Source organism: Amaranthus tricolor, chromosome 7, assembly GCF_026212465.1.
Source record: "Amaranthus tricolor cultivar Red isolate AtriRed21 chromosome 7, ASM2621246v1, whole genome shotgun sequence".
Taxonomy (NCBI): Eukaryota; Viridiplantae; Streptophyta; class Magnoliopsida; order Caryophyllales; family Amaranthaceae; genus Amaranthus; species Amaranthus tricolor.
Window position 1 is genome coordinate 18,909,529 of NC_080053.1, and position 72,089 is coordinate 18,981,617.

The following is a 72,089-nucleotide window of genomic DNA, read 5'->3' on the forward strand; positions in this document are numbered from 1 at the left end:
ATCTTGATGGTGTCAATCTTTGCCACTGGGGAAAAAGTCTTAGAGTAGTCGATCCCATATGTCTCTGTATATGTCTTCGCAACTAGTCGTGCTTTGTATCTCTCAATTGCACCATCACTCTTGTACTTAATTTTGAACACCCATTGGCGTCCTATGACTTTCTTCCCTTTCGGAATAATAAATCTTTCCCATGTTCTATTTTTCATTAGAGCTCCATTTTCTCTTCCATGGCTTATTTCCACTCTTTGCTTCTGAGAGCTTCTTCTACTGTTCTTGGGATCTTACTTGAGTACAAGGAAACTTTAAAGGCTAAGGCAGATTCCGCCATGGTTCCACGAACTTCCATATCAATCGTATATTTTGACCTTTGGGCTTCATATTCTGAATCATACCTCTTTGGGGGAATGCCTCTAGTACTTCTTGGATGTCATTTGTATCCCACTGATTCAATCAACTCTTCTCTGGTTTTAGGATTGTCACCACTACCATCATCATTCTTACCATCATCATTCACACCATCATCCTCCTGTAATTTCTTAATGATAGGATTGTATTCAATGAAACCAATAGGTACGAAGGAGAATAAACAGTTACCTCTTTAGGATCATTAGACAAGGGTGAAAGTTATGGTTGAGATAGTGGCAGCACTATTGTTTCAAAGGCAGTCTCAGTGGCATTGTCCCCTTGTTCTTTGTGATCTGTGTTACCTATTAACCAATTTAGATCGTCTTTGGTATTCTCCCCCTGACACCTAAGGTAGTGGTAGTAATAGGAGTCTTCTTGAAATTCACAATCCATAGTGGTATACATATGGTTTGTGAGTGGATCATAACATTTATATCCCTTTTGGTGCATCCCATATTCTAAGAATATGCATTTGACTGCTCGGGGTTCAAGTTTAGTGCGATTCTGTTTAGGAAGGTGGACATAAATAATACATCCAAAGATTTTTGGAGGAAGAGAGTGGGTAGACATAGAGTTGGTGTGTAAGGAGAGAGTATCGAGAGGAGTTTTGTATTTGAGAATTTTTGTTGGAAGGCGGTTTGTGACATAGGCAGCTGTGGCAATGGCCTCAGGCCATAGTTTTGTAGGGGCGGATGATTCAATCATAATGGATTTAGCTATGTTAAGAAGTGTTCTATTTTTTCTCTCTGCAATCCCATTTTGTTAAGTGGGTTTTAGGACATGAGGTTTGGTGAACAAGTCCATGGTCGGAAAAAACGATTTGTAATTTTTGGTTTATGTATTCTCCTCCATTGTCAGATCGTAGGATTCAGATTTGTTTTTGAAATTGTGTGAGAATAATTTTGTAGAATTTTATGAAGACATCACAAACTTCAGATTTTTGTTTCACAAAATAAACCCAGCACATTCTAGTACAATCATCAATGAATAATACATAATAAGAAAAAACAGAAATTCCTCCATCAGGAGTAGGTCACCAAACATCAGAATGTATAAGCATAAAAGGTTTAATGGAATGACTTAAACTAGGATAATACAAACGTTTGTGACTTTTCACAAAAATACAAGACTCACAACTAAAAACTAGTTTAGAACCACGCAAAGCAGGAAAAAGATGTTCTAAGTACCCTAGGGAGGGATGACCAAGACGACGATGCCATTTCCAAAGTTGTTGTTCCACGGATCCGTGAACAAGGTGTTGCAGCCTTTTTGAGACACCTCCTCCACATAGTACAAGCCATCTTTCTCAGTACCACGCCTAATGATTCTCCCTGTCTGCTGATCCTGTACAATACAAGAATTGGAGCCCATTAGAACAATACAATTTAATCCTTTATTCAGCTGACTAATAGATTGGAGTTTATGAGACAATTTTGGGATAAAAAAACAATTATTAAATAATATTAGGAAGAATATTAATTGTTCCTGCACCCCGTACTGCCACACAATCTCTGCTTGTTGTCTGGATAAGAGATTTTTTTGTTGAACTGGTGGAAATAAGATCATTAGGATCATATGTCATAGTGTTAGTGGCCCCACAATCAAATATCCATTTTGCATTTTTATTGTGAGAACCGCCCCCCCCCCCCCCCCCCCCCCCATTACTAGTAAGGGCAAAATTGGGGTTTTTAAAGTTGGAAGATTCTAAACATTTAAAAAAGTTTAAAAGAGGAAAGGATTTTAGGGTTTCTTTTTGTTTCTGTTTTCGGCCCATATGAGCCGTGTCTCCCCCTTCCCTGTTCTCTCCTTTACCTTCCTCACTCATGGCTATGGCAGCTTGCTTTTTTTTTCTTCCTCTGTACGGTATTCGACCCCTATGTGAGCATGAGATCCACTTTCTCTTTTTCGATCTTCATATCTCCTGTAATCTGGCTTGCCTCCCTCCTTTTTCCGTCGGGTTTGGTCGTTTTCCCACCACTTTGGAAATCCTATGAGCTTGAAACAACCTTCCTTGGTATGTTTACTTCCTCCACAGTGCGTACAATGAAGGTGAGTCTTGTCTTCCTATTCTCGTCTGATCGGCCCTTTATAGGGTTTTGTTTGGAAGATTGACCCACTGCTGGTTCCTGAGGGGTTGTTTAACTCCGATGATGGTTTTGGTTTTATGATGAGTCCACTCCCGACCCCTAAGGAGTCATACTCTGATGATGGCTTTCTGGTTAAAATTTGCCTCCTTGAGATCTCTCTTCTAATGGAGGCGTAGGCTTCCTTCACTGATGGTAATGGCGATTTGTTTAGAATGTCCCTTCTGTCTTTATCGAATGTTTCATTAATTCCAGATAGGAATTGGTACAACTTCTATTTTTGTGTAATTTCATTGAAGATTGTTGTATCTTCTGGGTGTTTCATAGGATTTGGAACATGCCTATCAATTTCCTTCCAAATCGACACCATTTTCCCTTAAAATACCTCGATTGAATCAGTATTTTGCTTCATGGAGTTTGCTTTGACGGTTAAATCATAAATTTGTAGCCCATCTTGACCGCTACTGTAAAGGGAATCAATTCCTTACCATAAATCTCGAGCCGTCGGGTAATCGAGAAATTGATTGACCAATTCGGTCTCAATGTTCTCAATAACCCAAGAAATGACTATAGCATCTTGTTGTGTCCACTTTGTGTATTCTGGTTCATTTGGTGATGGTGGGGAAGCAATGATGTGACTGAGTTTACCTCGCCCACTTATGGCCAAATACATCAATTTTGACCACTTTGTATAGTTTTGATGGTTGAGTTTTTCATTTAGGTTAATGTCCTGATTTGAGCCCTCCTCTACATTGGTTCGGTTTGTGTTTAATTGTTGTTGAATTTCCAACAGTTGGTTCATTGTTACTGGTTTTTCGGCTATTTCTAGGATGGTTTTGTTTTCGCCGGTTTCCGACATATTTTCAGGTAAGGATGGTAGATGATGAGGCTAGAGAACGGTGTTGGTCCCTTGAACAACCGTTGGCTCTAATACCATGAAGAGTTGAATAACTCTTAAATTAAGGCTTTGTGTTTAACTGTGTTTGTTTCATGAATTTATTGTGCAAAAAAGGTACATATTATAAAGGAAAACACCTACCATAATTACAAGATTTAAATCCCTAAATATCCTCCTAATAATACTGAAATATTGTAATATGAGAAACCATACATATTTAGTTTATTCTAAATTATTCTTTCCTTCAGTGAAATCACTTTTGGAAGGAATTAAGCAATATTTAATACAAGCTCAACCAATTAATATTGGGGAACATCTTGAAGAATTTTTAGAGAGCAAGAACGGTGTTGATGTAAGCTTTGAAGTAGACCGTAGACGAAGAGGTCTCTGTTGCACACAAGGTAACTTAGTAGCACAATCACTTTTTTTTAGAACTCAATTATGGATCCCAATGCTAATGATAAATATTGTAGCTTTAGTATTCAAGGCTTTGTTGCATTTCATGTATTGAGATGAGTTTCCAAATATACATGAGCCCACTAGTTTGAATTAGCTATGAAACTAGGAATGTAGGAGAGTCTATTTTTGATTTATACAGTCATATGATTTGTTGGTTGCTAACATATGCTTTAAGAAAAAGAGTTATCCACTTGATGACTTTTAAAAAATAGAGTAAATGTGACCAAAGATGACTAATTTTTGACAAGGATGATTGATCGAGGTGGTTCCTAAACTATAGAAACCTGGGAGAGTGTATAGACACCCAACACAACCTCCTTATCCAAGATGTCTATCTTTAAGCAAGACCAAAGGTAAAGAACACAAAGAGGAACGTAGCATGAAATGGTGGAGATTTAAAAAGGATATGGATAATGCTACAGTTTTCGTCGAGAAAGCTCTTGAAGATTTTGATTGGGAGATAACTGCGCATGCGGAGAATACCCGGATAAAGTTGAAACATTGCATTATTTGAATAACTAAGGAAATTTTAGGAGAATCAAGGAATACTATCTTGCTAAAGAATGATGCAAAGTGGTGGAATGAGGAGGTTAAGGCATTAGTCAAGGAAAAATGATATCTTGCATTAAGATAATGTAGGAATTAAGAAAACTTGGCTAAGTATAATAAAATTAAATCCAAGACAAAAGTAGTTGTTTGCGAGGCAAAATTACATGTTTTTAAAGAGATGTTTGACAAGTTAGATTCTAATTTCTAAACACGGAGGAAAATATTTCTTTAGGATGTCAAAAAGGAGACAAGAAAAACAAATGATATTGTGTAGTAAAGTGTATAAGAACAATATTGTAACACCCCCAACCTATCAGACTGCCGGTGACTACCCATGAAAAACATAGACTGACCCTATAGACAAACACAAGTCCTTTCGGTGTAGCTTGGCCATACTCATGCACACTCGGAAAATTTCCTTGAACATCACCCATCTTAATATCGCTCTCACCAAGCATGCAAAACTGTAAAGTTTTTAACAAATTTTCTCTCTTAAAAAGAAGATATATCTTATTGATATAAGTAGACTATCAATCCTTTTTAAAGCTCAAACATATATATTTGCGACTGGACTTTGATCAAGTTGCACATTTTATTTTTTTTCCACTGTCTAATGACGACTATAAATATGACATTAACTAAATTGTAAAGAGTAAAGAAAAGTGAAGACACACTTGAAAAGTTCATTATGAATATGAATTGAGGAATTTAGGTAAATCCCACTTATTTGGAAGAATGGTAAATCACTACTATATTGCCTATTTTTATAAAAGTACATTTGGTGTTTTGTTTTATCTTTTTCTTATTTTATCTATTTTATTATATGGCTTTTGTTTTGATGATTTGTAAATCACAGTTATTGAGCACTACAAATCACATCGTAAAACTGTAAAAGCAACACAAAAAAGCACAAATTTTCAATAATACTCTTAAGTTTGTTTTTCTTTTAATTAGTTCGGTTAAAACGGTTCCCCACTTCCTTCTCTGACTCTCACTATTATCTTCCCCTATTCATTTTTCTTCCACTCTCTCTAATGGCGGCTGTTTCCTTCAATATCAATGGTGGAAAGATTGGAAATTTATGTTCAAGACACGAAGTCGGTTGTGGGTTTGTAAGAAAATTGGATTTTAGAACTCATACTTCTATATTTGAAAAACATATGTTAAAAACTTCAAGGTTTAAAGCAATGGAAGTTTCTGCAAATGCAACAGTAAATATAGTTCCTATTTCAGCTCATTCTAGGTAATTTTACTTCTCGAAAATTGTCCATTTCCCATTAAATTAATCTTTTTTACTGATTTCAGAAGAAATAGATGGATTCTTGTTTGTTTATTGGTATTTGTTTATAAATTTTTGTTTATAGTAGTTTTTGTATTGTGATTATTCTGATTGTATGTTGAGGTTAGTTGTTATTCAAGTGTAAATTGGATTGACTGAAGTTGCAATAAGGTGATGCTGATTGTTGTTTTACTGTAGTATAGTACTACTTATTGACCTAAGTTCTTTTACATAGTAGGAGATATTACAACTTTTACTTGTGATGTAAAGAAACTACTCAAAATTTGTAGGATTTCCTGTTGGGACATTTTTTTTTTGTGGATTAATGATTGAACTAAGATCAAATAGTTACTATTTCTGTTTGATTGGATGATGGCCTGATTGAAACTGTTGGGTAGCCAGATGTGTACCCGCGTGTGACTTCTTTTTGTGTTGGTTAGTTCAATTGTGGAGTTAGAAATGATCTTTTCTAGGGTTTTTGAAGACATTGGTTCTTTACTCTTTAGTCTTCGAATATTGTTAATGTTGTTTTTAACACCATTTTGTTACCCTATTGCAATTAAGTGATTCCCACCTCGACGTAACTTAGGAGTTTATATTAATCTTGTCTTTGCTAGTTATATTGATGTCCGGTAACTTCGGTTAAGTTTGTCTATGAATACATTGATTTTATCTTTATTTGGCCAAAAAATGTATGTAATTTAGGAAAGTTATATGTTTTGCCACTTTGTATTTGAATCTCTAATTTTTTATTTCTTGTTTTCTTGATGCGTTGGTAGGATAAAAAGAATTTGGAGGGAAAGAAGGGGAAGAGAAATAGAGGGATGAGACTTTGTCATTTGGATATCAAATGGAGATGGGAAAATGGAGGGGAGGGAATAATAACAATGAGTTCTTTTCAATTTTTTTTGAAACTAATCCCTCCATTAGTAGAAAGATTTATATTAAAAACTCATCGCTCTCCCTCAACCCCTTCCTTTCTAGTCTTTTCCTTCCCCTTCAATGGCATATCCTTTCATACCGTCGAACAAAATTTGAACACGTATCCTTGTGTGTGGTCGGAGAAAGTAATGACTGAATCTTTCACGAAGCTCATCCCTGGTAAATTTATCTCTTTTTTATTCTAGTCTGAGTCTCCTGGTTCAGGAACACTGCCCATTTATCAATCCAATTCTCTTGAATAAAAGTCATTTTAAATTATCATATGTATCTCATTTCATGCTTTTTTTTTCTTACCTGTATTTTGCTATCATTAGCATAATAACAAAATGTATTTTCATTCTTTTCCAGGGTGATGCGCCACACAATTTCAGTCTTTGTTGGGGATGAAAGTGGTATAATCAATAGGATTGCCGGCGTTATTTCTAGGAGAGGATACAACATAGAGTCTCTGGCTGTTGGTTTAAATAAGGATAAGGCTCTTTTCACTATAGTAGTGTGTGGGACTGACAAGGTGTTGCACCAAGTATTGGAACAACTCGGCAAGCTTGTTAGTGTCTTAAAGGTAGTCATCTCCTTTTTTCTTCCTTTAAGGTCACTAGTGTTACTTTCATTTAGTAGGGGCGGTCAATGGTGATATTGATGCTGATCAAACATCATATTTTTTGTGAAAATATTGCTCATTTTGACTTTGTTTTTGTTGTTTAACTCAAAGAATGTAATCTCAAGAGCATCTATCCTCATTTTGAGATAGATAGAGTAGGGAAATGCTCTTGATTCTTTTCATAAACTTTAAAACATTAACATTCCCTTGCCCTAATGCCATTAGATAGCTCCCAACTGACGCAAGTTCAAGGGGGTCGAGTGTATGCAACCATACTCGTGTAACAAAAAAATGGTTGTTTTGGATTGACCCTTAAAATCAAATATCATCTTGCAAGCTCACATTAATAAGAAATGCACATACTTTAACAAACTGTATTATAGTAGTTCATTAAATTTCAAAAGCAAAGAATTATAAAATCTTTTGTTCAATCGAGAATACACACAATAAACTTCAAAATAATGTCTGTAAAAGTTTGCCGCATCACCGTATCGTAACTGAATTTTAAGGGCCTTCAAGTTTACTACCATCAAATTATAGGTTGAGATAACCGCAAAACCATCCACATGGACAAGAGCCATTAACTCCATTATTCTGACCTCAATTGAACCTGCATTTGTGCACAATGGTCACGTGACATTCTTTAGCACTACTCGGAGCTCGATTGGAGGAATTTGTCTAATAATCTACTGATGTGACAAATTCTTGATAATATTGTCACATATAGTAGGGAGAAGTTTGAAGGTCACATAACAACCACATGTGATTGAATGTCTGAATGTATCTATTGCAGTAAAACTTAATGGCAGCTGTCAAGGTAGTCTTTTTAAAGGAACTTGTTATAGGTTTTGAAAAAATTTTGACGTTAATTTTTTGCAATAAGTTTTTTAAAAAAGGTATTTTCTTGAAAAATTTTCTTTTAAATTAGATGTGTGGTAAGATGGAGATTATGTTGGGACTTAGAATTTTTGGTAACTGCTTGTTAATCAACTGGGAAGTGATTAATAAAGTATTATGTCCTAGTTAATACCATGTGAAGTATTCTTATATTTAAGACTGCTTGCATTGTCCATTTGATGGTGCACATCAGGGCATGCAATAGTGCTTTCTCTGATCTGACATATATGTCCTTACTTATGCTACATGCTCATCTCAGTCTCTAAGCATTCCTTACATAACAAACATTATGATGGATCATCCTATGTGCTACCATGCATGTGAATGTACACAGTGCCTATCCATTTATCCTTAGTTATATCCCCGTATAGCATTTGTGGCTAACAGTCTTAGTTATTATCTTCCTTGTAGGTTGAAGATCTATCTAGGGAGCCTCAAGTGGAACGTGAACTTATGCTATTAAAGCTTCATTCTAATCCAGATACCTATGCTGAGGTAGTTCCACCAATTCAAATAATTATATCCTGAACGCTATATGATTCATGAACCTTTTATTTTCCTTTTAGAATCATCAACTACAGGAAGGTAGATAGAGATAAGCAAATGTTCTAAAAATATGCTATAACATCATGTGCTTTTAAAGCTTAAAATTTACGGCCTGTTTGGTAGGTGGTAATAAATGGTGGTAATGGGAGTGAAAACTAGTGTAATTTTGGTTACAAAAACTCATAGCTACCTTGATGGCCTTGCTTGTCCAACTTCAATCATCTCTCATTCCAATGCATTACCATTGGAAGAGGTGGTATTAGGTGGTAATGGAAATATGTAAATAAAAGAACTTTTTTGTGATCAAAGTTTAATCACCATGGGAATGACATGGAACTTTTGATGAAGTTTTACACTATAAAGCATTCTCATTACCACCTTTTAGTACCACTAATCAAACGGGCCGGTTAGAGATAAAAAAAAATACTTAAGATACATTATGGGTATGTAAATAAAAATCATATGAGAAGTTACATTGCTACTTTGTATGTATTTGTAAAGAATCTGGTATTGTATAAGTCCAAATCCCAATTTTTGATTTTCAGATAATGTGGTTAGTGGACATCTTCAGGGCAAAGATTGTCGATATCTCAGAAAGCTTCGTTACTGTTGAGGTTCGTGTCTATGATTGGCATCTTGTCTACCTCTTCTAACTTTGATGATTGATAGGGCTGCAGACATGATTCTATCTTCTGTTCAATGTAGATTCTTTTTCTTAGTGGTATTTTATATTCTGTCGTGCAGGTGACTGGCGATCCTGGAAAGATGGTGGCTGTCCTGAGAAATTTTAGCAAGTATGGAATCAAAGAAGTTGCAAGGACAGGAAAGGTCAGTCTTTTAGACAATTGCAGTAAATCGTAATAACAAACAGGCTGTTAAATCTCTTCAACTAACTTATATCTAATGCGAAGTGCGTTTATTCAACTACCTTTTTTGTGTGAAATAATAGATTGCTCTAAAACGAGAAAGGATGGGCCAGACAGCTCCTTTTTGGAGATTCTCTGCTGCATCTTATCCAGATCTAGAAGAAAAGGCTGTTGAATCTTTTGTCAGGCCTGCAAAAAGAAGCATCAATACTGATCCTGGCTCATCGTCTAGTGTAAGTGAAGTTTTATTTGATCAGCATTTATCTTATCCTTCTCTTACTTTGTCTTGCATTAACGTATATTTTTATTGGTAATTACAAAATTAGTTTTTTAAAATGTTCCTTGGGTGATGTTATAATTGACATGGATAAATATTCTTATTGGTTGTACATAATTACATTATATTTCCCTTAGTGCCAAGGTCAGTTAGAAACAACCTCTTTTGTTATCATTGACATGGATAAGGTTGTGTACATCCACCCGTCCCAAACCTCGCCTAAGTGGCTAAGTCTCTTATTGACCGTTTGGTAGCCGGTACTATATGGTGGCTATGGTAATGGAATGCTAGTGTAATTTTGGTAAGAATATCTCCTCATAAGTTTAATGACTATACTTATTCTCCTTCAACAAGCTCATTTTCTTCACAAAATTCATTCCAATGCATTACCACTCAAACATGTGGTATAAGGTGGTACTGAAATATTGTGAACAAAAAACTTTTATATGATCAAAATTTCATTACCATGGTAATGAGATGATACGTATTATGAAAAATTTACACTACAAATCATTCCGATTACCTCCAATTAGTACCATTAACCAAATAGGCCTTTAATGCATTGGGATAATGGAGTGGAAAAAACCTTGTTAATTGTCATTTATGAACTCTTTTTTTTTTTTTTTTTTTTGGGGGGTTTGGCACTTTTGCACTTGGAACTTAAAATGCTTTTATTCAATGAAGGGTGATGTTTATCCAGTGGAGCCTTATGAAGCCTCCATAAATACAGTACTCGATGCTCACTGGGGCGTTCTTTACGAAGATGATGTAAGTTCTCTTTGTCACTACCTGAATTTTGTTCCTCTTGAAGCATACATTCAAGTGATGTGATCTTCATAACTTTCCCAGATTGGCCTAAAATTCGCTATTATTGGTTCGTAATTTTACAAGTCATGTCAAACTTCCCATAAGACCGGCTCTATCAAATCTTTAGCCTTATTTGGGTGGGTTATGGTTAATGCCTTTCAATATTTGGCTTTTCTGATCATCCTCTGAACTTTCATATCTGTTTGGTTTAAGAATGGAGTAGCGTAATTGTTCGAGTTATGAGCATAAATCTGCTCTTTTAGTATTCTGACGTACTTTCAACATGCCAGTCGAGTGGGCTTATGTCACATACTCTGTCCATGCTGGTAAATAATGCTCCTGGAGTTCTGAACACTGTTACAGGAGTAATTGCTCGTAGAGGTTATAACATTCAGGTCAGTATGGACTCTCACTGCACCATGAAAGTATATCTCGTCTTTTGCATTATGTTAAGTTGATTGCCCCTTTTTCCTTCTTCCCAGAGTCTTGCTGTGGGCCCTGCTGAAAAGGAGGGTCTTTCTCGTATCACAACTGTTGTTCCTGGAAACGACGAGTCAATTGCAAAATTGGTTCAGCAATTAAACAAATTAGTAGACCTTCATGAGGTGAGTATCTATTTGTGTACAATGTAGGCATAATTGTCCAAATTAGTTACTTTCATGTTTACTTATGTCGTTAATAGTTAATACTATTTTGATTTTTGTAATTTCGACTATTAACATGTAAAGCAGTAAATTACCTCCCTACTAACGTGTGCCGAGGCCCAAGGTTTCTACCTAGGATCGATGAGAGAGTAGGATCGAAATCAATAGAATCGGATCGTTGGATTGTATGATCCAACAAATATGCATTGAGTTGCTCTGGATAACTGATCATCAATTATATTTGTTGTTTTTAATGTTTCAAGGCGTAAATCAAAATTTATTTGACTTTATCTATTAAGTTGTGAAAAACAATAATTTTAATAATCATTGAATCTTCAAATCAAGAATATGAATTTTATAGTTGTTATAATAATTTTACATATGTTTATATATATGCGAAATCTAGATTATAAGATAATTTTTTTACGATTGAGAATACCCTTATAGGATCTAATCGTGGAATCGTGTTATGATCCTGCCCCTAAATTCTTGAGATAAGCATGATCGTACGATCCTACCAACTTTAAGATCCCACCTACGATCCGGATTGATTGCCAATTTTTGTATCGTAGCATCGTAGAATCATAGATCAAGATTGGGATTCTAATAACCATACCAAGGCCTAAAGAGAATAACCAAGACGAAAGGAGTAAACACCAATTCTTTAGCTTTGTGCTTATATCAACAAAACACCATGAGAGATTCTTGTTATTCTAAAAGCCCTATTCAGCCTGGACCTATCATTTGTATATTACATTGAATCACTGAAGCTCATTCGAGTAACCATTTTTTGTGTAATCATTAATTTCCGTAGATAGTTTAGATATCTTGCATGCTCTTCAATTCTCTACTACGGAGTTATGCTTGTCTTGCAGTTTGTTTATAAGTACTACAGTTATGATTGAAAGATTAGAATATCTTATTCCGGAAAGGTTGTTGTCGCAGATTCAGGACCTTACTCACCAGCCATTCGCAGAGCGAGAGCTTATGTTAATTAAAGTAGCTACAAGTACTTCTGCCAGGAGAGACGTTCTTGATATTGCTAATATTTTCCGTGCAAAAGCTGTGGATGTTTCTGATCACACAATAACATTACAAGTACGCATAAATGATTTTGCCATTTTATTTAGTCTTCTCTTGTTACTCTCAACAATGTCTATTCACAAATTCTTGTGTGAGGCAGTCTAAAAATGAGATGTTCCGCATACACAGATTGAATAGTCCAGCTAATACAATTATCAGCATATGGGCTCCTTATTTTGAAGTCATCTCACCGAGAGATGGTCTCTTATAAGAGTAAATTATGTCTATATCCTTCTTTTAGTGGGCCATTTCGAATTGAAACGAATGTAAATAAAAGCTAATGGAACGAGAGTATTTCACTAATAGCAAAAACCGTAGGGCGCTTAGACAGTATAGGGCATTGAGGATCTTTGTAATTTATCTTTGTTTTTTTCCAGCTTACTGGTGATTTTGACAAAATGGTTGCGCTACAGAGATTATTGGAGCCTTACAGCATTTGTGAGGTATGTTTATATGCATATTTTTTCTCCTGAAACCAATTAGAATCATTCCATGTGTTTTTCGGGTCAAATTAGGAAATATATATATATATATATATATATATATATATATATATATATATATATATATATATATATATATATATATATATATATAGTTATTTTCTGTATTCACTTGCATTTTGCTCGCTTTAAAAGTATGCTTAGTTTTCTTCTGTTAATATTTTGATTTATCATTCGGAAACATACTATACTAGGCTTAGCTAAACATATCTATATGGCCATTTGTAGCTTTCAATTGACTCTGAGAACCCTTATCTCCTTAACTACTAAAACATTTACGGCTTGTTTAGTTATTGGTAATAAAAGGCGGTATTGAGAATAATTTGTAGTGTAAACTTTTCATGAAATGTATTATATCATTCCCAGGGTAGTGAATAGTTGATTATTAAAAAGATTTTTTCACAATTTTCATTACCACCACCTCTACAAATGGTAATGCATACGAATGAGTTTTATGAAGAAAATGAGATGATTGAAGTAAATCAATCAGGACCATTAAACTTGTAAAGAGTTCTCCCACCAAACGTACGCTAAATTTTTATTTTCATTTCCACTATTTAATACCAATTACTAAACGGGCATCAACACCATTTAGTTGAGTACTTGAGTTCAATTCAATTTAGTTCAGTTTAGTTGTTAGTAGTTAAATAGCAAACTTCAATGACCATGGACTTACTATAACATTTTATATCTGTCTTCAAGGTGGCACGGACTGGAAGAGTAGCACTAACTAGAGAGTCTAGGGTAGATTCCAAATATTTACGAGGATACACTCTTCCGTTGTATGAATGAAAAACTCCGGCTATGTCTTTTCCACATTACCCTGTCCGATTTCTTTCACACTTCTCCATTGCATTACATATAAATGAATTGCCCATGAGTCGGAGTGAAGGGGAAGCAACAATGCTGATCTTTGCTTTGAAGATACCAATTTTTATAAATGTAGAATTTGTATTTTTTTAGTATTTTCTCAACACGTCGTAATAGAATTTGTATAACAAGCTGATCTTTGCTTTGAAGATACCAATTTGTATTGCATTACAAATATTTTCTCACCTTGAGGTTTTAATATACGTAATTTGTTATTTTTCTTAAATACACAGAGAAGATTAGAATCGCACCCCGGCCAAGATAATACTCGTATCAGGAAGGTTGTTAATTTTGGTGTCGTGAGCCAAATACGATTGTTCCTAGAACATTTGTTAAAACATTGTGTTTTTCTGTGTTTGCCTGAATCAAGCTTTTGCATCTCAGTTAGATGTGGCTGAGATTAGATTGCAATCTTTTTTGTGAAGTGTTTCCAAATTAAGCACATGCTGAATCTCTGCTGCAGCATCTCATCGATGGGACGTGATTCGTAATATATACTGCTCGTTGAAACATCATCTGTAATCTTTCTTCTTTTCTCCAATTATGTATTCTTTTCCAAGTGTAGAGACGAGGTAATAGAGAATCCATAAGAAAGACAAAAAGTTGGAGATCGGGAGACTTGAAAAGAGAGCGAGAAAAACCGAAGATGACTGGAGGAAAAATGACCTAGACTTACATTTGAGATGGTAGCAAATCGGAATAAATGGTGAATAAGATTCCATATGGATAACTGATGAAATTGATATATTGGTGCACATAACCGATCCCATTATTTGGGGTTAAAGCTTTAACATTATTGTTTCTGATGTATACTTTTCGAAGCACATATATTGTTATAATATTCCTTTGTCTTGAAGAAAAGGTTGGAAGGCACTCTTTTTTGTAATAGTGGATTAAATTTGGAGATTTAGGAATTCTATAGCGTCTGAGAAAAAATAAATGAGAATACATCATGAATTGTCCCTAATGAAAATGATATTGGCACTTTGGATGAAAGCATTGGACGAAGATATCCCTTACAACCCAATGGAGATTGTGAGAAAGGTAGAATGCTTGAAGATGTGAAAAATATTTAAGAATCAGAAATTGTGAATAAGATGCCCAGAATATAAGGTGTGGAAAAGCATTGCTTAAATAGAAGGTAGTTAGATTTGGCAGTGTAAGGACTTATGAGGAAGAGGGGACCATGGCTTCACATTAGAAATGCATTGGTGGAGAACCACTCGACTTTCTTTGGAAGTATTTTGCACTCTTTTGTTCGAAATGCGTCTATGACAATTGATGTGAAGTATACTTGCTATGGATTTTTTCGAGATAATAGAGTCTATCAAATACGAGCCAAGAGAATGGACTAAGTATTACAAGAATGACTTTCCTTAAAGCACTTTTCATTTGCAAAGTAATCTAGATGCCTGTTTGAGTTGGAGAAAAGGAAGCAAATGGATGTAGGTTGATAGCTCTAGTGTATGAGCATTCGAAGTTTTTTAATGATCCCTACTCTTGATCATAGCAGGAGATTGTACTTGTGGACTATTGGCGTATGACTCTCTTGATATATGATTGCATCACAATTCTCCCTTCCTATGGCTTTTCCCTACTAGGTTTTTTTTATGTTGGTGGTTGATTTTATTGTTCATATGTCTAATTATTAATTGTACTTTGAATTCACCTTTACCAATGTACGAACACTTATTTAATTGTACCTCGTTGGTACCTCAAAATCCATTTAGCAGCTTCCCAATTGATTGAACATAAACCTGCTTGCAGCTCCGACTGCATGTCTAATATCTGGTCTTGTATACATCAAACTTCCAATAGCCGAAGCTTAAGGAACCTTAGCCATATAGTCTTTATCTTCATCTGTCTGAGGGAACTGGTCCTTTCATAATCAAAAATGACTCGCCAAGGGTGTACTACAGGCTTAGCATCACCCATATTAAATCTCTTAAGAATGCATTTGATGTACTCTAATTGAGATAACTGCAGAGTTCCTCTCTACTTATTTCTTGTGATTTGCATTTCGAGAATCTTCTTCACTGGACCCCAAATCTTTCATGTCAAACTCATTTGATAGTTGACGCTTCAACATCACAATATCTTTCATGATTGGTCTCGCGATTAACATATCATCAACATAAAGTAATATGATGATAAAACTGGACTGATATCTCTTGAAGTAGCAACAGTGGTCAGCGTTGCACTTCTGGAAAATCTTCCTTGCGCATGAAATTTTCAAACTTTTTGTACCACTGTCTCGGAGCTTGTTTTAGCCTGTACAAACTTTTCTTAAGTTTGCATACCATCTTTTCTTTCCCACTTTTTATAAAACCTTTTGATTGGTGCATGTGTATTTCTACATTAAGATCTCCATGAAGAAATGTAGTTTTCACATCTAGCTGCTCAAGATAAAGATATTATATTGCAACAATACTTAACACTATTGTAATGGTATTGAGTTGCACAGCAGGAGCAAAAATTTCATAATTATCAACTCTTCTTTTTGTTGAAAACCTTTGACAACTAGTCCAGCCTTATACCTCTGGGAATCATCGTGCTCCTTTTTTACTCGATATATCCATTTGTTACGAAGGGCCTTCTTACTTATGGGTAACTCATTTAGTTCCCATGCTTGGTTTAAAATCAGGGATTGCATTTCATCTTTCATTGCAAGCTCCCGCTTGCTAGCATCTCTCGTATGGGATGCTTCATGATAATCTTTTGTCTCCCCTTCATCAATTAACAACAAATAATTCATATATTTTCTATTAGACACATGTGGTCGAGTAGTCCTTCTTAGAGTAGGATTGGAACTAAAAGGTTGTTGTGCCTCACTAGATTGCGATGTACTATTTCATACAATCGACTCTTCTTTTTGCAGAGTACCTATTACAGTGTACTCTTCCATCGTACTTTCTGGGACATAATCTTCATTAATGAATGTAGATTCTTTCTAATTTGTGTCATAACACTCAATTTTCATGACTCGCATTGAATTTTACATTTCTAATACGAATAATCTTTTTACCTTCATATCCCAAATGCGGTATCCAAACTCATCTCTGCCATAACCGATGAAAGTACAAATTTTGATTAGGATTAAGCTTATTTCTGCATTGATCACTTATGTGCACGTAAGCTACACAACCAAATATCTTTAAGTGTTACAATTTGATCTCTTTGCCACTCCATACCTCCTCTGGTAATTTTTATTTTAATGGGATTGATGATCCTCAATTGATTTAAGCATAGATTCAACTTTCATGTAAGCCATTATCAAAAATCAATACAAGTATCTCAATATTTTTATATTATTAGCATGGAAGATATTTATATACTAATATTATACATATCATAAAATAAATCATTTAAATTATACAACAATGTGGGTACAAATTAAAATGTAATTTCATTTCAAGCAATTGGTGGGTTGAATCAAGCCAAAAACATTCCCATGAGCATTTTTACAATATGATTGGGCTTTTCCATCAATGTATTTGAGATCAATATTTTGGAGTTGAATTCCTTTGCATGGATTTGTGGAACTGCAATCAAATGTCATCGCTACCTCGCTTTGTGAAGTTCCTCTTATATTTTGGTACCTCACATCCTCGATTTCTATACCTGATTCCTGATAAACAAATTTAATTATATCATTTATATCTCTAATACACCGTGTATAATTGAATATTATTAAAAGTTGATATTAATGATTTTTGCATTGAAACGAATCAAATAAGATTTCACTTAACTAAATTATAATTTATAATTAAAAATAAAATACAAATTACGAGTGATTGATGAATAGTATCGAAAAGTCAAATGGGACTATTAAGGTGAATAAATGATTGTATTATTATTATATTACTAGAAATGAAAATTAATATATGATACATACCTGATTTGGACAATTAATATTGTGAGGACAATAATTTTGATCAATAATAATAGGATTCCAAACATTGTGCATAAGAATATCTTGAAAGACAACACCTTGAACAAAGCCATTGCTAGGCCTTCCCCATGATTTGATTCTAACACCAGTTGTTGAGTAACTGATTACTGCTGTTTTCACTGTCACATTTTGGACCCCTTCTTCATCCTTGTCCTTTGCTAGGCTACCAATGCTGGATTGATTTTGATTAAAAAATTAGAATTAAACTCATAATAATATGCTTTCAATATTATAAAGGAAATCACTCAGTCAAAAGCTTAAGCTGATAAAGCTCCTAAATATTTTATATACTCTAACACGTTCCCTTACATGGGAGCCCTTTCGACTAGAAGTGTGGATGCAGCACATGCGTGCTCTCCTCATACCTAAAGTTAAATATTCCACTTTAAATGAGAGATAGTCGTTAAGATTCGAGCCTGTAACCTTTTGTCATATTGGCTCTGATATCATATAATAAAATTAATAATTAAAGCTCCAAAATATATTATATACTCTAATAAACATTTCATAAAATTATTTCACAACATTGAGGCCTTGAGTGTAGTTTGTTAACTCGTGAAGAGGCATTGACTCTAAATGATGTTTTTATAGCTTGGTGAAGCATTGCTCAAACCATAACACTTCACTACTCTTTAGTATTTCATTTCAAGTTAGTTTATTTTAAGACAAAAATTGGCATTCTATGTGTTAAACAAATAAATAGAGTCATTCAATAATTTGACTCTTTTATATATTTAAGTATTAATATTTATGTATTATATTTATAAAACTTAAAATCTTAAAATTAAAATACAAATCCAAAATAAAGCTAACAAAATATTATACTTCTAAGTACATTAAACAATGTAATATTTTTTTATTTCATCACTTTGGCTCAATAGAAAAAAAACATGCAGTTCATGGAACATGATATATTATGTGTCCACTGACCACTAAGTCACTAACAATAAGATAACCCAAGATGTATTGACACATGCATGTTAATAACAAGCTCATTTTTTCATTATTGGCCTTCTTTTTGGAAGTACATAATGAAGTATTATATTTTCACTTAGAGTCAACCTCACTAAATGTACTACCTATAGATTATAATTAAATTTTCTTACCACCTATCTATAAATTAATTAAATAATTTGAATTGAAATAATAATTAATATGAAACAGAAAGAATAAAATCTTATAATATCGTGACTATAGAATAAAATTAAGAATAGTAATTAAGTTGTTACGTACCTGATACCATGACTTGGTCCACAAGCAATCCGTTCCATCCACAAGTTCTTAGTCCCGGGTCCAATGGATACACAATCATCTCCGGTTTTAATGTTAGAGTTCATAATAGTGACGTCCGACGAAAATTGGACATGAATACCATCAGTGTTAGGACTGTTTCCGGTGGCTCTAATCTTGACAGCTTGAAAAAGAACATTCTTACAGTTATTAATCACAATATGGTACAACTGGCTGTTAAGTGAAGTAATGCCTTTGATCACTATATTGTTGGAGTTGGTAAATGTTAATGTCTGCAACAACCAAAATAACAAATGATAATTAGAACTTAATTAATATAATGCTTAACATGATTAATAGTAACATTTGATATATGTAGGAATGTGAATATTTAGGAAATAATGAGATTATTCTCCATGATTATATTTAATTGTAGTAATTATCTTTATTTTCTTATTTAGTGTTTTTTGTATCATGTATATATAAGATCTCTGTATTTCATATTAAATATAAAAAACAGTATTCTTAACCCTAAATACTTTTCTTAATCCTAATTTCCGCATAATTAATCTTAATATTTTCAATATGTAGGTATGACTTTCTGTAATGGCGCACTTTATAATATGAATTCCACAACATACCATTATTTGCCAACCCCACTAATAAGATACTCCTAATTAGATAGTGTAAAATTGTATTTAGAACTACTTGGACTATGATAATTGATAATTGACTTTTTTGGTCAACCATCACATTTTGACTTCTTAATATCTTGGATTATTAAAGATTATTTCAAGATTTAGAGTTGTTTTGAAGTTAAATTTATAAGAAATTAAATTATATATTTATTGATCAACAATACGCATTCATCATTAATATCTAGGTTCGATTTTAAGAGATGGCGATTGAAAGTTCTATAAATCTAAATTCATAAAGTGCAAGAAAAATTCCGTTACATTCTTAAAAAAAACTTCATTGATATGAATGTATGGAATTTTCACATTGATTAAGGAAGATTAAATCTTTGAAATGAGTGTATTGATAAGGTAGATAATAAATACAAAATCTTATTAATTAATAAAGTTAACGAAAAAAACATTGGTATCATAAACATTTAAAAATTATTAAAATAAAATTAGTATGAAAAGCATGGAGACTATAACCATAAAAAAAGTCTAAATAAATTTAAACGTATGAAGATTAACATTATAAAATAGTTAAAATAAAGTTAGTTAAAAATATGTGGAGACCACATACATTAATAAAATGTAAAAATTTAGAATAACTAAAGCTATTTATGAAATAATGTGATATAATAATTCTTGGTGTGAACATCAATTTATATTTCCCAAAATGACAAATGAATACATAGAAAAAAAATAACATAAGGAGTATAAATTTAATCTATTTAATGTGATCGATCCACAACTTATAATATATTCATATGATTAAAATAGCATACATAAATTTCAGTTTGTGTATAGACGAAGTTTTTTATCTGCTAATTTACAAAAGCTCATAAAAAATTTAAAATAAAATTTCTCATAAATAAGATATATATAGAGAGCGAGCTATAACTATTAGGCCAATTATATATTTTAGTAACTTAGATTCATACCTGCTCCTTCTACTTTTATGAATCTGCTATTCTTAGTGACATATTATAAGGAAAAATAAAAGTATTGAATACATACCGTTGCTCCATCAGGACAATTTGCACCATTTTGACCCTTCTTGCAAGCCCATAAGGAAGCTCCCTTGGCATCAAAAGTTCCATGACCAGCGATAGTAACACCACTAACCCTTTCAAACCCAATCCATCGTTCCACCCCACCTAACAAATGATAATCAAAGGGTGCTACTATTGTTCCATCCATCTCAAACCTAATATTATTGCTCTTACAATCAACACCTTCAAAGTTTACCGGATGAAGCAAATACCTCCCCTTTGGTATAAAAATCGTCGCCGATCCCTTGGTGTTGCATGCAGCCTTCCATGCACTTAGGAAGGCCTTGCTCGTGTCGGTTTTGCCCATGTCGCTCGCTCCAAAATTTTGTACGTTCAAGACCTTTGTTGCATCAACCGATGATGATGGTAGGTTTAAAAGCACCATAGAAAACAAATATAGGGCTAATTTTTGTTTATAATTGAGCTTTGACATTGTTAAATTACTCAGCGTTTTAGTTACCCTTGAATAATATCGGGTTTTAAATATAATTTTTGATTCAAAATTAAACTGATCTACTATATAATAACAAGTTCACAAGAAAGATAACGAGAAAAATAAATGAGTTGATGTCTCGGTGCATGTGTATATATATATGTGTACGTAGTTTGAGGAAAAGTGGAGTATAAGTTGGTATGAAGTCAATAAGCCGGTAATTGAGATGGTAAACGTACACTAGCCTAAGAAGTATGAAGATGTTAAAGCAACAAAAAGCTGCGCTAAAGTTGTGTAAATCTTAGTTTTAAGTTTAGATTTTTAGTCATATAATTAGTGGGTTTGTACGGAAGGTATACATGCACTACGCATACTATATGGTAAAAGCGTTGAATAAAAAAATGCGTTGAATAAAAGTTAAGTATCTTGAATTTGATTATTCAACGATTCGTTTACGATCCGTTTAGTTAGTAGTATTAAATGGTGGTAATGAAATGATTTATAGTATAAAATTTCATCAAAAGTTCCATATCATTCCCATGATAGTGAAACTTTGATCATAAAAAAGTTTTTTTTTGTTTATAAATTTTCATTACCACATATTAGGCTAAATTTGTAATATTAGGCTAAATTGTTGGACAAATCCCCAAATGATCTATCTCACGCATGAGACTAATTGATATATTGAGTTATCTCAATGGACATTCATTGTTTTAAAGTGATTATACTTATAATTTTAAAGTGATTACTTATACTTTTACGACCCGTTTAGTTAGTAGTATTAAATGGTGGTAATAAAATGATTTATAGTGTAAAATTTCATCAAAAGTTCTATATCATTCCCATGATAGTGAAACTTTGATCACAACAAAAAAAAATTTTGTTTATAAATTTTCATTACTACATAATACCCCTTTTCCAATGGTAATGCATTGAAATGAACTTTATAAAGAAAATGAGATGATTGAAGTTGGACAAGCATAGCCATCAAGATAGCTAAGAGATTTTTCAATCAAATTTACACTAGTTTTTCAATTTCATTACCACTACCAAACGAGCCGTTAAAGTGATAATTTTTTATAGTTTTTAGAGTAATCACTTATAACTTTGAAGGAATCACTTACAATTTTAAAGTGATCAACTAAAAATTAGACTAATTATATAGATTTATTTTATGGTAAGACGATTTCATACGGTTGTTGATTATAATTTACTTGTCTACTAATGATTAAAAAAGTTGAAAAAATATCTTTAAGTATTGCAAAAGAAACTCAAGAGAAGCTTTTACTTTCTAGAAGACCAACTAGAAATCCAAGAAGTAAAATGATCAGAAGAATTGATATGATTTGGTTTGGATAAATATTTTAGCAAGAAAAAATTTTGATCAATTTTAGTTAGTATGCAAAAACCATTTCTTCTTATATTTGTATGTTGCTTTAAAAATCAACCACTAAAAACTTACTCCAAAAGGTATGAACAATGAACATATTCAGTAAATATTAATGATGATCACGAACTAATGAATAAGAGAAGATATTTTATGTTTCTTTGCTAATTTGAATCAATCTAAAAGATGAAAATTTTAAATAGCAACACACAATTATCATAAAGAGTTGCTATCTTCGATAATAATAAAAGTAGGTTATCTCTCTTAGATTCTCTTGTGTTTGAGCTAGTTAACATAAAATCAATTCATTTCTTGCCTTACTTTTATATATATATATATATATATATATATATATATATATATATATATATATATATATATATATATATATATATATATATATTTTTTGAAACCTAATAAACCCAAACCTAATTAAATTAAATGATTTGGCAAAAGTCGGTTAGAAAAGATATTTGTCATTTATTAAAACTTTTATTAAATTGTATATAATGAGAATCTGATGGTAATATACTATGTGTTTTAATTTGATAAAAGACAATTTTAAAACTAGTAATATCAGTACGAATTACGATCGACTATTCCCTTTGTCACCTTTTTTTATTAGAAAAATACAAGTTGAAGCAATATTGAAAGTCCATATTACTCGTTATCAAGTTGAAGCAATATAGTAATTGTGTTGCAAATATACAATATAAGTTATCTAAACGGGATACTAAGTTGATAAACAATATTCACGTTACCAAAATATTAGGTTTTCTCCCCTATTAGGGTCTTGGGATTAGGGATCCTGTTCCAGCACATAAAGAGATAATCCAATCCCAAGACCCCTAATCCCATAGACGACGCTATGTATGTGTTGGAATAGGACCCCTTATCCCAACACCTTAAAAGGAAAGAAAACCCAATCACCATCATGAATAAAGGACAGGACGAAGCAATCAGAACCCCTTCAAAGTTCTCGGCTCCCTAGGAAAGACAACTTAGCTCCCTGGAGGATTAAACCTGCTCCCTAGCTAAGAGTCAGGACAACAGGACTCACAGAGGCAGCAGGGGCATATCAAAAGGACCTTGAAGAACATAAATACCTGCAGGATGGTTAACCTTGCAGAATGATAACAATGGAAACGATGACGTGGCAGGAGACAACTGCAGTTGTACTCAGAAAAGCTGTTAACACTTATATAAGGCAACGCACCACACCTACCTCGTACCCTACCTAGGTAAGTGTACTAAAAGACAGAGAGTGGGGACCATGGTATAAAGACCAGCAAATCACTGGACGCCACATAGGCTTATAGAATATTCTATTTCTCTCTCCACTGATCCCGAAAAGGATTCCATTCAAGGAAAAAGCCAAAACTGCCATTAGGGTTTTGGGAACCTCTCCTAAAACCCACCACTATAAATATACGATGCCATGCATCACCAAAAAAGAGAAAAAAAACGTAACTTTGACACTAAAACCCAAGTATGATTCTCTCATACAACTCTAATTCCTTATAAACTTTATCAGCAATTATCTCAAAACCCTTACAGGCTTAATCATCGGAGGAGGACCCCTGGAGGACCCCTCTCTGGCCCTCGTTTGCTACCTTGTGCAGGAAAATACGGTAAAACAGTTGGAAAAGCAACTCAGATCTCCTTAGTAGTTCATATATACTGTGAACCTTAAAAGGCATTCTCTTCATCTTTATTGAGAGTGTTGATTGTTCTCTCTACATTCGGAACAAGAAGTATTTCACTTTCAAATTTTTACTCCAAGCATCATATCACCCTATTATTAATTTATTAATTTATTATCATAACTACATTTTTGTACGTAAAATTAACCTTGACTTGGGTATAATATTTTTCACTATTACTCCAACTAATTGCTAAGTAACTATTATAAAAGAGACCGATGCGGGATTTTCTCTTACTTCTTTGTTTTAATGAGATTGTTAATTTTTTTTTAAAGTTGTTTCATAGGATATAAAAATACGGTTTTTCTAACCTATATACTGTTATAGTAGATAGTATATTCTGGGGCCTCAACCATCAGTATTCTCCGATATGTTAATATGTCCAAGGTACTCTTGATCGTGGTTTGCAACTTTATAAATCTTTCATTTCTTCTCTATTATCTTATACGGATGCTGATTGGGGTGGATGTCCTAACACCCGTCATTAAATTCTACTTCGAGTTACTGTGTCTTTTTGGGTGATAATTTCACCATCCTTGTCACATATGAGAATTTCAAACTTTTTCTTCTAGTCACTCTAAAAACTACGACATAAAATTATCCTTAACTAAAAACATGCTTAAGTAGTAACAATCCATAGTTGGATCTGTCTAAAAACTATAACATAAAATTATCCTTAACTAAAAACATGCTTAAGTAGGAACAACCCATTGTTGGATAGGGATTGTACTTGACTCTTAAATGTAAGAAGTGTTTTGAATTGAACAATAATCCTGAGCAGGATATAATGAATATTGTTTTATCATATATGATTAGTTAAGCTGAGATATGGATGTCTCGGTATTTGTCCACTAGATTTGACAACAAAGTTTAAAGATGATCATGAAGTTAGTTGGTTGAACTTTTTAACCATTTAAAACAAGTTGATGCACTAGAAATTGTTATTGATGGATTGGAAAATGTGAGAGGTCCTAATCCTCTTTTTGTAAATGAAGCTATGAGAATAGCTAGTTTGCATAACAACTCAAATATTCCGTCTCTAAACCAACCAAAACCTTTTCTTACCAAAACTAGAATTTACAGTGTAACATAATTCACCAGTTAATTCACTATTTAAATCACGATTCGCTTAAATTAACCCTAAAATTAACCAAAACATACCATAAATTATTTTTTTATAAGCAATTTGCTATGAAATTAGTAAATCATGTGACGTTGTTCTTTGTTACCTTCTTTAAAAATTCCTCCAAGACCTTGTCAAGCCTTAACACGTAACCAACACATACCATAAAGACAAACACTTTACAATACGTCCAGCTAAATTTAACGGCCACAACGACAATACAAGCTAAAAGGTTTGCAAACTTCACGAAATCGAAGAAAAGTTGTTGTTTCTTCATTATTGGGCCCTGGTAGGATTGCTCCTGAAGAACCAGGTTCATGCAACAATGATGAAACTGAAAATTCTACTAATACACTTATCTGTATAATACATTTAAAATTTACTACTCACCAGAAACTAGAAACCATGTCAAATATTATAGTCTTGTTACCTAAATTAGATAGTATGTTGGATTCTTCACTTGTGTTATTAGGGATTTACTTTCTATTTAGAGACCATTACATTGTTTCATTTTGTGTACAAACATATTATCCTTGTCGAAATTCTATCAGTAAGTAACACTTGGTGGCGGGATTTTCGAAAACAACAAGTTCTTGTCGATACCATAACCACCACTATTAGTCAGTGACACAAGTGCTGCCACAAGTCCAGCATTTCCGGCTAAGGTAGGTGCTGCAGAGCCACGATTTCTACGATCATTGTGGAAACGATCAAATTGATCAGGTCCTCCAACCATGGCTCCTTCAATGGTGTTAGGGTTGGGTTTGGTGCTGTCCCTCCATTTATACCCACTTTTGCACGAGTATTTTTTACCGTCTGATGGAATTGAGGCTGCTCGATGATGCACATGAGTCGGATACTTGTCTCCATAGCCCACCACGTAACTTAGTCTTAAGGGGTTTTTGCCTAAAATGTAGTCTATCTGTGTCAATATGAAAAAAGCCATGTATGAAATCTTTCTCGATTTGTAGTGTTGGATCATGAGAGAAAATTTTGATTAGGGAAACGGGAAATAAACCTGAGATGATGCAAATTCCCGAAGAGTTTTTACTGTGAAGAAATTGGGGCCACAAGTCCATCCAGCACTCTCACTAGCATTCAGGTAATCAGCAAATAAGTTTGCCAAAAATGCAGCATTTGCTGCATACTGCAATGGTTGAGACCCTCCATCATTCAGATGTATTAGTCCTCCTGCAATAGTGTATGAGCAACAAACATTCTTGAAAGTAGAATTACTAAAAGCACATAATATTAATTTTATTGCGCAAACAATAAATTAAGTTCAGTAATAGTTACTCAACATCATCACACCCAGTGTATACCGCTCATAGAAGTTATGATCAGGGTCTGGGGATAAATGGAAGGAAGACGCAAACCATACCCTTGTCGAAGAAGATAAGGAGGTTGCAGCCAATGAGACCCTTGGCTCAAAAAAGACCTGGAAATGAAAAAAAAAGAGACAAGTAGCAAAACAAAACTCGAGAAACTAACTGTATGAACTAAACACATCACTAACACATCAGCAAATATCAATTTTAATCATAAATAGGTGAAATTCTGAGCATGTTCAACATGTTCGACCACACAAGGCCCCATAATTTAAGGGCTTCAATATTAAATTACGTGGTATATGTTAAGTGTTAAAAGATACAAAATTGTTAGAAAAATATCACAATTTTGAAAATGCATAGGTCTTTTGAAAAATTTGTCAATTTTTGCTCTGCCCCTGATCATAAAAGTTTTGCGAATGTCATACCTTGAGTCCAATTGAAGAGATGGTAGGGTTTGAGATAAGAACACATGGACAAAGAAATAAGTTTATGATGCTCTGCCAATGTTGCTTCATAAGGGTAGCCCGGAGCATAAAACAGCCTTAGCCTCGTCAACAACATCAAAGCTGAAGGGACCTTATTATCCCAACTTAAGACTCCTGCTTTCTTAGTCCATTTCAATGTCATAGCGTTCTTAGTTATTCCTTTATTAGTTGCTAAAGTGAGATACTTAAGATTTCCGGTACCAAAAAACAACCACGTTGCACCCCACAAGTACTCATCAAAGTACCCTGTCGAGTTGTAGTAAGGCTCAATCCAAGGGTTCCCCCGGCTATAGGGTCTTCTTTTTTGTGGGTCTCGAGCAAAGGCAAATAGAGCTTCTGCACTCTTAATGAGTTTGTTCGAGTATGTTAGGTTGTCATTGAATACAATCGAAGTTGATGCCAAGGCTGCGGCCATTTCCCCTGCTAGTTCTGGCCCTGCATATGCTGTTTGGACTGGTCTAGGGTAATCCATGTCTTCCGGTCTCTCCCAACAGCTAAAATCGTCAGGCGATTTTGAATTTTCGTAGGCACCACCAACCTTCCCAATGGGAATATATTAGACTACAAATTTATGCTACTTAGTGCAGGGTATAAACAAGATAAGATTCCTCGTCTTAAGACTAGTATCGCCACAAGACTTTATCAGCTTAACTAGTTGACATCTAGTGAAAAATAGTCGTTTTAGATGAAGTTCACAAAGCTTTAATCATTATTAGTGTCTCATGATTCGCTATATGGTCGATTTTAGGCTATTTTTAACCATTTTGAGCGAATCGCGAATTCAAAAGGTAAACTAACTAGCGAATTATGTTTCACTGGTCATTATGTTGTGAATTAAAGGTACCTGGCTATAGATTTTGGTGATCTTGGAGGCATCGGAGTCGAAAGTCAAGAGCAAGTAATCAGTCCCCCATTTGATGAGTTCGCGAACATGATTATACTCATTAACGGCATGGTATTTGTGAGGGTATTCGAGCAAGCTCCAGCTTAGCATTGTCATAGAGAAGGCTAAAGGAAAATGAAACTTGGTATTTTCTCCAGAATCATAGTATCCACCCACTAAACCTCCATTCACATCTTTCAGTATTGATCCATCTAGTAAGCCTGAGTTCCCTCTCCATGGAATTCCATTGCTTTTGGGCAGTTTTCCAGCTGCAACATGTTCATGACACTGATTCAGTTCAAAGCTCATCTTTTATTAGTATTTCTCAAGATATTTTCTTGTTATTTACTAACTACGACTAGGATTATATGATCAAACTTTAACAACTTTGGCTATAACAATGTGAAAATCACGAGTTAGTCTAGTTGTTGAAGGTTTTTCCTTCTACTGTGATGGGGTTTCGTTTTCACCACCCATAGGAAGATCAATTCCCCACTAACATATTATCTGTAACTAGCTTAGTTGATCAAGTCATATGAGGTGTAACAAATGAATCAATTCTCATCTATTGGGCATTTACACTGGCAACTACCATTTGACTCTAACGGCTCCTTTGGTTAATTGCTGGTAATAAGAATGATTTGTAGTGTAAATTTTCATGAATGTATCATGTCATTTCCATAGTAATGAAAGTTTGACCATTAAAAAGTTTTTTTGTTCACAATTTTCTATTAATTACCACCTTATATCACATGTTTAAATGGTAATGCCCTTGAATGAATTTTGCGAAGAAAATGAGATGTTGAAGGAGAATAAGCATAACTATTAGATTTGTCAAATAAATATTCATATCAAAATTACGCTAATTATCCATTATCATTCCCACCATTTAATACTGATTACCAAACGGCCGTAAAAACGACCAAATAAGTGATAGTAGAAGATTACATAGAACAAAGTGTATAGTATAAGCATTCACAAAGTAATAATAAGAATGTGGGAGAAGAAATGGACTTACATTTCTGGGCATTGAAGAACAGCATTGCTTTATTGAGAGCAACACTGTAATTGTCAAAGCTGTGCTTAGGCAAGGTTTGGGATGAGCTAGTTGAAGTGAGCCTTACTGGGCCGATCCAAGTAGCCATAACTATGAACCAAATAGCCCATTTGAAGGCCCTAAATCTCATTGAACCCAAGCCCATTTTCATCTTCCTAATACACTTTCTATGAACTGATCTTGTTTCAGTACATGAAGATGATGATTGGAGTGATTCTTTCTACTCTAACTGAAACTATCAAGTTTTCAGAGAAGTTCTGGCTCTGGGTATTGTACCTTTGATTTTATATAAATTATTTATGCTATATATTGGATTATTTTAATTATAATTATAATATTAAATGAATAACAAAGGTTTGATGTGTTGAAAGTAAAGCCTTTGAGATTAAGCATATGGGCATATCTTGATCATATGACTAAAGTTTTCCAAGCTGTTGTTGCATGTTGCTCTGTTTGATTACTACATATCTTTAAGAATCTTTACAACTAGGCTTCTGCATGTTAGGTTCCATATTTCCTTGTCTCACCCTTTTTTTGATTGGCTCACCAATATCTTTGTAGCTAATAAATGGTATGTAATTTTAAATTTTTTTATTTACTTTTCAAGCGATCGGTATTTAATGCTGGAATCGTAATAGAAAGTTAGTCTAATTTTTATAGTAATACCTCTTGATAAATTTAATAGTTATATACTTATTCTTTTTCAACAGAATCATTTTTTCCAAAAATACATTCTAATGCATTATCATTTGAAAATGTAGTATTTAGTGATAATATAATAATATGAACAAAAAATTTTATGATTAAACTTTTATCATCTTAGAAATGACATAATACATATCATAAAAATTTACAATATAAATCATTCTTATTCCCACTATTTAGTATCTATTACTAAATGGATCGGTCAAAATTTTTAACTATGCTATTAAATCAAAGGTTCACTCGCTTTTTCTAGATTGAAATTTTGTTATTGTAGCATAGCAAATTTAAATAGGCGGTGAAAGTGAATGCATGTTAACATATTAAAATATGGAAAAAATTATATTATCAATATCCAGTCGTGAAGAAATAATAAAATTAATTTACTAATATCATCCACAAAACAACAATTTGTTATGACAGTTTATCGTAAGAATTGATCCTAGTTTTGTATATATAAATAATGCACAAAACCGTGTTTAAAAGTAAAAATACTGCCGAAAATCAATTAAAATATTCAAAAGCTTTTCAATTTACAAAAGTCTCCACTCAAGGCCTCCACGGTGGTGGCGGTGGTGGAGCCGGTGTGTAAAGTGGCGGAACACCAGAAAATATTAAATTCCGGTCAACTCCGGAATAACCGGTGGTGGAAGTTAATGAGATAAGAGCCGCTACTAGACCGGCATTTCCAGCCAATGTGGGCTCAGTGTATCGGTCCAATTGACGATTATCTTTAAACTTATCAAAACGATCCGGCCCACCGACCATAGCCCCAATAATTGTATTTGGGTTGGGCTTTTTGCTATTTCTCCATTTAAAACCTCCTTTACAAGAGTATTTAACTCCGTTTTTGTAGGGTATGGATGCAGCCCGATGATGTACGTGTTTCGGGTACTTGTTTCCAAACCCTACTATGTAACTCATTTTTAATGGATTCTTGCCGAAAATGTATTCAACCTGCATCGAGTGGAAAACAATCACACATTATTATATAAGACGATATTTCTGTGAGATGTGTTTTGTATATAAGTTAAAATATTCCAAATAATATAAATTATGAGAATATAAACTCTTTATTTAAAACAGTGTCAGAGATAATTTCTCACTATAGCGTGTAAGAAAGGAGACAATTAGGTTATCTTGATTAAATTCAACTCTGGTGAACGAAATGAAAAGTAGAGATGACTGATGAGATGAGCTCAATTAAAAGTTAAAGAATTGCAGAATGTATAAGCCAACTTGGGGCGAGGCCCAGTCCCTGAAGCATACTTTTAAAATTTATTTTCGCATCTTATAGATTTTTCGATTATATATTGCTAATATTGCATTATGATTTTTCAACCCTTTAAATTTTAAATATAACAATTATTTTTGTTGTTTGTTAGTAATGATGAGATTAATAAAAATTTAAAATATGTTTTCTAATTAGGTTTTTTGTCACAAATTTTCTCATACCTCAATTCTTGACTAATTTATTTTTCTAGTTTCGATGATAAATTAAATTAAAGTGGAGTTATAATTAATAACTTTAACTCAAGAGTTAAATGCAAGCAAAATGATGTGTCGTATCAACAGAGCTAAATCGAATTATATCGAACAAAAACCAAGTTGATGGAAACAGTCTTAATAAAGCTTTTTAGTTAATCCAATCAACTTTTTTTATTTTATAAGCCTAATGGAATGTCGTCGTAGTATAAAGTAGGGATGGCACGGGGTTAAAATTACACGGGTTTCGCACTGTATCCACCCCAATTAGGACGGGCATGGGTATGATTACGGTGGGTAGTGGGTGTCTTGAGTAAAGGAGTTTACCTGAGATTTTGCAAAGGCACGAAGATCAGCTTGACGGAGAAAATAAGGGCCACAATACCATCCTGGAACCCCTGTAGCATCCATGTAATCTGCAAACAGATTTGCCAAAAACGCCGAGTTCACTACGTATTGTAATGGCTTTGGCCCTCCATTGTTCAGCTCAATCAATCCCCCTGCAAATTATCGTCGACATTAACAAATACGTGGACTCAAAACTACATGTCCCCAATCAGCATAAAAAAAGAATGAATAAAACCCCGAACTTGGTCTAATCTGCACAACCCGTTTATCAACTCGAGCCAGTAAATGGGTTTAAAGGGATCCAAATCCGACTATAACCCAACACATCATCTAACAAAACGACCCCAACGCCCACCTCTGTATTCTAGACAAACATCAAACAGGAAAGGAGGGAGCTAGAGAAGATTACAAACCTCGAGTCCAATTGTAAACTTGGAATTGCTTAAGGTAAGAGCACATATTAAGCTGCGTAACATTATGGTATTGCGCCAATGTCTGCTCATACGGGAACCCAGGATTTAAGAACATCCTAAACCTTGTCAACAACAACATTGCTGCAGGCAACTTGTTATCCCAGCTCAGGTAACTCGTGTTCGAGTTCATCCTAAAAGCCTTTGCGTTCCTAGGAATACCGGGATTAGTAGCCAAAGAACCATAGGTTTTATTCCCGGTGGCATAATACAACCAAGTAGCCCCCCACATGTATTCATCATAGTACCCTGTGGAGTTATAGTTAGGGGAAATGAAAAGGTTCCCCCTGCTATACGGGGCCCTTTTCCCATTATCTCTAGCAAATCGAAACAAAGTTTCTGCCCCTTTGATGAGTTTCTTGGCATAGGGCTGCTTGTCTCGAAAGACAATAGAGGCGGCTGCTAAGGCTGCGGCCATTTCTCCGGCTAGATCAGACCCTGCAGTAGTTGTTTGTACGGGCCTTTCGTAGTCCATATCTTCTGGCCTCTCCCAACATGTCAAGTCACTTGGGACAGTGGATCCATTTTGTGCACCACCAACCTATACGTTGGCAATAAATAATTGTTATGAATCAAGTGTATTCTTGGAACTGTAAACTTGATCAAATTGTATAGCAATTAACAACATCGTCTACGCTCAAATTAATTCGATGAAGTTTCAACCAAGCCATCAAAAAATATGTTCTAACGATATATGTTCTAACATGTTTGTAGAAGCTCGAAAATTTCAAACAAGGGACATTCCAGTGAAATGAACAAAGGATCAATCATGTTCACTACCTAATTCCTATCGACCAGTCGGAGTTAAATCATTTTCTACATAAATGCGAAATTAACAGTTTTTCAGAGTTTGCGTTGAGTCTTAGGAAACAAAACTCAAGTGTCCCAAGGAAATTAATTAAAACAAGAATCACATTATAGTGATTTTGTTTCCAAAATTAATTTTTTTGGTTGGCTTTTGACTTGTTGGTCGGTCAAACTGTCAAAAAAATTGTTTGGTAAATAGCTTTAAACCAGCTGAAAAGCTAGTTTTTAAGCCAAAATAAAAATTAAAAAAAAAGCTACTCCAGTTAGTTTTTTTGTTGGCTTTTGGCTTGTTCTCAAATAAACAGCCAACAATCAATACTTAAATTTACCAAATATCTCCATAGCAACTGTTTTTTTAGCTAGTTTAAAAGCCAACAAAAACAGCCAATATTTTCATCTCATTAAACAAGCCAACAACCAACATCCAATTGCCAAACACCCCCAATAGTTATTCTAACAACATTACATTGCCTCAATGCTGCTAGCCTAAACGAAAGGAACAAGAACACCAAATTTGATAAAAAAAAAAAAAAAAAAAAACAGCTAAAAAGAAGAGCTGTAATACAAAATAATTGACAGAACATAATTGAAAAGTCAACACAAGGTGACTAAGGTGAAGGGGAATTATAAGAATATAACAAGATCTAACATCTAAATTCTTATTTTTATATTTAACCAACTACCAAGAATCATGCATCATATCAATTGTATCAAGCAGTTGACTTTCAGCAAACAAAGTTGTATCCTGGTTGTATTATATCAACTAATGTACTACAACAATCCTCCTTTATTGATTTCGTTGATTTTGCCCGGGACAATATAAACTCAACGGAACAAAGAGAGAATGCAAAAGCATATCAATTTTGTAGTATGCTAAACATGTAATGAAATAGAAATATTGAAGAATCGTTGCTTGTTTCAGTGAAGGATAAATACCACTATCACACGCAAAAAGGTGTATGATTTTAAGTTTTTGACTAAAAGTGTTCATTTAGCTTATCGCTTTGCTTTCGGATTAGGTGTTTTGGGTCGGGTTGGAATTGAATTTTGTGTTCATAATGTTTTTTACATAATTGTAAATCATTTTTGAAGTCGGGTCAAATCGAGTTCGGTTACAAGGTCGGGTAAATTTAGGGTAATCGGGTCTGTTTTAAACACCTCTATTCCTAACCTAGCTCTCCCCTTTCCTCAACCTAGACTCTAATCGAAATAAAAGAAATAAAAAAATCGAACCTGACTATAAACTTTGTCGATTAGAGTGGCGGAACTGTTGAAAGTCTTGAGCAGATAATCAGTACCCCATTTGATTAGTTCACGAACATGATCGTACTCATTAATGGCTTCATATTTGTGAGGGTATTCAATAACACTCCAACTAAGCATTGTCATTGAAAATGCCATAGGAAAATGGTACTTTGTATTTTCTCCTGAATCATAATATCCACCAACAAGGCCTCCTTTTACATCTGTTAACTTTGATCCATCTTTTAATCCTGAGTTTCCTCTCCAATGTATCCCATTTTTCTTGGGTAATTTCCCCGCTGCAATGTAAAAGAAATACATGATGATGCTCAATACTTCATACAATTTGTAATAGGATTGGATTCCATTTTACCATTTTTAATACTCATATCATTCATTTTACCCAAACGCCTATGTCTGAGTTTCTAACTTGAATAGGATTGGATTCCATCATTTCGATCGGGCAAAGAATTATAGTTCTTTGATTTCGGACTATAATAATTAAAGTAAAATGACTCAATAAATCATCTGCACTTCTTATTTAAGTGAAGTTGCGCATGACGCTTGCTATTAAAGGTTAATGGGAAACAATCTTTTTTGTTCGTTTTAGTGAAACACCAAAACTTGGCCGAGACCGTCTCAAATTGAGATCAAGAGTGGACCGGCCAAATTCGCGCGTGTAATAACATCACACGTTTTCCCTAGTTTTTTCCATTTTCTGGGCATTTATCAATTTTGACCTTAAAGGTATTAAGTTCAACATAAAGTAATACTTAAACATATCAATTAAAGTAAAAAATTTCAATTTGAACATATAAGTGATCAATTTTGACATTAAACTGATCAATTTCTACCTGAATATGGTTCTGTTTCACAATTTTAGAACGAAGTTATATAAAATGGTATTATTCTATCATTCTATGAATGAATTTCAAATAACAAATAAATAGTCAATAAAATTATCAATAATAGTGTTAAAACTATTAACATATTAAATTTGAACTAAATGCTATATAATATATCTATACAATTTGAGTACTTATTTTTAAAACAATAATTGAAGATTAAAAGTTCAAAATTGAGTTGGATTATAAAACATCATTGTCAAATTATATGTCATAATTTAACTATTAACATATTCAGTTTGAACTAAAACCTATACAATATTTTTATAGGCTTGAAATACTTATATTGAAAATGATAATTGAAGCTGATACGTTCAAAATTAAGTTAGATCATAAAACATCAATTGTCAATTTATGTGTCATAATTTAACTATTAACATATTCAATTTGAACTATCTACAAATATATATAAACGTGTTGAGGAAAGAGTAATATCACTATTATTGATCGATGATTAAAGTGTACAAGTGCTCTTATGTTCCATTAGAACCATCATGTTGCATTGATTAAAAGTACTTGTATTGTGCAATATTTTAACACTATTATTCTTTAAGTTTGTCAATGGAAATCTTTTCAAAGTGAAAAACTTTAAAAGCAAAACGATTTTATCTTCCTCTCCTTTCCCTTCCCTCTAAAACAAAAAGGAGCTCTCCTTATTATTTTTCAATTCAATTTAATTTGACGAAGAAATAATTCAATTAAATATTATAAGAAATCAAAAATAGTAAATAGAAATTTATTTTAAAAAATTACCAAGTAATTTGTTTCCATACAATTCAAATCATCCACAATTAGTTATTATATTTGAACTTATTTATCTATTTATTATATACATTAGCTATGATAAAATAAGATAACACATTTTTTGTTAATATTAACGGTGACTTAAGTGCACCAAATAAATTCTATGCACTAGTATGAGCATAGAGATGAAATCCTATGGATGGATTAAATGGGTGATTAAATGTGTGGTGAATATGGTGTTTAAGATTGTGATTAAATACATAAAGTAATGGGCGTATTGATAAAGACACTTAAACACAAAAATTAAGAGGCATGATGAATGATGAATAATGAGGGAATGCAATAGGTTATAGATGCCTTGAACGAGGCATCCAAGAAGCATGGTTATTGCCTTGAACGAGTAGAAGAAACAGAATGGAACAGGAGGCTCTAATCATCAATGCTCGAACGAGCAGTTAATGGCTCGAACGAGCACCTTCCAAGAAGAAGTCAGTAGGCTGTTTTGTTCACCTGCTCGAACGAGCAGCTCTTCCTGGGTGCACTTTGGATTTGTTTTTGGGTCCATTCACATTCTGAAGCTATTCAATTATGCATTAAACTTTAGCTATTATTATGTATACTCATTAAATATAATTGCCTCTATAAATAGAAGTCTCATATGCTCATACAAGACATCCATAAAATACACCCCAAGCCAAACACTAGCCTAAGATCTTCTCTATTGTAATTCTCCATATTTAAGAGTTATTTGAACGCCTCTTTTATAATATAAGAGATACTACACACCGGAGGACGTAGCCTAAATTGGATGAACCACGTTAAACCTTTTTGTCGTTTTATTACATTATTATCTCCTACAAATATCATTTTTATTGATAGTGTAATTAGTTTGTCACAAGACTTCGTACATTTGATCTCGGTGATATTAGAATTGAAACACGTTGTTTGATGTCTAGTTTTCATTTTTTATTACTGAAGTGCAAGAGTATGTCATACTTGTATACTTCAATAACGTACTTTCAATAATTCGATGAACTAAATAAAACAATGAAATGAAAGGCAAATATAGAAAAAAATATTTTAGTGTTGACTTCTCACGTGTAGTCCATAATGCAATATCTAAGTGAGAATTATAGATAACATACGCAATAGAACGTGGGTTACTTTAATCAAGTTGACAACAAAGGATTGAAATGAACCAAAATGTTGTTCCATTTGAGGGATTTGACAACTAACAATAATGAGATGAATAATTTTTGATAACTTAATTTAAAAATGATGTAATGATGACAATATACAAAGTACAACATTCCCTATAATTAGTTGTAGTCAAATAGTGTGATGAAAGTCACATCACCAACCCTAGAAAATGTTCACACTACAAACACTATGAACCAAGCATTTAATGCAATTTTATAACCTATGTCTCCATCTCAAAACCGCTCAAAAACAAGGTTGATTCATGCTCATAATCACATAGTCTCTCTGTCCCTTTATTTTCCTTTTAAGATTGGTAAAATTTAGTGAAACGAGAAATTTAATTGAAAAATAAGACAAAAATTAAGTGGATGATATAGATAAATACTTCAAACGAAGAGAAATAATAAGTTTGTGGATAAGATTAAAAAAAATTAGAGAACCATTGTTAGAAAAAGAAAAGAGTATAAAATCAGAAGATGAATTAAAATGAAAAGTGATACAAAATAAAAGGGACAAATAATAATCACTCTTTTCGTAACATTATAGAAATGGAATAAAAAAAAGTAATTTATGGAAAAGAGTAAAAAATATGATAGAAATGAAATAATTTAAATGTGTAAATTAAAGCCAAAAAATGGTAATATTGCAAATCTCAAAAACGAATTAAAATGATAAATATAACAAAACTGTTGGAATGAAAATAGTATTTAATTTAATACTACTATAATGTCAATAAAAAATAGCTCATAATATATTTTATATTTATAGTTAAATCATAGAGCTTAATTATATATTTATAGTTTAACACCTGTAGCATGGCGTATACTCTCTTAGTTCTCATTGAATTCTCAAAATTATATATTATATTAAAAAATAATAGGACCGTTTGAATAAAAGAGAGTTAAAAAAATAGACAAAATAAAAAGAAAATTATACTAAAGTAAAAAATCGGCTCACAAAAAAAATAGAAAATCTGTTAATTACAGAGGAAGTATAATTATCTTTCATAACATTTATATGCTATTTTTTTCAATTATCCAAATCAAATTTATGAATGTAGACAACAAAAAAAAATGTAAAATTTATAGAAATGGAAAGAAAAGGGAAATATGATAATGATTATTAAATCTATGCAGTTTGCTTAAAACATGGCACTAATTGTCAAGACTTACTTCCTACTAACCTAAGTACCACTAAAAAAGGGACCCACACGGAAATCAAAATGCACTCCATAATCCATGAATGCCTATGTACTTACGCAAGTAGCATATCCACAAAAGCAATGCCAAAAGAGTTGCATTAGAAGTCGCCAATTGTTTTTACCACATAAATTAAGTCCCCAATTTTTAAACACCCTGTTTCATCCCATGTTCTTGAATTTTCTATAATGGACGACAAATTTGAGATTCCCGCCTATTCTTATTCTTTTATGCTATCTTCCTTGTTTTTTTATTTTTTACATTTTTCATAATTTTATACATTAATTTTTAAATTTGTCCTCCTTTTGTTTTCAAATGTTTTTCACATTTATTTTTTTCGTAGATCCTAATACATACTTTAAAATCAAATAATTTTAATTGTTAGTTTTTTAAAATTCTAAAATGTTGATATTAAAAAAGTATATATCGAGACAAATTTAACAAGATCCTACATTAATATTTTTTTCTCATAAATCGATATTAAAATACTTCTATTTGAGAAGAATATATGTAAACGGAGAGTGTATTATAAAAATACTTCTCGATATTAAAATGTTATAAATTCAGACATATTTAATAAAATTTCATACTAATATATTTTATTTTTAAAAATTTTATTCAAATTTAAAATTTGTCTCTAAAGTGAGCAGACCAAAGAAAACTACTGTGAATGTTGTTTATATTAACAATAAATCAAATTTTTTCTTTCTATAAAATTGACCATTTGAGAAGAGAGTGACTAAATTGAATACTTCTTCAAAAATTTTGAATTCTACTAAGTGTACATTGATGATACAATAATGTATTTCTCCATATTTAATACTCTTATTTTTCTTAGAATAAAATAATAAATAAATGCATGAAACGATCATTTAAGAAAAGGTAACATAATTCGTATAGTCAACGTCACAAATAAAATCATTCATCATTAATATTTTTGGATCTATAATTAATTGTGAATTACGGCCTTAATGTTTAGTAGTTTTATGAATTGCAGCCTTAATTTTTTTTTTTTTTGAATTAGAGCCTTCATAATTCATTTTTACCACTAGTCAAGGCTAGGTGACCGGTTTCGTACAAAATGACCGGTTGACCGACGTTTTTACCTTTCACTTTCTTTTTTTGCTTCAATTTTTTTTGTGATTTTTTTTTCATTTAATTCTTCTTCCCTAATTACCTTTCTTTCTTCTTCTTCTTCCCCGATTACCTCTACTCTCTTCTCCTCCTCCTCCATTGTTACACATCAAAGCTTTAAGTTTTATTTATTTATTTTTTTCATTCAATTCCGTCCTTTAACATTTAACCTATCTTCATCAATTTAAGTTTCAAATTATTTTTCTCATTCAATTCATTTTTTATGGGTAACCCTAAAATTTCAATTTTGCACTTACAAATGACAAATTCCATTAATGAACCTCTCCAAATTGCTAAATCCCTCTAACCTCCCCTGTCCCATATGGTTAATTAGGCTAATTTCTGAATTTACCCTTTCAATTCCTTTTTTATGGTAGAGATCCACACTCTCCATGCTCCCAGATTTTTTGAAAATCCGACCAATTTTGATCCAATGACGTCCTTCCACAAGTCGAACTTGATATAAATACAGATTTCCATGGCGAAAGTAGTCGATTTCAAGAATAGAAGCCTTGGACTTGTTTTTATTGCCTCTAATTGAACTTTGGTTCTCTAACATTAAAAACAAATTATTTTCATCTGGGATGGGTCAGATCAAGATTCCAACTATAAATTGGTAGATTTGAGATGGATAATGTTTTTGCTTAATCATGGGGATTTACTTGCTAGTTAATATGTGTTAAAATCAGATTGAAAGCAAAATTAGGAATCGGGTTTTCAAGATGGAATCTTTGATTGGTTAAAAATGCAGAAATGATAAAAAGAAGACATCTAAAAAGTAGATTTTCATTTGGAACAACTCATACAACGGATATATTGACCTTAGTCTTTAAGTAAATTTACTGAAGGAAGCAATATCTCAATTCTTAGGCTGCTCACTCTCAGCACTCATGCTTCCAAAATTTAATTTTATTTAATTTAATAGGTGGATTCCAAAGAGCTACATTCACTTTGGATAGACTTTTTGCATTTTCAATAACTTTTAGTCAACACTTTTTTCAAAAATTTCTTTTTCAGATTATTTTTTGGGAAAATCAAAGAAAATCGTAACTCACATTTTTACTTGTTCACATTTCATTTTCCAAGAATCAAAAATTCAAAATGAACCTATCAAAATTTTTCAATAGATAAATTATAGGAAATATTATCAAAAATAAGACACTTTTTACATATTTTTCTATAATAATACTAATTTTTAATTAATCATGAATAGTATCTACTTATGGATATGTTTCTGTAATATCCATAACATGTTAAAAATCAAACTATAAGGAGTTTATGATAAAAAAAATTGATAAATTAGTTAATAAACTAAAATTGGTATTTTAAAAAAAATCCTAAGTTGGTGTTATTCATGATTAATCAAAAGTTTGTATTATTATAGATAAATTAACAAAAGATTATATTCATAATAATTTTTCCTTAATTATTTCCTCTATTTTATTTTTGTTGCTACATTTGCATTGGCATAAAAAAAAGATGGGCATAACATATAGAAGACAATTATAACCTCCATTTTAATTCTAAATTGAATATGAAAAAACTGAAAAATAACTTTTGTACTAGGTGAAGTAGATATAAAACCGGAAAATAACTTTTGTACTAAAAATAAGGGTGAAGTAGATATAAAGATTAATAAGATTTAGAGTAGGATAAAAAATCAGGAGAACGTAAATATTTGTATAAGTGTTTTATTACTAAAAATAAAATATGGCAAGTAATATAAAATTGCCAAAAATAAAAAATATAGCAATTATTATAAAACGGAAGGAGTATATACTTCAAAAAAAAACCTATAAGAAAATAAATAAGTCAAACTCAACTTTGATTTTTACCTCTACAAGTTTTTAAAATATATGAATTTTTAGATAATTTTTAATTATTATGCTCTTATTCTTATTTTATATAGAAAACGGTTTATATATGATAGTTTGAATAAAAAAATTTATTCAATTAGATCGACTAGTTTGACCAACACGTCAGTGCAAGAACTTATTCGTAATTATCCTAATCATAACAAGAAACTATTTAAATCGACTAAATTTACATAGACAAGCATTATTTGTATCTGAAAGAATTAAAATTGTTTGATTAAGTTATTTTATCAAATGCCACTTTTGAATTTATTTGTTTTTGAAAATGTACTATGTTTATTATAAAATTAAAATTTTATTTACTTTTTATCCGTTAGCTAATTTTATAATTCAATTCATAATATCTTAAATTATACTTTCTCCGTTACATAATATCCATTACATAATACTTGCTATTGAGTGTGATACATAATTAATTAAATGAGCAAGATTAAATGAGCATGTATTAGGACATTGAACAGCATAAAAACAAAAGCCTAGCAAATAGGAGTATTATTACCTAAATAAATCATACTTCTATAAAAAAATACTCCCTCCTATTTCATTTTTAAGTGTCTCATTTATTTTATGCATTCTATTCAATGCACTTATTTAATTTTTAATATATAGAGTTATGTATAATTAAAAATTATAAAAAGTTATATTAATAATCTTTACATTAAAACGAATCAAATAAGATACCACGTGACTATGTTTTAACTTAAAGATTAATAATAAAATGCAATTTAAGAGTAATAAATGAATAATGTGTCAAAAGTAAATAAAACATCTAACTTGAATAAGAGGGAGTATATTAGGAAATAACATTAAATGCGGTGTGAGTGTCAATTATTCCTTTGCTAAACTAAATTTAAAATCATAAACATTCCATCACAAAATCCATTTTAACCAATAAATAAATAAATAAATAAAAGAAAGAAAACTTACATTTCTGGGCATTGAAGAAGAGGAGAGCCTTATGAAGAGCAAGAGTAAAATTATCGGGCGGAGGAGGGCCATGTTTATGCTTAGGTAAAGACTTAGCAATGATAATCGGCATAGCAATCACAATAAAAGCAACAACAAATGACCAAAACCCCCATTTAATAACTTTATTGCTTACAACAATGCATCCCAAATCAACATATTTGTTCTTCCTATTCTTACGATTTTTATCTGGTGGTGCTAATAACCATCCTTGCTGAACATCATCTAATTCCTGTGTATGATTATGATTATTATGGAGGTGTTCTTGGTATAATAAACTTGATTTATCCCAATCTTCCATTTCTCTACTTCTTTCATCTTCCCCTTCTTTGTTTCTTAGTTGTACTTCGTATGTTCCTCCCCATATATTTGGGTTGTGCATTTTGATTTGGGATGGCTGATTTGGGATGGATGAGAGGAGTATTTTAAATTTGATGGATGGGTTTTTGGAGTTGGGAGAGATTATTTATTTTGAGAAGAGAAGAGAAAAAATGGTGGATTTAGAAGAAGTAGAAGATTGTGAGAAGAAAAGAGAGGAGAGGGGAAGAAATGGTGGGTTTATAAGAAGAAGAAGAAGAAGAAGATTGGAAAATGAAAAACGGAGGATGGAAGGGGGGGTTTTATATTGGCATGTAACGCGGAGGTAACAACTGGTATCAGAAAAGGAATTTTTGTGTCCAAACTTTGGGTATGTTTGTATACTTGTCACTTGTGTATAATTTGTCATTGTCTCCCTTTTAACCCCTCCTATTCCCTTTACTTCCCCATTTGATTTTTCAACACTTTTTATTAATCATTTTTATTATATAACTAGATAGATTCTCGTGTCAAGCACGATTTTTAATTATTTAAATATAAAATTAATAATCTTATATGTATAATTAAGTTATTATATGACTCTTAATTTCTTAAGTATATGAAACTACAAATTGATTTGTTTGTAATAAACATATTTTTTACTATAATAATTAACATATAACTTAATTTAAGTATTTATGTATTATAAACTTGTCAAACATAGTTGATAAAATTATCATTTGAAATTTATTTCCCCGATATCTTATCCTAATTATTAATTATTATTTACATAAATAATTATCCATTATAATTAAAAGATATTACATATTTTAGATGATTTTTTTGTATATATGCCAAAAAGTTAGTTGTAAATAAGGTAAAGTTTTTAAATCTTTTGTAATTAATCAATTAAATAAGTCTAATCAGAAAGATATTACATGATATGCTAAAAAATACTTTCCTAATAAGAAAATCAAAAGAGCGAGAAAAATTTTACTATAAAGTCAACATGTGTCCTAATTGTCTCTTCATTAGTTTATTGTATCATTTTTAACATACTTACCAAATTAATGATATTGATGAACATTTTAGTCACATTATTCTATAAATTTCACAATATTATTCAAAAATTTACACTGGTCTATAAATTTAGGAATAATATTATTCTACAGCTATTAAACAAATTTGGAAAATAATTTTATTATATTAAAATATTATTTTCTTTTATTTTGGAAATCATATTGAAAAATGATACTGATTCACATTTTAGTTTAGAAATAATATAGAAATCATATTGGAAAAATAATAAAACTATTTAAATCTTATTCTGCACCTTAAGTCTAGTATTTTAGGAAATAATTTTCAATAAATAATAAGCTGCCACGTCAACATAATTGAGCAGAAAAGTATTGAATGAGAGTATGACATGTGTCAGTCTTGTTTCTTTATTAGTAGTCTTTATAGATTATAGATAGATAGATTTGTTCTTGATCCATAAGTTACAGCATAATCATGTGGGATCTTATTTTATTCATCTTGTGGTAAATTTTGTTAATATCAACTTTTTATAATTTTTACTCAAGCACAATTAGAGATATTTAAGATTGAAAACGCTCATTGGTAAATGTGCCAAAATCAAATGGGACAAGTAAAGAGAATAGAAGAGAGAATAATTCTTTGTACATAATGCATATTATATCGTTCAATTTTATTTTATATATTGCGGCTAACGTTTAAGAAAAGATATAGTTAAATGAAATCTTGTTTAAATACTTTTATAATATTAATTTTTTATAATTTGTTGATGTGCATAATTTAATATATAAAAGATCAAAATAACACAATAAATTAAGTAAAGGAAGATTATCCTAAATAATCTCACATATTGCCCATTTAATATAAATAATTTATATCTTTGTATATTTTTTGCTGACATCATCTTTTACCTCATTTGATCTGACTATTGTAAGTACCTACCACCAAAGAAGATTAGGGGTAGACCAACATAAAATATAAGGAGGAAAAAGAAGTGAGTGTAACAACTATTGGATACCTAAGTAACCAGTTAAAATGTGGCAATGAGAAGGTAAAAAATAAAAATGTTGGATTATTTTGAAATAATGAATAATAAGAATTATTCACAATAGATGTACAAATAGTGGGATTATTCAAAATAAATTTTCCTTAAGTAAAATATTATATTTAACAAGTATAACGGAACCGATGAAGTAAAATGTTTTAAAATATTGGCAAATATGGCAATTGACTGTGATATATTGTATTTTTTGAAAAGAACCTAATAATACATAAATAAAAATATCATCTGACATCTATAATAGAGTAACAATCGATCAAAAACACAGCAATTTTAATCAAATAAAATGCTATATAGAAAAAGTCATGATCATTATAAAGGAAATTTAACACTTAAGTCTTCCCTCTGTTAAATCGATGTTTGATACAGCCTCCTTCGAGAGTGTCTTTAGATCTGATATGGCTTTGAAATAGTGATAAGTTTGATACCATTGACTGTATTAGCAGAACTGACACCGTGATAACATTATATACTTTTCCACCATCGAATCAATAACAAGACTCCAAACTCTCACCATGAGAGACTTTAAAACCTAATATATGAGTACATCAAATTCAATAAATGATAGAAAAACTCTATAATAAAAAGGAGAAAGTACTTGTTATGTATCTATCAATTTGTCTCTATAATTTTACATTTCTTTCAATTTTAGTATAGTTTTACTCTTTTTCTTTTAATTTCATCCACAAGCATATTCTCTCATTTCATATTAACAATTTATTTTTATATCATTTGCTTTTTTGTTATACTTTAAATCAATTTTGCTTTTAAATAATTTTCATCCAAAAAACACATGGTTGCTAATCGGGAGACAGTGAGTATTTATTTTTTGGGTTATTATTAACTTTATTTGATTTTTGTTCTAAAAGTGTAAATAAAAATTTGTATTTGGTAAATAAAAAAATAATAAGTGGCTAAGAAAATGATTGGATGAAATAAGAAGAGAAAATTAATTTATAGATGTGCCAAAAGAGAATTGTCTTGCCAAATATCAACATAAAAAAGCATGAGTAAGAATTTGTTTAGTTCACATTAAAAAATAATAAATAATCAGTATAAATAAGTTTTAATCGGTAACAATTTACTCAAAACATTCAATTACAATAAGTAAAAAAAGTCTTAATCAGTAAAAATTAGTTTCCATTAGTAATGAATTACAATCAACAAAAATTAGTTTTCATTAGTAAAAACAGTTATAATTATAGTAAAGAGAACAGTTGAATTAGTAAACATCAGGTGAACTATAAAGCCTTGTTTAGTTCACCTGATTTGTACTGATTTAACTTTATTTTTACTGATTGAAGCAAATTTTTACAAATTAAAATTATTTTTTACTGAATATAACTAATTTTTACTGAGTGAAATTTTTGTTTAGTATAACTTATACTTAAGTTGTACAATTTACATTTTATTTTTACTCATAATAACTAAAATTGATTTTTACTGATTATAAATGACTTTTATTGAATAAAACTGATCATTTCTTGTAAACATTTATTTTTACCTGTTTATCTATTTTTTTTTAAAGTGAACTAAAAAGTTGTAAGTGGGAGAATCTCAAAGAAATGTGTAAATTAAATGCAATTTTTCCAATGAACTATGGTAAGTACTTCTCTCTAAAATAGTTAAGAGTTAGTATGTGCTCTCCATCTCCATTACAATGATAAATATTTTTTAAGAAGATTTATGAAAATAAATAGAATTATATTTTAATGATTAGTCATTAATCTCTAAATTAAAATCAAAATATAATAACTAAGCATTAGTTGCTAAAAAAGTTTATTACATAGCACTTTTACTTTCCTTCTGTTTCACGTATTACTATTAACTATACATTATTATAATCGATTTTCAATTAGTGGCACATTGTAAAATAATTATTCATTTCAAATGAATTTTTTTAATTGAAAATCCTTTATAAAAAGGAAAATAGATAATCTGAATGTTATACAAGTACAAATATGAAATTTTGTGGAGGGGTAAAGAAAATATTAAAAACGCACAACCATACATATATAAATTTGTCAATTTTCTATTCCTATATGGAGCATTATGTGCTTAATTATTTTTATAGTTCTCATCTAGTATTCATATTATTTATGATTAATTTGATTTATACTTTTTGTTCAAATAATTTATACCTCTAACTACTGGCGGAGGCAAATATGTGCCTAATAAAGAAAAAAAAATAAAATAAGATATTACATTGAACCCTTGACATATATATAACTTGAAAGGAAATCTAAGTGGTTTAATTGGAGGTGTCCGTTCGGGTATTTGAGTGTGTCTCGAATATAATAATTTAGGTCAGTTTAATTTTTATTCTTGACTACCTATAAATATCTTGAAAATCTTATTTGATTTATACAATACGGGTTATTTCATGTTAGATCGTACTTGTTTCGGTAATGAAACGAGGAAGTGCAAAAGACACTTAAAATACCTGGAGATTGATGGAAGAGTGATCAAGTGAAACGGTTTATAAGAGAAAGCGACTTGAATTCCTGCAATACAACACGTTAGCCTTGTCCGGGGGGTGATCTCCCGGAAAACCCCTCCGACGCTCAAGTTAGAACGTAGATCGGAAATTAATGAATGACAGATTGTAGAATGAATGCAAGAAGGAAGGTCGGGATTGGGATTGCTAGTGCTAGTGCTAGAGTTTAGGAAGGCTAAGGAAGTAATGTAAGCAAGGATACTAGGAAAGCTATTTCAGATGATCCTCCCTCCTTGATGGTAGCCTCTATTTATAATGGTGAAGAAGGGGAGTTATTTCTGAGAAGAAGTGGACTAACATGGGAGTAGTGGGAGTAATGGGAGGTGGACTGGTCAGGGGAAGAATGGACAGTTATTCATCTGAAGCAAGGAGAGCCAAGCATGTATGAAGAGTGGAAGGTGGTGGGTGGTTATTCTCCTTAAAAGGAGGATAGCCACAGGAGAGGGATGGCAAAGGATTTAAGTATTCTGGAGGTAAAAACCCATGGGCCTGCCAAAGAAGAAAAGAGGTCCAGCCAAAAAGTCTATTGACTAAAAGTCAAAGTCAAATCCTAAAAGGTCAAAGGGTATTTTAGGGATATGATGCTAATTATTTAATTAAAAACAATACCATGACAGTACTCGAATTTGGTTAGTCATGTCAATTTTAGATAACACTAGGTAAAATCATACGGTGACATATATTAATCAATTTGAATAAGTATAAATGTATAATATAATGGACTATGGGTTTTATTCAATAGGCAAATACTTATTTGTCTCGATAGAATTAAATCAAAGAGAAAGAGAAGGAGTTTTAAGAGAGTACTAATAAATGAAGAGATAAAATGAATTGTATGGATGAAATTAAAAGACAATTATAATATATGGAAGAGATTAAAATAAAGTGGTAGACCATTGTCCAAAAATAAAAATAATACAAATTAAGTGAGACGAATTAAAATAAAAAATGCATCAAATTCAATGGGAAGGAGGAAGTACAAATTACTACTTCATGACTACAACAAATAAATTTTTGGTCCACAAATTTGACATTAATTATTGATGGTGGACATTACTAATTGCAGAATTTTCAATTGTTTGACGTTAATTTTGTTATTAACTTTGAGTTGGATTATGACTATAAATTTAATTTTTTGAATCCCCAAAATATAATTTCTGAGTTTGTAGCCCGACTGGATATGATGATGACAAGTGATGAAGAGATGAAACTAGAAAGTATGAGTAATTCAAAAAAAAATGGTCCCAAACAAGAGAAAGGTGTGAAGTAGTGGTAATTCCTAACCTTCTGCAACCAAAATACAGTAGACAGGAAAAGGATTGCAAGTCGTTAAAGAATTGGTAAACTTTGGGAGTATTACCCAAGTAGGAAAGGTAATACTCTTGCTCTAGAAGAGTAGATAATATTCCTGTCTGTTCTATTAAATTTTCATTATTTTTCATGTTCTATTTAATTTGTATTATTTTTATTTTTAGATAATAGTTTACTATTTTTTTACATCTTATCTATAAATTTTAATTTTCTTTTAATTTTATCCACACAATTTATTTTCTCTCTTCATTTATTATCATTTTCTTAAAAATAATTCAATTTAAATTACCTAGAATAATTCAAACTTTTTATGATTTTCGTACAATAATCCTAACTATTGATTAACCGTGAATAATCCCAACTTTATGGGGTAATTCCCTAGAGTAAACTTAAGTATCCGTATGATCTACTATAGTAAGTAATTTACCAAAAAAGTAAACTGAAAATTAATATAAAGTTAAAAAATATTTTAAAAATTTACATAAAAATTCTAAAAAGAATTTTAACATTTTTTAATTTTTTTTTTGGCATTTATTTTAATTTGTTTTTTTTAAAAATATAAAACTTTCTATAGCAGATTATTCGGTTACTCGAGTTTGATATAGGCAAATATCTCATATAATTAAAATTATTCATAGTTAATTAATAAATTAAATTATTGTAGAAAAATTATGAAAAAATTAAATTATTCGAGATAATTTTTTTTAAATATAAATCAATGAGAACAAAATAGTATTAATAGTAGTATATGTCAGCGTAACAGCTGTTTTTTGTCTGTAAAGCTTTGCTGGTCTTCTCTTACCGGCGAAGCCTTGACCACGTTTTTGTGGTAGAAACTTCATCAAGATGCTGCAAATTTTTATATACGTCATGCAATTAGCCATCCTAATTATGCTAATTTAACAATCCTTTTGCAAAAGCTACAATGCCCAATAGCAAGTAAAGCAGATAATAATTTTTTTAGAAAAAGTTATTTTTGATTAGAGAGATGTTCATTTGGATCATCGGATAAAGTGTTTGTGAAAGTCTTATATTCAAAATTAATAGTTATTTTTCACCCTAATTAATTTATCGTACATCTAATTGAAATAGTTAAGGATATTCTAAGACATTCAATTTAAGTAAAGCTACATGTTATTTAATAAGAATGCCTCATTTACTTTTTGCATGATATTCAATATCCTTATAATGCATAATAGAAAAATTATTAAAAGTAGATATTAATAATCCTTGCATTGAGACGACTTTATCTCTACCTCGAAAACTTCTTTTTTTCACTCTCTAACCATGTAGAAATATGAATTCATTGAAAGTAACATCTTGACTTGTAACACCCTGATATTTTTCCGATATATTTAATGATTTATTAGTAATATTATTTTATATAAATAAATTTTTTTAGAACTATAAATTAAGTTGTTATTGATTTATTTTGGGCTTGAGCTTATATATTTCAGTCATTTTAACAATCTAACTTTTCGGACCCAAACTCTTTAACCCATTTCTTAATTTAAAAACCAAAAAAAAAAAAAATTTGAGGGAAGTGAAGGGTGGCCGGCCCTATTGGAGGAATTGTAGAGTTTGTAACTCCCTTGTGGGAATATTGAAGGATCACACTAATTGCCTTAATTTTTATTTCCTTAATCCTTTATTTCCTTAATCTTCCTAATTACCTTAATCTCATTGCATTCTATCTTTCAAATTTCTTAGAAAACTCAAGGAAAAAAAAAAACTCCCGCAAACTCTAGCTATTTTCACACGCCTAGTACTCCTTTTTGCAATCTTGATTTTGGTATTCTTTTCATATAAATTGTAAGTATGATTCTCCACTTATTTTTTTTATATATTAAGTTAAATTAAATTATGTGATTTGTGGCTTGTGTGAATATTGATCCATGGATAGTTCTTTCATGATTTAAAGTGATGTTATGAATTTCATATATATGCCTTGTCAAATTTTTTTTTAGAGTAGGATGTTTTTCTTTAGAAATTATTTTTATATGGGTATGTTAAATTAAGATGATGGGTGTATATATATAAAAAAAAGGAAAAAAATAATTATATATATATATATATATATATATATATATATATATATATATATATATATATATATATATATATATATATATATATATATATATATATATATATATATATATATATATATATATATATATATATAAATTAGGGTTGTTCATGGAGAAACTAGTGTTGTAGTATAAGGAATTATTTGGTGTGATATGTAGATTCTGATGTGTTGATGAATGGTGTGTTTAGGAAAAATTGTATTTGTAAGAAATGAATTATTTTGGAACTATGAAGATGATTTTTAATATGTGGACATGAGTTTATGATTTTGATGGTAGGGAATTAAAAAGGAATGTGAACATTGAAATTTGTATGTATTTGTAAAAAAAATGACAATATCCCGTAGGTTTTGAGAATGGTGAAAAAATGGTGTTTTTGGAGTATTTTTGGCTTTGAAATTAGATTAAAAATACTTATACTATGTTATAAATTATGGAAATTAGTACCCGGGGGTTTTGATGCATTGCGGACGCAACGGTGAAGTCGGATTTTCAGTTTGACAGTTTTAAATTGTGTTTCTGGACAGATTATGTATGCTATCCTGTTTTGTGCGTTTACCATGTTATAGTATGTGATGTTCATGATGTGTGTTGTATTCTAGGTGTGGTAGTAGTTGTATGTATGTGTTATGGTTGATTTGAGGAAAGTGTGTATGTGTGCTTATTTCCCGAATACGATTGAACCTTGTAGGAAGTCGATTCGTGACGGGGAATTGAATAGGACGCTTGAGAGTTGGTTATCTTGTTTAAGGTACGTACACGCAGCGAAGTTTGCATTTAGTCCGATGAATCATATATTAATGGTAAACAAAAGTAAAGTATTGTTATGAAGTACAAATAATGTTATCTTCCGAATAAATAATTTTGATACAGTGTTTTGATAAGCAGAGGTAGTATGACCTCACTAACCTTAAAGTGGATGTAGTATGACGTCAATTGGTGGAAAAGAATTACTCGCGGTATATGGGGGCATTATGAGCCACCGCGGGGGTATGCACACTTAACCATAGGCACCGAAGTAAGGCGAGTGTCTATGGTAGAGACGTGCTTAGGGGTTAGCTTCCCCTAATGTATTGTCTCACTTATGGAGATTGGAGTTGTACCGGCAGTATGGCTGGAAAAGTACAGCAGTATGGCTGACTAACTCTTACATGAAATTGATTATTCTTTATTAGCGTGATTGAAGCGTATTTTCTGAAATCGACAGTTATTAAATCTTTCTTTTGTTGTATTTAATTAAATGTATGCGACGTTTGCTGACGTGTACTTTTGGTCTTAACGATCCTGCGATGATGTTGTTTCCCTTCTGGGCAATGACTAGCAGTAAGTTAAGTTGCAGGTCTGGGGAGTGAGGATTGTCCCTTGGAAAAATAAATCGTTAGGATACAGAAGTCTTGATAAGAACTTCTAATAAAGTTTAAAGAACATGTGGTTTTATGAGGCGATTACGTTCTCAAGTTGTAATAACTAGATTTAACTTTACAATCTTATCCGCTGCTAAGAATTCCTTATATCTAGTCGTTTATAATAACTCTAATAGAACTCGACCCGCAAGCTTTCTTTGATTTCAAATCTGTTTTATAACTGTCTTCTAACATCCTGGTTTGACTCGGACTTTAATTAGTTCTTTAGAAGGTCGTCTCTTTTTTTAAAAAAAAACGATCCGAGTTTTTCCAGGATGTTACATGACTTGTGATGACTCTTGATGCATTAGGATCCCGCAATCTATACCCGTGATCTCATATTCCCATCTATTAACCCAAGAACATACTTGTTTGGCTTGAAGCTCTAACTTTCCAGTATTCATAACCATAAGTTGGACAACCAAAGATTCTAATTATGCAATTGTCAATTAGTGAAATTCATGACCACATCTCTTACACTGTCTTCAACCCAAGGGCAATCTGTGGTGATCTATTCACCAAATAAGTCGCCATCTTGAAATCACTTTAGTCTAAAACCCCTTACTCAACCTAGCATGAAAAATCATTAAGTGAGCCTTCTTTAGCAAAGGTCTATTCATCCTCTTCGCCACTTTTGCAAGAAGTTTGGTATTGTTCGATGTAGAACTTATGTAGACCTAAAATAGCGTGGCAAAGAAGATGAATAAACCCTTGCTTTTGTCCAAATTTTTTATCTTGTACACTTTTAGGTTTTATCCCATCGTGTAATAACATCAAACACATTTATACTTCTCATTATTAATTATGTACCTCTAGTTAAGTTATGAGTCATCACATTCAATAATTCTATTTATTTTTATTTTAGGCGCGATAAAAAATATTTGATTAATTTTACATTATATATTTATATAATAGTGATTGTAAATTTGCAATACTAATTTTCAATACCTTGCCAAATGCCAATTAGATGAGTTATCAGGTTAATAAAAGATCAAAAAAATACAACGTGTTCATATTAAGAGTTGGTGGATGCTGAACATGATTAATTACATAAACTAAACATGGACATGTTATACACATGCACTAATGCATGTGGGTCTCATTATTCGTAATTTTTAATTAGTTTACTAATCCCTGCATTAAATTAATCAAGCCTATTTATTAATATGACTAATGAAATTATTTTATAAAATTAATTCATTTACAACATAAACTTAATTATCAAATCATTGTATTTGTTATGATATTATCATCATCGAAGTGAATAAATATTCTACCATACAACAATATTAAAATATAGTAATTATTAATAATTGAGATAAATCAAATTTAGAAGTATTCAACTATGACAGATAGAAAGGAGGATTTAGTTGAAAAAATAGCCAACTAAATTAGCTTATTCATTATATGATATGGTGATGATTTATTATTTAAGTTAAAATAAAGATTTACATATATATTATTTTTTTGGTTATATAAGGAAATCTAGTATTTCCATAGATCATCACATATAATTATAGTCAATCAACAAATATTACATGTTTTAATGAGTTAATTGTTTCTCTAAATATCAAGTCAAACATTAAAAGTTTCTCTGTTAATAATAGAAAAAAGGCGAAAAAATTTTTAATGACAGTATGACACTGGTCTCAAGTCATTTCTTCATTAGTATATTTTATTGATGATTATTGATTGATATTATCGTTATCAAAGTGAATATATTATACAACAAAATTAAAACATATATTCCTAGTAATTAATGATAATTGAGACAAATAAAATTTTAAAAGTCTTCAAATATGAGAGTTAGCACATTCATTATACGATGATGATTTATTATTATAAGTTAAAATAAAGATTTACATTTATTTTATTCTTATGGTTTATATAAGGAAATATAGTATTTCAATAGATCATCACATAGTTATAGTCGATAAACAAATATTACATGTTTTAATGAGTTAATTGTTTCCCTAAATATCAAGTCAAATATCAAAATTTTCCCTGTCAATAATAGAAAAAAGATGAAAAATTTTTTAATGATAGTGTGACACGTTTCTCAAGTTGTTTTTTCATTAGTATATTTTATTAATTATTGATGATAGTATCAGAAAATCTAAGTTAATCACGGATATTTATAAATCACATAAAAAGACAAAAAAAAACTAATAAAATAATCAAAACAAAAAATAGAAACAAAGTCATTAAAGTCATAAGCCAATAAATACTTGCCACCTAGAAGTGATTTTGGTAAAGGGAGTTACTAAATTTGGCCACCCCTTTTCATTTTATTGCCACCCCTCCAAATGAAATTACGAATTTGCCCCTGATTTTTAAAAAATTACATTTTTGCCACTCATTTCAAATTTCTTATTTATAATAATAATAATAATAATAATAATAATAATAATAATAATAATAATAATTATTATTATTATTATTATTATTATTATTATTATATCAATAACAATAATAATAATAATTAACTTTTTTATATTCTTCAAAAAGAATATAAATAAAATTAATAAAAATATTATTATTATTATTATTATTTTCCAAAAAGAAAAAAAAATTGAGTCGCCCAAAATTGGGCGATTTCCAGTCGCCCAGAACCGGGCGACTGGACCCCGGTTCAATCGCCCAATTTTGGGCGACTCAATTTTTTTTTTCTTTTTGGAAAATAATAATAATAATAATACTAATAATAATAATTTATAGATTAATGTGGCCTATTAGCTCAGTTGGTTAGAGCGTTGTACTAATAACATAAAGGTCATAGGTTTGAGACCTGCACAAGCTATTATTTAATGTGTGCTATAAATTATTATTATAAATATTAGTATTATTATTATTATTATTATTATTATTATAAATAAGAAATTTGAAATAAGTGGCAAAATTGTAATTTTTTAAAAATTAAGGGCAAATTTATAATTTTATTTGGGGCGGTGATGGTTGGCGAAATTCAAGGATCGGGTTCGTAAGGGAAATCACTGTTACTTACTAGCAAATCTCTAATTGTATTGTTCAGAATTTTAAGTTGTCAAATCAATAATTAATGTTATATTTATCTAAGTTGTCATATCATATTATACGCATATATTAACACTTACTACACATTACTCAAAGTTGTGACGTCATATCATATGATATATTCAAACTTACAAAAAATTTTCAGAAATCAATCTTAGCATTGTAGTAGAGTTAGGTCGAAATTCGTTTAACTTAGACTCACACGTAACATAGTCTGCTTCTCTTTTAGTAGATTATATAGATAGATTCGTTAGTATCGTTATCAAGACTCAAATATCTAAATTTCTAACTATTTTCAATCTAGCCTCACTTAAAATTATTATTGTAATGTTACTTAATGTTAAAATTTGTGGCATATCTAAACTCATAATTAAATTCAATTATATTTTACGTAGATTTTATGTAAACCAAAACGATATCTTATACGTTTTGATATGTGATTTTTTTAACGCATTTAGTGGTGCATAGGTTTAAACAATAAATTTAATAGCTATTTGAAATTTATTTTAGAATATTATCTGAAATTCGTAGTATTACATTTAACATTTTTATAAAATATCTTCAATTGTACTTCTATTATTTTTATTTTGAATAAAAAGGCAAATGGTTAAATGGAGTGTACAATACAAAATTATGAGTTTTTTAATAAAAAAAACAACATCAATTTTTGCAAATAAAAAAATTAAATTAATTTATTTAAAGTATTACAACTATTAATAACACACTTTAAAATCAAATATAAAGACATAAAAATATGTAAAATTATTTAATTGTTATTTTCTTGGGCCATTTACAAGGCTTATTTTTGGGCTTTTAATTATTAACTTACCTATTTTATTTCGTAAAAATGGTAATGTTGTTTTAATTAAAACCTAAAATTAACTTCCCTATTATATTTCCTAAAAATTAGGAAAGTTGATAATAATGGGATTAAGGGTGATTTTATTCAATCATAAAAAAGTTGATATAATTAAAAGCCTAAAGATTTTAAATTTTAATTGCTAGGTTATTTTAATTAAAAACCTAAAATTAACTTTCCTATTTTATTTCCTACAAATTTGAAAAAGTTATTATTTTAATTAAAAACCTAAAATTACTTTCCTATTTTATTTCCTAAAATTTTGGGAAAGTTGATAATCATGGAATTAAGGGTGATTTATTTAATTATAGAAAGTTGATAAAACGATAACTTTTTAATAATTAAAAGCCTAAAAATTAGCTTTGTCAAATTGACGTGACCCAAGAAAACAACAATTAAAATTGGGACAAGCATGTGAAATTAGCCTGCTAATTGTTCGTTGTTACTAATAGCAAACAAAGAAGTTTGGTCAAAAATTGTCAAAATTTTTGTTTGCTGTTACTAACAGTGAACAAAGACCTTGACTTTTTTTACCACTGTTAGTAACAACGGACAACTCTGAACAGTGCTCTGAAAAAAAAGTGCTTATTTTGAATATTAAGTTTAAAAGTTGCTTATTTAAAAATTTTTTGTATTAATTTGTTTATTTTTTTCAAATATTCAGCGAGTGGCAACCTTGTTTAGCAAGTCACAAATTCTCCTTTGAAAACTATCTCTTAAAGAGATCATCCATTTTGAGTTGATCCAACATTTAAAAAAAAAAATTAAAATAAATTAATTATAATATCAGGTAATATTTGTTGTCAATTTCTGTCTTCTCCCTCAACTTCTCTTATTTACTTATCATGTTTTGTTATAAGGTTTATATTAAATTATCTATTTCTTTTCAAGGTTTGTTATAAGGTTTATATTAAATTATCTATTTTTTTTAGTTTCTCACAAATTTTAGTATGATCATTATTCTATAATATTTTATATATTGTGACTAGTACTGTAGTACATAAGAAAAGGTCACGAGAGATCATGTTTTATTCATCTAGCTGCATATTTACATAATATGAAAACTTTATAATTTTTAGTTTTATATAAGTTTAGAGCTGCGCAAACAGGTCTTTGGGTGCAAATAAAAAAAAAAAAAGAAAATGAGTTATTTTAATTAAAGATTCATTTTCTTACGCCTTAAAGTTTAACTTGATTTTTGACAGTTTTGGATTTTGAACGAAAGATTGAAAAAAATAAGCTTATTATTAAAAACAATTCTCAAAATAAGCTTTGAGAAATTTTAATTTCTAAAATAAGTGTCTCCATGTCAAAGTTGAGGTCAGGTCTGTTTGCTGTTACTAACAGCGAACAAAAAACTGATCATAAAATCAAAATTCTTTGAAATATATTTTAATTTTTTTTTGTCCCTTCCAACGCTATAATATTGTCTCTATCTTATCAGCTATTAGTAACAACGAATAAAGAATTTTGACTTTTTTGATTAGTTTCTTTGTTCGTTGTTAATAACAGCGAACACACCTGATTTTAGGCTCAAACACGAAGACGCTTATTTTAAAATAATTTTCCGAAACTTATTTTTGCAAATTTTTGATAATAAGCTTACTATTTTCAATTTTTCATTTTGAACTACCTAAACTATGGACTCCTTATGCTATTGGATTGAATAAGAAGCAAGTCAAGCCCATTATAGGACTCATATGGCCGGCTATGTTGATTAGGAGAAGAAAGAGTTTTCTTTCTTTTAATAGTTGGTCTTAGACGAGACGACCTCATAATGAGACCGTTAATTTAGACAGGCACAATTCGCGCGTGTAAAATCCTGTTTATTTTTTCAATTTCTGAGCATTTTTTAATTTTGATCTTAAAGGTACTAATTTTGACCTTAAAGGTATCAATTTTCAAAATTAATACCTTTAAGGTCAAAATTGATAAACGTCCAGAAAATTAAAATGTTGTTACACGCACGAATTGGGCTGGCTCAAATTAACGGTCTCATTATAAGACCGTCTCATCCAAATTTTTATGTTCTAGTAATTCTATTTGAATGTGAAGGGGTTGAGCTTAATACCTACTCTTATTCACTTATTTTTCCTACACTTAATAAAAGAGCAATAAAAATATAAAATTTTTTTGGAAATTACATGTGGTAACCTTGAACTTTCGACTTTTTCACGTAGTAGACAAACATTGTTTTTAATCCACGTGGTGACCTTGACTTTTCAACTTTTCCACGTGACAGACAAAAAAGAAGTTTTTTTTGTTAACTTTACGTTATTTTTATCCAACTTAATGACATTTTTTTCAAAAAACAAACGTCGTGATTACTCTAATTGATCATATATTTCAAAATTCAATCGAAATAAGTACTTGGATTATAACCAAAAACTTAACATTTTATCTGGAAGTTAAAGATCATTACATAAATTTAAAAAATAAAAATATTTGTGGAAAAAGTAAAAACTCCCGGTCACTAATAGAATTTTCCAGTGTTTTATAGTTTTGTCCATTAGGGTATTCGTTGGTTTTATTCATCCATTTTATTGCCAATTTGAGTTGTAAGTTGGACTAATTTTTGTTAAAATTGTTATTTTGAGTCAATATTTGATTTAAGTATGTTGTTTTGGGGTTATATATTCCATTTTTATGTGATAATATTATCAATTGTTCATGAAAAATTCTTAAAGAATTTTTGGCGTATTTTATCTACAATTTGATAAGGAGATATGATCATAATTTATAGGTAAGAATCATTTTAATTGAGGAAAAAAATACGATGTTTGTGTGCGTATTGGAGTCATGCGATATATGGTTGTTTCGTTTTATTTTCCTAAAAAAATTGAATTTTATATTAAATTATGACAGGTATTAAGTTCAACTTAAACTGACATTTTATGCATAATTATGGCTTAAAAATAATTGAACATGACAAATATCGTTAAGAACATATGAAGTTTTATCCCCAATGGCATTGATATGTTTTAAACTCAATGAAAAAGTTAGTTTTAAAGCTTGGGTCTGTAGACTACTGAAAAATACAGAATAATAAGTTGTTGTATATTTGTGTTTTTGTGGTTTTAGACCTTTGCCTTGGTTTCCCTTTTGAGTAATTGAATGGAAGCATTATGTTAGTATTTTTCTAGTTTTGGTTGATTTATAGGGAGTAAAATTAGTGTGGAACATGTTCTTACATGTTTTTAACATGTCTTTTAGGACAATAATTTATAAGTAGAAATTTGGAAGGTGCGTTCGTTCATAAACTTCACGATATGTACACGTAGTGCTTGCCCTTATTATATTTCTAAACATATTGTTATGCGAATAATTATTTGTATGGAAATGAATGTATGATGAACCAAACTTATATAATAGTTAAACTACATACTTATGAATTGTAATTGTCTGTGATACAATTTATGGCGGATATTGTATAAAGGTTTGGTATGGAGATTAGTGAGAGGATGGATACCCTACAAAGCTCAGTATTATTAATTCCCGTGGCTAGAACCTTAAGGTCACCACGAGGTGTACACACTAAAGCTAATCGAACGACGTTTGAATGTGGAAGCTCTTGGGCTTCCTTGAAAGCTACCTCATATTATTTTTTACATATCGAGATTTGGCTTGATGCCTATTGGAGTGGCTTAGATGCATATTAGATTGCATACTATTATTTAAAACATTTGATGGATGAAGATGGTGGAAGATGCATGTGTTTGTATGAGATTAGTTTATTATTATGATTGTTTTATGACTTGTGTTTCATTATGTTTAAGTTTCTAACATGTGTCAATCTTTGAACGATGAATATGGCAAATTAGCCTTGTTTGCAAGTTTGTTAGTGGGACTAGAGTGCTTGGAGAGTTATCTAGTTCTTTATTTACCTTATAGCTTATTTATCTAGTGTTTATATTATTTTAATTGAATCATAATATAAATATGATTTTAATTTGTTTTAATTTTAAGAGGTGCTGATGGGGAGAGGGGTTCTCGAATTTTCAACTATTATATTCCACTATGTTTGACTTTAAGTTTTTCTCTATCTTTTACACCTAATGAAGTCTAGGCGAAACTCGATCATTTAGATGATGGTTATTTATGAACTAGTATTTTACACAACTAGGAAACATCATTTCTCCCTTTCATCAATTAGTTAAATTGTGGAGACATTTGTCGGGCATTTGTATAATTGTTTCTTGATGGTTACTACGGGCTCTTTAAAATTCCTATTTACTCGGATGACCAAGAGAAAACAACCTTTACATGACCTTTTGGAAAATTTGCCAATGGAAGGATGCCCTAGAGTGTATGTAATGCTTCTTCTACCGTCCAAAAGTGCATAATGCAATCTTCTTCGACATGATAGAGGATCACATTGATTTCTTCATGGATGACTTTAGCGTTGGAGGTTCATTTTTTGAAAAATATACTTGTGAATTTAATACATGTTTTGAAAAGATGTCAAAAAACAAATCTCGTGTTAAATTTAGAGAAGTGTCACGTTATGGTTCAAGAAGGCATTGTCTTAGGATATAAAGTGTCTAATAAAAGCATTGAAGATATTAATGCATTTTATTTTCCCCACTTTTATAGATGATTACTCATGCTTTGGGCATGTGTAAATGTTATCTAATTGATATGAAGCTTGATACATTCAAGCGTGATGTATCATAAGTTAAAAACCAAATGGAAAGAAAAGTTAAGACTCTTCAAACCGAACGTGATCGAGAATACTTATATGATATTTTCAAAGGGTATTGCTAGGAAAAAGGCATTATAAGTAAACTTGTTATCCCTCGCAATCCACAGCAGTAGGATTTACTCGATATGGTTAGGTTTACGCAAGCCAACCTTCCAATTAAGTTCGGGAGGATGGATTGCTAATGGAAATGTATATCCTTAATCGAGTACCGAGTAAGAGTGTGTTTACCACTCTATATGAGCTATGAAATAGAAGAAAACCCTCTTTTGGCCATTTACGCCCATGGAAGTAGGCAAGCTATGTGCAAAACTCGACTCACAAACATGGCAAACTTGGTCCAAGGGGATCCAAAAAGGTGTTCAATGGGTACCTTGAACATTCTAAAGGATATGTGATGTTCATAGAATACCCTAATGGTGGCATGACTGAATTGGCTTCTCGAAATATCGACTTTCTCGAGGATCAGTTTCCCGAGATAGGTGAAGTTAAAAATGACTTAGAATTGCATAGTTATAACATGAATTACAAAAAAAATCTAAGTGAAGGGGGAAATGTGTCCCTTTCAGTCACACAAGAGTAGTACAATTTTACTTAGTGAAGGAACAAACGAAACAGGCCCCATAGTTTTCAATGATTTACCCAACAACGAAGAACGAAGAACAGGGGAGGCAAGTCCTACGACTTCCTTACCTATCAATGAGAAATGTTCTCATTATCAGGACATCGAGTTTATGCCTAGTTGACAAAACAAGAGCTTATCCTACATCAGGATAGCGGAAGTTGTCCTTCATCCCTATTCCCTACGAGTAAAATACCCAAGTTCCCATGATAAGGAGTGTATGGAATAATTCCTCGACGTTATTTTAAAATAGAAGCGGATGCTTTCTTTTTCACACCTTTGAAAATCAAAGAACCTACTTCGTATCAAGCGGCACCGACTTTACCAAATAAAGAGGAATGAAATAATGCAATGAAGGAAGAGACATACTCGATGTCTAAGAGTAAGATTTGGAAACTTGTTGATCTTCCACCCAAATGAAAATCAATTGGATGCAAGTGGGTATTCAAAGATTAATCTGTTTACCATCATAAAAAGACACTTGGGACTTGAGTAATGAAAATGCCAAAGGCTCTAATAGTTCCGAAGACATGTGGCTATACAACAATCAGAGTACTGAAAAGGTTGAAGGCTAATCTGGGTTTCAAGAATTCTACCATTCCATCAATAATTTCTACCCTAATTCAAGTATAAAAGTTTACCATAGAAAAACCGTAAAATTAGAAAACTCAATTCAATTAAATACCCACAAAATTTCAAATTGAATGAGCATACACAACTCTTAAAACTTTAAAACCGAATTCAATTAGGTGCTAAAAAATTTCTAAGATTGAATGAGCATACACAAGTCCTAAGCAAGAAAACCTAATTCAATTAGGTATCTACAAATGTAACAGACTCAAAATTCTTAATTTTAATCTTCCGATTAATTATTCTGAATTTTCAAATCAAATCTCTAATCCTTTGATTATCCATTTCAAACCATCTTTAATTCCTAAATCTTTTCCAATTTTGTAATTTCTTTCAAATATTAAACTTTAAAATAGTATTTTGTTTAAAATATTTTTATAAGCACAAAAATATTATTTTATTATTTTAACTTTCTTCCTTAAATTAACATTACTACTTAACCTTATAATTTTGATATAATTATTTTATACTTAAAAATGAGTCGTATTTTTATTATTAACATTAAGTATAGTTTAAGCAAAATTTTAAATAAACTACATATTTTCATGATCAAATTTACCCATTATTTTTAAAGTATATTCACTTGTACATATTATAACAAAATTTTGATGAACCAAAATCCTTTCTATGGTAACCCATGATGTTCATCACTTACACAAGCTATCACAATTTCCTTACACAAGCTAACCTTCTTCTACACTCCAAACTCTTACACATTCACTTACACACTCCAACTCTTACACATTCACTTACACACTCTAAATCACTTACACAAGTTAACCTTTTTCTATACTCCTAACACTCTTTTTCATACAATCTAATGAACTATAAAGTTGCCCAAACCCATTATAAATACCCTCCTTAGCCATGAGATCACTTACATCACCATCATCAAATCTTTCTAACATTCTTTCTTATATTTTCACTTCATTAAAATCTTACTACATTAATACCTTCATTAATTGAAGAAATTAAAGAACATGGAGCTTAGAACACTCTTTACTTAGCTTAAATCATCATCATTATTTTGGGAGTTGGAATTAATTATCTTTGGAGCATTATTATCTATCTTGGAGGATCTTATTTCTTATTATTTTCCTAATTAGTACTTAGTACTAATCCTTGGTGTTAGTATGGTATAACTTCTTACCCTATTCTTTTTATGAAATTTTACATTATATTTTACTTTATAATATGCAAAGTATGAAATATGTTGATATATTTTAGTGGAAATTAGTTTAATGAAATTATGATCAAGATTATATTAAGTATGTGTATGCTAAAAGTATTTTTAGTATGTTAATCTAATAAACTTTGAACAAGTTTAGAAAGTTGAGTGCAAAATTATATTCTAGTGATATTAAGCATGATTTATGTTATAAACTAGTGCTAGTATATTTATGAGTTATGTGTTACATTAGAAATGTTATTATATTTATTATGTTAGAATTTTGTATTAATATGTTTATGTTAGCCTTCAAACTAGTTTATAAGGTAGTAAGTTATTTTATGAACGTATTTTACTTAGTATGATTATATTAAGAATATTGTATATTATACTTTATTCTGAGATTTAAGTTTATCCTTAAAGTTATGGTAAATTTCTAAGTTATTGTGTAAAGTTTTTATTTTTATTTTTTAGTGGTTATGTTAATTATTTAAATCTTGAATTTACTATAATAAATTAAATGAAGTTGTTTTATTAGTGAAAAAAGGCCCCGAAATACTTATAGGCCATTCGACCATTATCATATTAAAAAGAAAAAGAGTTTGATTTATTTTTTTATATTATTATAAGCTATTTTTGTGATAATATTAAAATAAAATCTTAAAAGTTATTTTTGAGAAAGCTTTATAAGTTATTAAATATTGAAGTGTTTTTCCTGAATATATGAGATTTCATAATTAAAAAAAATAATAATAATAACTTTTGTGACATTTAATTATTTAGTACAAAATAATATTTTATTTGCTAACTATTTGACCAAAATTTATATAAAAAGACGTAAAAGTATTTTTAGTAAACTTGTTCTTAAACTATGTGTGAAATATTGATTTTTGTGAAATTATAAGTTTTATTTCTTTTATAACTAGAATGTAGATTTTTGCGAATCTAATAAGTTTACTTGTTTTTCCAAACTTGAAATAATTATTTTTGGTAAATTTGTTCAATTTTGAAAACTTATCCAAAGGTTGCAGTTTAACTTGAATTTTAATTAGAATGTTTGATTTTGTGAGGAGAATAAAGTTTTATTTATTTTAAAGTTGGAAATTTTGATTTTGGGGACTTATTTCAAGAGAAATAGATTTTTGTAGCTACTTGTGGAAAATACTAATTTGGAGACTATTAATAAAATATTAAGTTATTAGTGTGAATTTAGTGACCTATTAAAATAAAGTTATAAATAAAATTTAATGTGTAAAACTTAAGTAATGAACATATAAAGACGTAAAGGTGAATTAAACGTTACGATTAAGAATTATATTAAATAAATGAAGTTACCACTTAGGTTGGTCAAATTCAAATTCAAAGTCAACTTGGAGTAATAAAAATGTGATATACTTGTGTGAAGTGTATTGATTGAATGACCCTGATAGTAAGGTAATGTCGAACCATGGACTGGCATGTAAAATCCCGGCGTCCGTGTTGGCCGGCACCTAAAATGCGGTGTAAGACAGGGGGTTCGCTACCTATCCTGTAGAGCTCGAGCATAAATATCGTATTGGAGGGGTGACGACTCCCACCACAGTTAAGGTTTAGGACTACGGTTCTCACCTAACCAGACCCTTACATATATCAGGTGTCATATTGATGTGCTTGTTGATCACTGATAAACTTGATTAGTGTTGATGCTATGATGCATGGTACAGTTATGAGTATTAACCAAATGAACTTACTCAAGTGTTAAGATTACCGAATTGTATAAGTGGCAGTGACGTACTTCTGTCAGGATCGAGAATGGTATCTTAATGACTTAAAAGTATGTAACAGAAAAAGAACATGGTAAAAATATACGGTGGTGTCAATTAAGTATAAGTTCGTACTTAAATTATTATTTTGTAAATGTAGCGTATAATTTCTGTATTTTGAGCTGGATAGGAAGTTATGCTCGGCGTTAAGCGCTGACCGATTCAATTGGCTGTCATCCGTATCATGGATGGCAGCATTTTGCAGGATTTAGTTCAGGTTCCGATCCAGGCCGCAGCAATTACTATTTATCGAGAACTTAGCTGCTTTTTGTATCTTTATTGATCACTTGATGATGATGTATTTTTTTTTTTCTTTTTAAGCAAACAATATTTCTTATCAAAGGTAATATTTTACTTTTGTTTTAAACAATTTTAGTTTTATGATTTAAAGTTTTTAACAATTCAATATTTTGAGACTTCCGCAATATTTTTGTGTATTAAACATTATTATTAAATGTTAATTATGTATCGAGATTGCCTCTCTTGTTACAACAAATTTCACTATGTGTTTCTGGTGGGCTGAAAATGGAAGAAAAAATAAAGAAAAATTTCCCATATGTGTATTTATGTAGGTTGAAAACCTAAATCAATTAGCAAACATAAATTTACCACAAAATAAGAAATCTCATAAATGAAGAAAGAAAAATCAAAAGAAAAACAAGAATAAAAGATGAAAAGCAGGTTTAAACTAGAAAATGTGTATTTATGGTGGATGAGAGCTTCCATGGAAGTAAAGGTTGAAGAAGAAGGAGAAGAGAGAAAATGATAACGGGAAGGAAAAGTTATGGGGTGGTGGTGGTGGTAGAAGCGAAGTGTCACGCATGGCTCGTAGCCCCCACACAAGACAGAGGCACGAAACTTGGTGTCCGAGTGTCTTACATCAAAAAAAGGTTATAGAGACTTCTGGAATCATCAAGAAGCTTGTGAAGCATGTGGGTCTAGAACAACCCACACTAGAAGGTTCCGGAGAACTCTAGAAGGTTCCGGAGAACTCTTGAAGGAGCCTTGTAAATATCTAATGTCTAGAATTCTCAAGGCAACTCTGGTACATACTTTAGAGTACCTTAACACTTGTAATTGTGTAGAATTCTCTAGAAAGATGTAATCTAGATCCCTCCATTTGAGGAGGTTAGAATGTTCTAGAATTAGGACAAGTAAGGGGTGTTGCCTATAAATACCCCAAGGCATTCATTTGTACATAACACTTGAGAGTTCACTTGTAAAGCTTTCCTTGTGCAATACATAAACCTCACTTACATTTTCCAATTCTTGTGTTCCTACTTACTTCACATCTTCTCACAGTCTTAGCCAAATCCACACAAACACACTAACTACATCATTTAGCAATACACCTTTGGGGTTTGCCTGACTTGTCTTACGACAGGAGTGTAAGCAAGTGGCACACGTAAGACTAGGGAAAGAGTCGACACGTGACAAGTGGTATCAGAGCCAGGTTGGCCGTATTGCTGTCGGGTTGTGTAGTTGTTCTAACGTTTGTGTGATAATGGCATCAAAGGACAAGGAGGGTGCTGTTCTTCTAGGAGAGGAGTCACAAACCACTAGGAAGACCTCAAAGAAGGATCTTGAGGCAAGAGTGGCTAAGTTGGAGATAAGCCTCGGGGATGCCCTCGACGACATCACTAAGCTTGAAGAGCGGGTCGGGGCTTTGGAGGACAAGGAAGATGAGGTAGCCCAAAGCCTTGTGAATCAAATGGCCGAGGTGCTACGCTCGGAGATGGGAGCCATTCGTGACTCCCTTGGTGGGGAGCTCCAAGCTGTGAAGGAGCTCGTTGAGTCCCTCAAGGAGGACATCACCTTGTGCAAGGCGGCGGTGGCCGGGGGTGCCATCGTTCGGGAAGGCCCCAAGATGAAGATTCCCGAGCCGCCTAAGTACCATGGGAAGCGCGATGCTAGGGAGCTCGACAACTTCCTATGGAGCATCGGAAGGTACTTTGATGCAATGCGGGTGGATGATGATTCATCCAAGATAAACACCGCCACAATGTATTTAGGGGACGATGCCATCCTATGGTGGAGAAGACGCGAGTCAAATATTAAAAAGGGGACTTTTACCATCAACACATGGGAAGAGTTCAAGGCCGACTTCAAGAGGCAATTCTACCCAGAGAATGCGGAGGAGGTGGCCATGAAGAAGCTTCGGGGGTTGAAGCATACAAGTACTATTAAAGAGTACGTAAAGCAATTTTCATCCCTTATGTTGGAGGTGACGGAGTTACCCGAGAAGGCACAACTTCTCTACTTTATGGATGGTCTACAACGATGGGCCGAGCAAGAGTTAAAGAGGCGTAATGTACAAATGCTTGTCGAGGCCATCGCAGCAGCCGAGTCCTTAATTGAGTACAAGCAAGACTCAAAGAAGGATAAAAGCAACAAGAAGGGCGGTGACAAGGGGAAAGGTGGGGGAGCCAAACCCACCAAAGATCGCGGGAATGGGGGAGGCAAGCCATTTGAGAAGAAGGATAAAGGGAAATTCGATTCCGATGGAAAATCTAAAAACCGCGGTTGCTTCTTGTGTGGAGGGCCACACTTTGCAAGGGAATGCCCACAGCGGCAAAAACTCAATGCCATGGTAGCAGCACATGAGCAAGACTCCGAGGAGGAGGCGCAAATAGGGACGTTGCGTCTTCTTAACAGCGTCAAGGCTACGATGGAGGAGCCCCAGGGAATAGGCAACGTAGTAAAGGTGAGCACTCTACCCCGCTCTAAGAAACCTCCTCTTATGTTTGTTGAAGCCATGGTGAATGATAAGGCTTCTAGGACACTCGTAGACACGGGTGCTACCCATAACTTTATGGCCAAGGGAGAAGCCACAAGGTTAGGATTGCGCTACACCAAGGAGCCGGGCAAGCTGAAGACCGTCAACACATCACCAACGCCCATTCATGGTGTTGCAAGAAGCGTTCGTTTTGGAGAATGGAAGGGGACTATTGATCTCACCGTCGTCACTATGGACAACTTTTCGTTAGTACTTGGCATGGAGTTCATGGATATGGTAAAGCCATGGACCTTGGAGAAGGATGGAACGATGACCATCTCAAAGGGTTGTGTGGCCTGTTCCATCCCGATCGATCGGGAAGAGGTGGAGGCCAAGATGCTATCAGCTATACAACTTAAGAAAGGAGTTCAAAAGGGACAAGCAACATTCTTGGCCACACTCGTTGAGAAAGAATCTCATAGGTCCGAGATTCCTAGAGAAGTTTCGGAGGTCTTAAAAGAGTTCAAAGACATTATGCCTCCGGAACTGCCGAAGAGGCTTCCCCCTCGAAGGGAAGTTGATCATGTGATCGAGTTAGAGCCGGGGGCAAGGCCTCCAGCCACGGCACCTTATCGGACGGCCCCTCCAAAGCTTGAAGAGTTGCGGAAGCAGTTGAAGGAGTTATTGGAGGCGGGATTTATTCGACCTTCCAAGGCACCATTCGGGGCACCAGTGTTATTCCAGCGCAAACATGATGGGTCATTACGCATGTGCATCGATTACTGGGCATTGAACAAGGTAACCATCAAAAACAAGTATCCAATTCCTTTGGTTGCCGATCTTTTTGATAGGCTCTGTAAAGCCAGATATTTCTCTAAACTCGATCTTCGCTCGGGGTATTGGCAAGTGCGCATCGCCGAAGGGGATGAACAAAAGACGGCATGCGTCACTCGCTATGGGTCCTTCGAGTTTTTGGTGATGCCTTTCGGACTCACTAATGCCCCAGCAACATTTTGCACTTTGATGAACAAGATCTTTCATCCATTCCTTGATAAGTTTGTAGTCGTCTATCTCGACGATATAGTCGTGTATAGCGACAATTTGCAAGACCATGTGGAGCATTTGCGACAGGTGTTCGAGGTCTTGCGGAAAAATGAGCTCTATGTGAAGAAGGAGAAATGCTAGTTTGCTCAAAAGGAGGTGTCTTTCCTTGGGCACCACATCAAGGACGGGAGGATCATGATGGAGTGGGACAAAGTGCAAGCCATCAATGAGTGGGAGCCACCCAAGAATATCTCGGAGCTTCGTTCTTTTCTCGGGTTGGCTAACTATTATCGAAGATTTATCAAAAGCTATTCGGCAAGGACGGCGCCATTAACCGATTTGCTCAAGAAGAAGGTACAGTGGCATTGGGGGCCGGAATGTCAAGGGGCATTCGATGATTTGAAGAAAGCAGTCATCGAAGAGCCCATCTTAGCATTGCCCGATTATTCAAAGCCATTCGAACTCCATACCGATGCATCTGATTTTGCCATTGGTAGGGTGCTCATGCAAGAGGGGCATCCCATTGCATACGAGTCGCGCAAGTTGAATGATACGGAGAGGCGTTATCCCGTTCATGATAAGGAGATGACCGCTATCATTCATTGCTTGAGGTTATGGAGGCACTACTTGCTTGGGAGTCGGTTCACCATCATGACCGACAATGTCGCAACAAGTTATTTCCAAAATCAAAAGAAGCTTAGCCCCAAGCAAGCTCGTTGGCAAGACTTTTTGACGGAGTTCGACTATGTCATGGAGTACAAGCCGGGAAAAGTCAATGTCGTTGCCGATGCTCTAAGCCGCAAGGCTATGCTTGCTAGCCTAAGTAGTGTGGCTAGCAACCTTCTTGAACGGGTCAAGGAAGGACTTCTTCAAGGTCCTATGGCCAAGGGACTTATGGAGTTGGCCAAGGAAGGGAAGACACGGCAATTTTGGGTAGAGGATGATCTTCTCTACACTACGGGGCGCCGCATGTATGTGCCTAAGTGGGGCAACCTTAGGCGCGATATCATGAAGGAGTGCCACGACTCTAAGTGGGCCGGGCATCCGGGGATGCAACGCACTATGGCACTCTTGGAGGAGTTACATTATTGGCCTCATATGAGGAGCGATATTGAGGCCTACGTAAAGACTTGTCTTGTGTGCCAACAAGACAAGATCGAGCAGCAAGTGCCGGCGGGACTTCTACAACCTTTGCCTATACCAGAGAGGCCATGGGAAAGTGTTTCGATGGATTTCATTTCCACCCTACCCAAGTCAGATGGGTGTGGCTCTATCATGGTGGTGGTCGATCGCTTTTCTAAATATGGGACATTCATACCGGCACTACGGGATTGCACAGCCGAGCAAGCTGCCAAGCTATTCTTTAAACATGTTGTCAAGTATTGGGGACTTACGCGGAGCATTGTCAGTGACCGCGACCCACGATTCACCGCAAAGTTTTGGACGGAGCTGTTCAAGTTGATGGGGTCAGGTCTCCATTTCTCTACAAGCTTTCATCCCAAACCGATGGGCAAACGGAGAGGGTGAATGCCTTGTTGGAGCTATACTTGAGGCACTTTGTGAGTGCCAACCAACGAGATTGGGCAAAGTTGATGGATGTAGCCCAATTCTCTTACAACTTGCAAAGGTCTGAGTCGATGCAACAAAGTCCTTTCGAGATAGTCATGGGGCAACAACCTTTGACACCACAAGCGATTGTGTCAGGCTATACGGGAAGTAGCCCCGCTGCATATCAACTTGCCAAGGGGTGGCATGAGCAACTAGACATTACCAAGGCATACTTGGATAAAGCGGCAAAGAAAATGAAGAAATGGGCGGACAAGCATAGGAGGCCGGTCGAGTTCCAAGTGGGGGACTTGGTCATGGTCAAGTTGCTACCACAACAATTCAAGGTGTTCCGATCAGTGCACAAGGGGCTTGTGCGCAAATATGAGGGACCGTTCCCGATACTACAAAAAGTCGGGAAGGTATCGTATCACGTTGAGTTACCATCGAAGCTCAAGATTCATCCGGTGTTCCATGTGAACATGCTCAAGCCCTATCATGGAGATAACGAGGATTTAACAAGGGGTGTGTCACAACGTGCGCCTACGGCAGTTGTGACGTCATTTGACCGGGACATCGAGGAAATCGAGGCTAAACGGCTCATCCGACGAAGGGGTGTGCCGAGTTATAATGAATATCTAATCCGTTGGAAGGGACTCCCGGATAGCGAAGCAACGTGGGAAAAAGAGGACGACTTGTGGCAATTCCGGGACAAGATCAAGGCATTCGAATCTCGGCCTTGACGGGGTCGTCAAGGACTTTGGAGGGGGAGCATGTCACGCATGGCTTGTAGCCCTCACACAAGACAGAGGCACGAAACTTGGTGTTCGGGTGTCTTACATCAAAAGAAGGTTATAGAGACTTCTGGAATCATCAAGAAGCTTGTAAAGCATGTGGATCTAGAACAACCCACACTAGAAGGTTTCGGAGAACACTAGAAGGTTCCGGAGAACTCTAGAAGGTTCCGGAGAACACTAGAAGGTTCCGGAGAACACTAGAAGGTTCCGGAGAACTCTAGAAGGTTCCGGAGAACTCTTGAAGGAGCCTTGTAAATATCTAATGTCTAGAATTCTCTAGGCAACTCTGGTACATACTTTAGAGTACCTTAACACTTGTAATTGTGTAGAATTCTCTAGAAAGATGTAATCTAGATCCCTCCATTTGAGGAGGTTAGAATGTTCTAGAATTAGGACAAGTAAGGGGTGTTGCCTATAAATACCCCAAGGCATTCATTTGTACATAACACTTGAGAGTTCACTTGTAAAGCTTTCCTTGTGCAATACATAAACCTCACTTACATTTTCCAATTCTTGTGTTCCTACTTACTTCACATCTTCTCAAAATCTTAGCCAAATCCACACAAACACACTAACTACATCATTTAGCAATACACCTTTGGGGTTTGCCTGACTTGTCTTACGATGGGAGTGTAAGCAAGTGGCACACGTAAGACTAGGGAAAGAGTCGACACGTGACAGAAGGGTATGGTTTGGGATGTGGGTTAGTTGTGAGTGAGGTTGGTTAAGGTCAAAGGGTGTTTTGGGCACAAATCACCGAATTCTAGTGACTTAGCTATATTGGTGTTGATTTTGGTAGCTTGGAGATCGTAGTTCACAAAATATTTAAGTAAATTAATTAAGTTACGTTAAAATTCATATAAATATTTTTTTGTGTAAGTTGTTATTACATAATATTAATTTAGTAAGTTAAATTTGTTAAGTTTGAGAAAATCGAATAAAAATTAACGGGGTGTTACAAACCACCTCCCTTAAAAGAAATTATGCCTTCATAACTTGTACAAGACTATGAATCTCACGACGACGTAAACCGTAGAACCACCAACTATAGAAACACACACATAATACTTTAAGTTACACAACAATTCGTAACCACATAATATGTATATGCGTCAAATGTATAAAATTCCTTTCACCTTCTTCCCGTTTAAAGTTACGCCCATGTAACTTATTACAAACCTGAATTAGATGAGAGTACGTATCTCACATAGAATCCTCTATTTTTCAAGTAGCCTATTCTTTCATGTGTTTGATCATAAAACTTTCACCATGATGAACATGTCTTTCGTTCGAGTACTCCGAAATTTTGTATTTAGGATTTGAGCATCCATGTTGTTTCTCATTAGATAGTGATTCATTCAACTTCAATGATTTTTGGGCCA

The 72,089-nt window shown here is 32.3% G+C and overlaps 4 protein-coding genes across 5 annotated transcripts; 1 reads left to right on the top strand and 3 right to left on the bottom strand.

The window, feature by feature from the left end:
- The first annotated feature begins 5,328 nt into the window (after positions 1-5,328).
- On the top strand, positions 5,329-15,733 carry LOC130817917 (acetolactate synthase small subunit 2, chloroplastic-like). 2 transcript variants are annotated; one of them, XM_057683886.1, is made up of 12 exons: positions 5,329-5,638; positions 6,965-7,178; positions 8,526-8,609; positions 9,206-9,274; positions 9,405-9,488; positions 9,610-9,759; positions 10,488-10,571; positions 10,901-11,005; positions 11,093-11,215; positions 12,200-12,352; positions 12,715-12,780; positions 13,944-15,733. In XM_057683886.1, exons 1-12 carry the CDS (start codon positions 5,430-5,432, stop codon positions 14,106-14,108), a joined length of 1,506 nt encoding a protein of 501 aa, XP_057539869.1. In that variant the 5' UTR covers positions 5,329-5,429; the 3' UTR covers positions 14,109-15,733. The 2 variants fall into 2 exon arrangements, with proteins under 2 accessions (XP_057539869.1, XP_057539870.1); XM_057683887.1 differs by lacking the exon at positions 13,944-15,733 and adding an exon at positions 13,543-13,931.
- Positions 15,734-17,070: 1,337 nt separating this feature from the next.
- Positions 17,071-21,120, bottom strand: LOC130817920 (polygalacturonase-like). Its single transcript, XM_057683890.1, has 4 exons — positions 20,587-21,120; positions 18,896-19,185; positions 17,606-17,834; positions 17,071-17,338 (listed from the first exon to the last, which is right to left on the bottom strand). Exons 1-4 carry the CDS (start codon positions 21,052-21,054, stop codon positions 17,117-17,119), a joined length of 1,209 nt encoding a protein of 402 aa, XP_057539873.1. The 5' UTR covers positions 21,055-21,120; the 3' UTR covers positions 17,071-17,116.
- Positions 21,121-25,334: 4,214 nt separating this feature from the next.
- On the bottom strand, positions 25,335-29,427 carry LOC130817919 (endoglucanase 12-like). The gene is made up of 5 exons (XM_057683889.1): positions 28,985-29,427; positions 27,928-28,235; positions 27,024-27,621; positions 26,286-26,458; positions 25,335-26,189 (listed from the first exon to the last, which is right to left on the bottom strand). The coding sequence occupies exons 1-5, from the start codon at positions 29,172-29,174 to the stop codon at positions 25,815-25,817; spliced, it is 1,644 nt and encodes a 547-aa protein (XP_057539872.1). The 5' UTR covers positions 29,175-29,427; the 3' UTR covers positions 25,335-25,814.
- Positions 29,428-30,087: 660 nt separating this feature from the next.
- LOC130817918 (endoglucanase 12-like) lies at positions 30,088-42,794 on the bottom strand. The gene is made up of 5 exons (XM_057683888.1): positions 42,061-42,794; positions 34,069-34,376; positions 31,972-32,569; positions 31,538-31,710; positions 30,088-30,682 (listed from the first exon to the last, which is right to left on the bottom strand). Exons 1-5 carry the CDS (start codon positions 42,479-42,481, stop codon positions 30,275-30,277), a joined length of 1,908 nt encoding a protein of 635 aa, XP_057539871.1. The 5' UTR covers positions 42,482-42,794; the 3' UTR covers positions 30,088-30,274.
- Positions 42,795-72,089: the final 29,295 nt, after the last annotated feature.

Coding starts and splice junctions, on each gene's coding strand:
- LOC130817919 (XM_057683889.1), bottom strand. CDS start 29,174: ATGAAAATGGGCTTGGGTTCAATGAGATTTAGGGCCTTCAAATGGGCT. Junction 28,236..28,984: donor GTTCTTCAATGCCCAGAAAT/GTAAGTCCATTT, acceptor AACATGTTGCAG/CTGGAAAACTGCCCAAAAGC. Junction 26,190..26,285: donor GGGAATTTGCATCATCTCAG/GTTTATTTCCCG, acceptor ATATTGACACAG/ATAGACTACATTTTAGGCAA.
- LOC130817917 (XM_057683886.1), top strand. CDS start 5,430: ATGGCGGCTGTTTCCTTCAATATCAATGGTGGAAAGATTGGAAATTTA. Junction 5,639..6,964: donor CCTATTTCAGCTCATTCTAG/GTAATTTTACTT, acceptor ATTCTTTTCCAG/GGTGATGCGCCACACAATTT. Junction 9,275..9,404: donor AAAGCTTCGTTACTGTTGAG/GTTCGTGTCTAT, acceptor TCTGTCGTGCAG/GTGACTGGCGATCCTGGAAA.
- LOC130817918 (XM_057683888.1), bottom strand. CDS start 42,481: ATGCACAACCCAAATATATGGGGAGGAACATACGAAGTACAACTAAGA. Junction 34,377..42,060: donor CTTCTTCAATGCCCAGAAAT/GTAAGTTTTCTT, acceptor TTTACATTGCAG/CGGGGAAATTACCCAAGAAA. Junction 30,683..31,537: donor GTGCCTTTGCAAAATCTCAG/GTAAACTCCTTT, acceptor CACTCGATGCAG/GTTGAATACATTTTCGGCAA.
- LOC130817920 (XM_057683890.1), bottom strand. CDS start 21,054: ATGTCAAAGCTCAATTATAAACAAAAATTAGCCCTATATTTGTTTTCT. Junction 19,186..20,586: donor ATTGTCCTGATGGAGCAACG/GTATGTATTCAA, acceptor TGGTTGTTGCAG/ACATTAACATTTACCAACTC. Junction 17,339..17,605: donor ATATTAATTGTCCAAATCAG/GTATGTATCATA, acceptor TTTGTTTATCAG/GAATCAGGTATAGAAATCGA.